This window comes from Watersipora subatra, chromosome 6, assembly GCF_963576615.1.
Source record: "Watersipora subatra chromosome 6, tzWatSuba1.1, whole genome shotgun sequence".
NCBI lineage: Eukaryota > Metazoa > Bryozoa > Gymnolaemata > Cheilostomatida > Watersiporidae > Watersipora > Watersipora subatra.
In genome coordinates this window covers 42717854-42789942 of record NC_088713.1, presented here as the reverse complement: position 1 = coordinate 42789942, position 72089 = coordinate 42717854, and the positions used below count along the sequence as shown (strand labels likewise).

At 33.2% G+C, this 72089-nt stretch overlaps 1 protein-coding gene across 1 annotated transcript; it reads right to left on the bottom strand.

Annotated features, from left to right (window-relative positions):
- Window positions 1–39295: 39295 nt before the first annotated feature.
- Window positions 39296–66746, bottom strand: LOC137398526 (mucin-21-like). Its single transcript, XM_068084645.1, has 6 exons — window positions 66541–66746; window positions 58668–59310; window positions 46254–46439; window positions 41816–41936; window positions 40804–41087; window positions 39296–39964 (listed from the first exon to the last, which is right to left on the bottom strand). Exons 1-5 carry the CDS (start codon window positions 66571–66573, stop codon window positions 40805–40807), a joined length of 1266 nt encoding a protein of 421 aa, XP_067940746.1. The 5' UTR covers window positions 66574–66746; the 3' UTR covers window positions 39296–39964; window position 40804.
- Window positions 66747–72089: the final 5343 nt, after the last annotated feature.

Here is a 72089-nt window from a genome sequence, read left to right as displayed (position 1 = left end):
ATGTGTATATAAAACAACAACAGCCACCATGCTTGATATCAAAAAATTCAATTAGTCAAGTACCATAGAATGGTTGTTGCTTAGTCTCCAAATGGAGTAAATTTATTCAGACGTCAAGTTTAATGCGATATTACAAAAGCCTCAACAACAAGAAGACCCTGCTACCAGTTTAATTTTGCAGCTTCTTGAGTAAGTTGTGGGCTATGGGTATAATCGTAGTATAATAATCGTAGTATAATTGAGTTGTGGGTATAATCATAAGTCATGATTATATTTTTCAAACACCAATTTCTTTTAACAGTATACAGCTCTGACATTGTTGGTAGTTTGCCTAAATATTCCGATCATGGCTTTTTGAACTCTCCATTTTCTTTTAGGCTGCATAACTTTCTGCTCACTAAAATAAACAAATAATGTAACTCAATATTTATAAATATGGTCTAAGTTATAGTTTTTTATTCAGTCACATATCGCTGCTGCAATGCTTACAAAAACTTAAAAAAATTAGTTTGAAACAATGCATGGACGCAACTCAGTTACTGTGATTGCTAAAATGAAACTCACACATTTTTCCTTGCTGTGCATATTATCTACAGTAATAATATGATTTCATTGCACAACATACTTAGTTATTCAATCTAACGTACAATAACAGCAATATCTTTCTATTCATCTTAAGCCACTCTTAGAACGTTAAGTAAAAACATTTTCCCACTCAGAGATGGAACCTGGAGAGTCAGGTTACAAAACCAGCGCAGTACCACAACACCATAAATTGGGTAGATTCCAAACAAGCCCATTGTGTCTATGTAGAACCCAAGGAAAAAATTAATGTCACATAGAGAGCCAATAAAAATACAATAACATTATATCTTGAAGCCATTTTCGCTTTTCAAACTTTTTGGCTGCAATTTATTGTTGGCGATGATCAGTCGGACTGAACCTAGCACGGCACCAAATTTTTTCAAACTTCAGATCTCTCGACTTTGGGTGGTTTTATTGATCAATAGTAATACTGAGTCCTATTATTCACATTTTACCAGTAATAATAATGCCCTGAACTGTCAAGAAATTGATAAAACATTCTACTCAGACACATTCACTTAAATTTGGAAAATGACCCAAAAAAAGTTATTTCTTATTGTGTAGTGAATTTCTGATTTTTTTAGTTAATCCAGCAGAATACCTGGCATAATTACTCAACATTTTGCTTGCATAACTTGTTCAATGGGATTATTGAGGATTAGGTTTTACTTTGATCATTCAAAATAAATATGAACATTCTTTGTCTTGTAATACAGGTCTGTTGTAAAAATTAGCTCAGTTGATTAAATACTCTGGAGCGGCGAGCGAACAAACTAAAAATTGGTTTGGTGACTAGTTTTACCAACATAGGGCAGAGTACTGACAGCAAAAACTGAATAGAACATGGTGTTTAATAAAAATGTAACATAAAAAACATTTTATTTTGTTTTGGTAAGCTTGCAGCAAAAATGTTTGTTTTGCACCTAAAATATTATTTTGCTTCATATACTTTACGAAACAAGTGGTAATAACTTTATTGATGCAAGTTGTACTGAAATTATATTTACTACGAGCACCAATAGAAGTCAAAATAAGTAATAAAATTTTTACAGACTTTTTAAAAAACAATGGCCTTTGCTGCCACAAAACAGTGAGTAGACCCATAGGAAAAGAAGTATATGTTCTTATACTGCTAAAACTACTTATGGCTCAGAAATCAGTTTTGAAAAGAGCAATGAATTATAATATGCATTGGCATAATGTTGTAACGGCTAGGAAACAAAGCTAGGTCTTGCACATGAGGGTAATTTAGCTAATGTAAATAGATTTCCTACACTATCTAATTGAAAGCATCAATGCAAAATCTAAATACATGTAAATACTTACTAGCCATAGTACAGAGTGACCTTTTATGGTTGGTCCACATAGCATCCGTCCGCTTTGAGCTTCTTTAAATTCTATTAAAGTGGACTTCATTATGAGCTCCTTTGACACTTCAAAGTACTAAAATGGGCAAACACAAATTGCAATTTCAAGGAACTATTCAATTGAAGTCATATGCCACAAAAATTTATCTACGTTGTTTGTAAAATATTCTATAAGTGCTAACAATACATCTGTTTTAATTTTTAAAGTTGACACCAATAATTGAGCAAATTATGTAGCTTATTAGTAAAACTTTTGTTAACATCAGCAAACAAACCGCATACATGCTGCCCAATATCGAAGGCCAAAAATAATAATATATATTGCTATTTATATTTTTACCAATAGTTTTGCAGTTTTGTCTTTGTATTGCAATTTATATGCAACCTATTGTATTTCAGGTTTGAGCAACTATGAGTTTTAGTAGTGTTCTGACCTTTCCTTTCAGGTGGTTTCAACATTTTGAGGTAACAATGAAAAGCCATGAGTAGAATTTCTAACAAAATATTAAAAGCAAGTCATTGTGCAACTTCAGCAGCATCTTATACATATATATCATTCGCCAAATTCTTTGTCTTGAATCATCAAAGTTTACCGAATCATTCAAAAAGAAATACAAATATTTGTACTGCTAATTATTCTATAGCTTAAAGAATAGAGAAAGTTTGCAAATAAAGTATTGCAAATTACAAATTAAAAAAAACAAGATGCAAGGGGAAAAAAACGCTCAAAAAAACATTCAGAAGAAAACATCAAATTTAAAAGGTAATATTAAGCAACGTATGCGCAAACCTTTTCTATCTGATTTCAATTCTAGTGTTGGCATCAAAAGGCGGAAATTTTGCAATAGAGGGATATAGAAACCTATGGTAATTATTTAATACAAACAGCCCTGGTAAAAATTATTACAATTTCATATATGTACACATTGAAAATCATTAACATAATAATATGCTAACCTAAGTAACTCCAGTTATTGTATTTAGTGTTTGTGACCCGCATAAATTGTAACAATACAACGTACTATGTGCAGTTCGTACCGGAAGGGAGTTCGTACCTTTGAGACAGACGTATAAACATAAACTTTGAATTTTACTTAAATGGATTTAGTATATTAATACACATATTTAAAACTGTTTCAATATGTACTTCGGTAAACTTCAACTTTGCCATCAATTAAAAATTCATGTCTCGTTTGTTCCCGGTTTCGAGTTAACAATTAGTAATGATGAATAATGCTGAACTGAGAGAGATAAAATCTAGTATGTTTTTAAGCATTTTGGAAGGTGTGTTGGCACATTGCATATTGGCAATTATTATTATTATTATTGTTATTATTACTATTGGCAACGCTGTTTTCCGAAGTATTCAGCCAAATTTGATTTTCGAGATACTTTTGTGTATATCATGCGGCAAAACAATATTGTAGAACGAAAGCAATAAAATCAAGTTTAGCATTATAAGGCAAAGAAAAATGGAACAACAATTGTTGGTTTGTTTGTTTATTTTCATCTATAATCCAACTACAAAAATAATATAAAGAGTGCTTCTTATAGTATACAAGAACAAGAAAAATAGAAAAAAATGTCACTCTAGGGAAAGTGATGATGAGGTCCCTGTGCGCAATAGCAAGGCTAATCAAGGCGCGGAGCCTGAACATTGACATCATAACATGTGGCCCGAGGTGAAATGAAAAATTAACATTTATTTTGAGCAATACCAAAAAGGATATACAGTACGTATATACAGTGAAACTCGGATAACTCGCCGTCAAATAGCTCGAACACATGGTAACTCGAACGGATTTATTTGGTTCGTTCCCACGCAATTATAAATTGCTTTAGATAACTCGATCTTAACTTTGTTAACTCGAACAGTTTTTTATCACTTTAGAATATCGCTTTATCAACTTTTAGTAGTTCTTAGGCATAATTATTACCACTATCGTCATTATTACCACTATCGGCAAAATATCTTTGCTAACGACTTTTCTAAGGGTTTGCAAAATATCAAATTTTACTAAACATCTGCTTGGGGATAGCTTTTCGAAAGCAAGGAGAAGCGAGGTAACCTTCAAATAAACTTAAAGAAAAATTGGCAAAATAGTTTTTTGTTAAAATGCTCACAAGAAAAAAATGTCTTTTTTTAGCATTTCAACAGCGATCAAGTTTTGCCTATTTTAATCTGAAAACGTCCTGGCACTCAAATCACCTAAAACAACAAAAAAATCTCAAGTAATGGAAAAATATTTATAATTTCTGTTAAAAATTGTTAAAACATTACATGAGAGGTCCCTTAACTTGCAACAAGGAATCAATGCTTTTGATTTATATATAGTTTGTATATGTACTGATAAATACATGCACTTGTGACAGTGTTCTCATAACTTGAATGCTCTAATAACTAGAACACTTTCTCTCGGTCCTGTGAAGGTCGAGTTAGCCAAGTTTCTCTGTAGTAAGAACAATAGGATTGGTAAGAACGACAGCCATATGATTATGAGTGCTGGTTAGTAGACTTGTGATTTCAAGATCGGTAACTTAAATTTAGTACAAAGGTGACTTATATTTGTTAAAACTTTATCGCCATAAGTGCACAGACAAATGTAGACCGGCAAACACTGAGGAACAAGCCTAGAAATCATTTACTCACAATTTGCGAGTAATTGTGTAGCTTTGAATCATGTTTTAACCAGTGATGTAGTGCTACCCTAACTCTCCTTAACTAACTTATGGTTAGAAAATTGGTGTTTTTAAAGTATAACTATAGTTAGGGTTAAAAAAATTTTAGACTTTGCCAATTCTCAAGGTATATTACAGCTCTATTTTGATATTATTTTCTCAATTTGTTTATTACTACAGATGTGCTCATTTCTCATATCATATACATGATTTTAATGGCCGGTAGGCTTTGGTGGCCAGGGCTTTGCCCCAAAGCCAACTGGGGGCTTACAGCACCCCCCCCCCCCCTCTAGGCCCCCAGCTGTTCCAACTGCCACTACGTGGCTGTGGAGTCGCGTTGCATTTTTTGGTCGCCTACATCCACTTATCTCAACTTAGAGTTATGGTTAGAAAAAGGTTAGTACTACACCACTAGTTTTAACACAATGTTTATGGCTTTTTTATCAAATCAGTTTCAACTAGCATTTAGTAGTATGTGAAACACATTGTTGCAGTTTTAAATCATAAAAACTGTAGTTATCTAGTCTAGATGCATATGTCAGTTTTGTCAAATGCATTTCAGTTCATCACATATCAAACTCTTTAAATAAAAACATTGCCTTAGATTTCTGTAAAGCGCAATGCGCAAAAAAGAACTTTCTACACACATGAAATCAGCCGATTTCCTTCTAATGATAACTTTGCGTTATTATCAGCATGGTTTTTTGTGATTTTTGCATGTTGAATCTTTTGAAATTTTCAAACTTCCATGTAATTTACTGAAACTTTGTCACAAGAATAGATGAAGTTTGTTTAGTTCACATAGTTGAAACTATGTAGATGAGAACTTAAGAGCCTTAAGTTACTTACTTACTTACTTACTTACTTACTTACTTAATTACTTACATTACTTTAGAGACCTCAATCAGTGTAAAAACAAAACTATTTAATTGTGTCACTTACCTCTATCCAACTTTTATTGGAGAAGGGGGATGACAGAAAGCATTGTCATTATGAAATACAATCAGACTTCCTTGATCATCTCTATCATATTATGCGTATCTACAACGGGTTTCCAAATTTTGCTGAAAACAGGCAATCGCTTGTTTGTTATACACAACTTTCACTTGTTTTCTACCCTGTACTCCATATCTAAAATGAACAGTCCATTTTAGAAAGCAAAGCTCAGTTAATTTTTTAATTAAATACTTTAGTAATACAATACAATTCTTCACTGTAAAACTGTTTAACTCATTAACTACCGCGATTGCCCATATATGGGCAATCGCGGTAATAGAAGTACAGATCGTAGGCCGACGAATCGGCTAATTAATGGGTTTTTCTTTTCATTAAAAGGACTACACATTAGTTAGACCGATTAAATTTTGTATCTGACAAAACAGCTTTGTTGCCAATCACGTGCAACCAATCAAAAATTTGTTTTGCTTACTTATTCCGTTTCTACTTATTTTCCAAAACCGGAAAACCAGATTGCTATCGTCATGGCAATACGAAATTGCCCACATTCAGAAAATTTGTCAGGAAATTTTGCAAGAGTGGGATTCACTAAACAATTTTATACTCATCTTGTAAAACAGATTTTTTAATAAGATGCATTTTACAGTAAAATAATATATGCAGTGATTCTCAAGACATTGCATAAATACTAGTGGATATCGAATTTTTGAAAACCTGTTTGAACTAATTTGGTCATATTAGCGAATTTAGTGCAGTAGTGAAAGAGTTAGAACTAATGATTAATTGGTTTGGTTATATTGTTGAAGCATGAGCAAAATTATTAAAGTTTGCATGAAGTTCAGTTATTGAGTATGGAACATTGTTAGCTTTCAATCTTTCAAAACTATCACAATAGTACTTCAACGAATTTGCTGCATTCATATTAAGCATGCATAATTCAAAAAGAGTCTAAAGCAGCACTATATGTTACTACAATCATCTTGAAAACATAAAAAGTTGAACTACATATAAATAAGAGAATTGAAAAAATACAGATATCTAAAGATTTTCAGATAGCATTAAAATAGTCATTTTATATTGCCCAAATTAATTATACTTTCACTACCACACAACCGATTCAATCCTTCTTGGTTTTTTGTGGCTGTAAGTAACTCGCGCTAGATTTCCTGCAACAAGTTAGATCTCATAACAAGCATCATTTTGTTTTGGAGAGTAAAAAATGATGCGTTGTGCCATTAGCTTTTCAATTCCTCTTCAAGTCTTGCAAAATTTTTGTTTAGAGCCATTTTAACAGATGCAAACATATTTTAATTAAGAAATTCACATTTTCTTAGGTTTTGTGTGATAAGTAAACTTCCTCCAATCACTGTTTGTAATCGAATGAAATTCTCATATTTACCAGAAAGCTAAATAATGAGCCAAATCCATAATGAGACCATGTAGCCACAAGTGATAACAAAAACACAGCCAATTAAACACAACAATTTAGTGCAAAGGTAGCTAATACAACACTATTATATATGAATACAAGAGACCCACAGAAAGCAGAAGGTTTACCTTATATACAATTATTTAGCCACATTTTGTAAGCAACAAGCTCCTTGATTAATAGTTTTTTTCTTATAATAAACAACATAAATAGATGAATTCGATCAGTTTGTATTAAAGTAAATTCCACGGTCCCTTAGTTTTGGAGTAGATTACTTAATATTCAAATGTGCTATTAGAAGACCAAAGACAATCTGAAATCAAACCAAATCAGAGTTTTTAGCCAAGGATTGGGTGCCTATTTTTCTGGCAGTCATGACCTCAGTCGAAAATAAAAGAAAATATACTGTACAGCAAGCCACAAAGTCTTTTTTACAAAGCACCGCACCAAATATTGACCAACCATGAGCTGGTTGTCATGATAGACATATATGCAGATATAAAGATATATGCAGTCACATAGATATATATGAAAAGGACTGAATGTGCTGGGCAATCTTTTACTTGTAGATCTACATATATTATTTTAGTTCCACTTTCTTGTAAGCCAATTCATTGTGCTCTCAGAAGTTTAACCATTGGCATGAGGTGAACCAATCCAAGCAGAAAGACGACTCTAATTCATGGCCGCCAGCTCCACTGCATGTTCGCAATTGTCAGGAATGATGTCCAATCAGAATTCTGTGGAGAAGGTTAGCGGAGCCCAAGCCCCGTGTTGCAGCACCCCATACTCATTGCAGACAAATTCCTGTTAGGCTCATTTTTTTGGCAACCCTGAGGTAGATCTGGGCAGCTATGTCGTGCCCAACAACTGTTTCTGTGAAGTAGCTAACATTGTGAAGGGCTGTCTGAGCCTCTTCCATTGGCACTCTTCTATAGCGCTGGCTCCCCATTAATTTGGACTGCATCCTTGATGCTAACCATTTCTTAGGTTTTGTAATAAGTTCTGGGATAAAAAAGATTTGATCTCTAGAACTCTTGGTCAAGCTGGCCAGTGCAACAATTGCTTGGGCACATCTCCTAGCCACCACAATTGGGTTCTGGCTTTGGCAGGAACCTATCCGTTTTGGCCAGGTTGGCTGGCTCTTTATATTTTTCCTAAATTAGGTCTGTTCTGTGTTAGCATGCTTGGCGTAAAAGGGTTTGTTATTGGGCAGAGATGTCTACCCTGTTTAGGTAGAAACCTGATATATTTTAGACGATCCATCAGATAAACAGCTGGCTAAGATTTTTCCAGTTCAGTGCTTGCCATGATGGTGCAGCACCTAATCTCAAAAGACATGCTGCCAATGGGATGAAGCAACAAGGCAAAATGCTGAGCCACACTTTACCTGATTGTTCTTTAGCTTTGAAAAATTGGCTGATGCTGCATTGTTCTTTACTGTGGTACATTGAGCCGACTACTTTCTGTGATGTTTTGGCTAATGGGTATCTATTACACCTTATAACTCTTGTCTTCTGCTCATCTCTAGTGACAAAAGAGATTGACATCGAGAGCAATTGTAGCCCTAGTAACATTACAAGGGCTCCTCAGCAAAAACTACTTAAGGGCGGTCTCAGGGGTTTCCTCAACTGTTGAGACCACCCTTAGGGCTAAAAAGTACTGAATTGGCAAAGTAAATTCTACTATCTTCTGAACTAGGCTCATTCTTATCACAGACAACTAAAACATTTGGCCAGCTTTGTTGCAGGGTAGTCTACTATTTTTCAGACTGATTTCTTAGTGCTGCCTTTTCTCGGCAGTCAGCTTTGTCATGCGGTTTGATGAGATCTACTGGATGAGCAATTTTTAGCTTGATAGTATTGTCTTTCTAAAACCTTGCTTTTTCTAGCCCACATTCCGAGCCCGCTGAGTCTGAGTTAAAATAGCTGTCATAATTAAGGCAGTTTCAACTGACTCAGAAACCTCTCTAGCTGGAAAAAAGCTGTCTTTTCAGTAATTGTTTTCCACTGGCTGAGAGATTATTACAGGAAAAATATGGATGGGCACTCATTGCGCCGTAGTGCGTCAGCAGTGTCAGATCCGGTGTAATCTCAAGTTCAAAGAGGAATAGTACAGTAGTCGCAAAAAGGAACAGTTTGCTTTTTTAGTTCTCAGTGTTGTCACTCAGTGTAATATTGCACTGCAAGTTTGCATTAGTAACAGAGTGACATGCTCATCCTCTGTATGAATCCGGTTTTTTGGGAGGCCGAGCTGGTTTTAAGTTATGCTAAATAGTTAGGCCGTTTTTTATTTGTTTGTCAATGCCTTTGCCTGGTTGGCCACTGTTAACAATTCTAGTATTACATAAAAGGTAGTGAGAAAATCGTAGGTTTAATCAGTATTTAGAAGTCTGATTAATAAGAACAGTCAATACAACTTTGACTACCACATTATTCGTTGCACCAGATTTTGTCTACCAAATTTCTAGGTAGACAAAATTTCTTTGGTCTACCTAGCCCAAAATAACAATGCATAATTAAAAACCTTTCACCATCAGACCAGGTTATAACCAGTAGTACTTATATTTTGTTGATTGTATAGAAAAGCAGCTGCTGAATACAAAAAAAAACTGTTTTTTTGTCAATAAAAACCCAACACTCTATGCTTTAGTTCATATTTACTAAATGCTAGATACGTCATTCTGCTTCTATAAAGTGTTTAGATAAAGTAAAAGCAGTTTGGACTAACGAAAATCCTTTTATGCAGAATTCTATAGCATATTATGAATATTAAACAACCCAAAAATAGTCCTTTCAAAAAATACATGATTAGCTGACAAATAAATTTTTAGCATTTAAAATATGATTTTCAATAAAAAAGACTTCTTAAAATAAAGACAATGAGTACTCGAACAACCGAAAATTTCGAATTTAAACTGAAATACATTGTAACTAAGTTAGAGGTTAAACACTATACAAAAACATACGTGTAAGCTTTTTTATTAAAAACAAATGATTAAGGATGGTTGACTTTGGCAAAAACATTGGTTTTTTGGTTGATGAGAAAAACAATTACCAGTCAAAATAGCATTTCCTTTTAATATTTCATATAGTTATATTTAAATTGCATTGGAAATTAGTTTTAAAAGGTTTTTACAATGTTTTGAAAGCGTTGATAAGTATTTAAAACTGTTTGCAAAATCATGAATAAATGGGTGTTCTATTGCCACTATCAATATCCTTTACCACTATTAATTAAATACTCACCCTAAAAGTTTAGACATGCTCCATAGACAATCTAAATGTATTTTTAGTGTAAATATATCAGGTATGTAAGTATTTTGTAAACATATTATGCTCTTTTACCAGTTATTAAGTTTCATCAATTCTGAGTAACTGCAAATTTACAGAAATGCAAAATTGGCACTCAAAGGGTTATAAATGATATAATACTTAAAGACAGTCTTGAAGAGACAGGTGATATGGCTGAGTAAACATTATTGGAAAATTTGAAATTCGTTAAGTCTAAAGATAGTGCCTACTTTTCAGATCTGAAATAGATGGTTTTTACCTAAAAAGAATCGTTGAAGATTCAAACTGTAAAAATTTGACTAGACCACCTTCTAAGATTACAGCAGCTAAAAAAGTTTATTGATTCCACATAATATTTTGAAAAGTGCAAATCATAAGCAATGTAGGTAGAGATGCATTTTTATCATGAACATTCTCAAAAAAGTGTTTTCAATCTCAGCATACAGCGATAACATTGAAATCAACATTCAGAAATAGCAATCATATTGCAGAAGACTTTTTTGTTTTCAGTAATATATAAAAAAAAATTTTATTAAAAAAAAGTTATTGCTGGTAAAAAAAAATTCTGTTAATAACAGGGCCTTCTTACTGTTAAAGACAGAGGTGAAAAAACTAAGAGCTAAATTAGGATTCCTGAAGGTTGAAGAAAATAAACTCTTGTTGTGAGGTGAGTAGATTAAACTAGACTTGTTTTCATTATCGCAGATTCAACCACATTTTTTATCGAAGTCAAATCAGAGTTTGATACAAAATTATATGTTTTGTAGAGCAGTATTGTTAAGCCATTGAAGATCAGTAAAATAATAACAACTTTCAACGAGATTTTTATGTAAGCATTGCTAAGATTGCAAAGAAGTTTTTAAAAAAAATTTGAATTTAAATAAAAATACATTGAATAAGTATTTTAAAAAAAGAGTGATAGAAAACTATTTTCGTACACCAGCACTTTCAGAATTGATCTACTGAACAGATAGAAAGGATAATAAACATGATAACTAGAATACTGCTACTTAACGCAAGAGCAAAGATGATTGCAGAAAATCGATAGTTTGCACCATTTGTAAGTTTAACAGTTACTTGTTGACTTTTCATGATTCAGAAGATTTTGGTATCAGTTCATTTGAGATTGCATGTTAAGGATAGATAGCAGATAAAGGTTCTGGACAGAAAAAATTACCAAATCTATACTATGGCATTTGTCTGCCTAACTGTTCAAAGCCACTCTGCAAGTTTTAAAAAAAAGATTCCCTTGTATGGGAATCTAACGTGGGTTGAAATATTCTCAGACAATCATGCCGCCACAGCGCCATGCAGTCACCTCACTTCACCCATAAACTTTTGAGATTTACGAGCCGTGTAGTACGGCTTTGGCAAAGCATTTATGTATGGCCAAAATCAACATAATATGGCTTTACCAGACTTTATACAACTAGTTTCTGATTAGCAAATAAATTATTTCATTGTATCTGCATTTGAAAAGAGAAAAGAAGATGTATGTGTTGAGCCAAAAAACAGTATCTTAACAGTCCATCATGAGCGTAAATTTCCTTTCCGGAGTTTTATATTTTTATGGCAAATTATTGTTAGCGATGACCAGCCATGCTAGAGACGTTATATTTTTTAGTTTGTACTAATTTTAAATCTATGAACTATGGATGTTTTTTTATTGAACAACATTGCTACTAAAAGTTTTTATTAATGTATCGTCAATAATAATAATGCCACCAACTGTAATAATATTGATAAATCATATGACTCTCGCATGCTCACGGTCTTTTCAAAAGTGGATGAAATAGTGTTTGTTTTCTTTCTGCAAACCATTTGTAGTAACTTTCATGGCACCAGCTGGTGTAACGTTTAAAATGATTAATTTGAAACCAAAACGTTTTTATAACCTATTTGGTTTAAAAATTATGACAATTTATATGCACCCTGTCAAATCTTTGGTTTTACTTAATATGAGATTGTGTATTGGTGAAGAAATTAGGTCGGTAGTGAAAGAGTTAACTTTGTACACACTGATTACTCATGGTGGTCTCTCATGTTGAATAAGACTGCAGAGCGTGCTAGTATACAGTAAATCTGCTGAAGTTTCTAAGGATTATTCATGTAATTGAGATGGCTCTATGGAATGGTTCAGTCAATCATTCTACTTTAATAGAAAATGGTGAGTGCAGACATCATTAGCAATAAAATAGAAAAAACAACAGAACAGAAGAAAAAACAACAAGCAAAAAGAAGAAAGCCTGAGCAACGAACCAGGTCTCATTTATTGTTAATAGCTTTTCCAAAAGGTCTATATCAGTGGTTCCCAACTACCTTGGTGCCATGGACCCTGTGAGCTCCTTATCTAAAAGTCACGGACTCCTTAATAAACATCATAATATGTGGTGTTTATAACAATGTATGTAAATTGAAATGTTTTATTTTTCATGGATCTTAGAATATCGCTGAAATTGAAGAGGGAGAGAGAGAATTATGTGTTTGCTGGTTACAGGTTTGGCTGTTTTGTACTGCTAACTGGAAATCAGGTACTATTCAGCAATTGATGTACATAGGTGATAAAAGTCTGGACCCAAAGACCCAAAAAATGCAACGCGACCACCCTGCGGGAATCGCATTAGCCCCAAAACCCAGGCTAGCACAATCCCAACAGAGCTCGATCATTAAACCCCGCCCATATGATAGCCATCGCCTATCCTTTTAGGGTTTTATATCATTGATCCAACCACTATAAGACAGAAATAGCTGTAAATAACTAGCTATAAAAACCAATACTGGCACCAGCCTGTGGGCCCCCTCAAAACCTCTTGTGGACCCCTAGGGGTCCATGGACCACCAGTTGGGAGCCACTGGTCTATACAGTGTTATCTGCAGAATCAATGCAGACAGCTTCGAAATTCTTGTAATTGAACATTATAATCAACATTTTGTGTATGTTGCTTTAATTTCTTCAAAACCTGTGGCTGAACGTAGAAATTTAGAGAGTTTTAAAAAAATTCAAAGTATTTACATTCGCTTCCCTACAGTAAAGCTTATTACAACTATTTACTATCATGAAACATACCTGCAAGACGCTTGGCTGGCTTTATCTACACGCCAGCTGAAAATCAGTGCGGTGAATATCCAAAAACTTTTCATCTCACACGATACAACCACTGAGTGTGGTTAGTAGTTACGAGTCGTCTGTCTTGATGCGCTGCAAAGTAAAAATTTCTTTGTTAAAATAACTGGCATATTTCAGAAAGTATGAAGGTGGTTTGCTGATCGTTGCTGCCTTGCACTTTAATGTTATTTACCCGAAAGAGAAATATTTAAAAAAAAATTTTTGCTTATCATTGCTTGATTGTGTTCCTACATACTTGCTATTAGTAGATTTCATGTTTTGGCCAAGTGTGCTTGCCGTTCTCAAAGTTAGTAAATAGAAAACATTTTAAACACATTAAAAGTTACAACGTTTTCCAATTATATATATTTGATGGTTTTCATGCAGTGTGCAATAATTTTAATAGTGGCAATTAATATCAAATCTTGATGAGCTATTATTTTATATTTGTGGCATAATTTTGATAATATTCCATTTTAACAAATTCCTTCTACATAAACAATGTGACGCTTAATGTGAATAATTTTCGTGGTCATTAGAGTACATAAAAAGTTTCAAATCATTTCGACAGCGAAGTAGTCAATTCCAGTGTTTTTAATCTTACATAATTAATCCTACATGTAAATATCTACATAGCAGTAAAAAGTAAAACATGTTATACTTTATTCTAATGCTGTGACAGAGAAACTCATTTCTTATTTTGTAGGAAATGCTTTTAAAACAACATGGTGGTCACTCTCATTTTTTGTCTGTTTTGCAATCATCAAGTAAAGTTTGAATGGTTTATGAAATCTGCAGGAGTTTTCAAGGTATTATTCATGTAATTAAGGTGGCTCTATAAAATGGTTCAGTCAATCAGCTTATTTCAGTAGAAAATAGTGAGTGCAGGAAGCATTAGCATTTAAATATAAAAGAGCAACAGAAAAGAAGAAAAAAGAAAAAAGCTTGAAAAGCGAGCCAGGTCTCATTTAATGTTAAGAGATTATCCAAAAAGGTTGATACATTGTTATCTGCTGAATCAATGCATACAGCATTAAATATATATTTAACTGAAAATATCCTAATAAGATTAACCAGGCTATGTCGTTAAAAGCGACATCTTTTAAGGTTTTTCTGTTTCTCAGCATTGAAAGTATCTCATCTATTTGGTGCTATGACATGATTCTCAATATTGCAAAGAGCGATGGCCACCACTTGAGGTGGTGGCCATCGCTCTTCACAGTGAGCTCATATGCTTGCATAAGCCCTTGCACATGTGTGGGTGTGTTTTTATGTGCGCACACATTCATGTATAAATTTATGGTGGTGTATCATGTTTTTACTTAAAATCAAAGCATCATTTCAGTAATCTAACGGAAATTTGACAAAAACCAATTATCTTTGCTGTAATTTAAAATGGCTACTACATTACTTGTAAAAAGGAAAATTTATGACAAAATTAATCTCTTGAAATAACTTGTTAACCTTTTTTTAAATATTTGCTAGCTAATTTTCCTAAAGCTGTTTTTATGCACATGTAAACTGAAATGGTTTAAGTAACTGTCAACCGTTCATACATAGGTCATTTGATGTGAAGAAGATATATGTACGCTTTCGTCTACACTCTGACAAGAATGGTGTCAGAGTTTGCTTCACAAAATCTATTTGGCATATTCAACTGAAACCATTTTTAATAATAACCTCAGCTTTAAACAAAACCTGTGGTCAACTATACTATATCAATAATCAAATGCACATCTAACTTAACAAATTATGAAGGGAAATATTAAAAAACATATCTGTAATATTCATTCATCTTCACCTTTGCCTGTAGACAGTATCTAATTAAATATGAGCGTGTGTACCCTATACATTTGCTCCATAGATAGTTATTGCATCATCTTTATAGGTAACTAGTCTATAAGTCAGCTGTTTAAAACTAATAGGTTCATTTCATTTAAATTCAATGACTTCCTGAATTTACATAGATGCTCAATATTATTATTAGATGGACCAAGAATTATTCTGTTAAACTTTCCAATACCATATCTTGCCATTATTTTTATTATTCATAAAATTGTTAACAACATTGGTGGTCATTTTTTACACAGTTTTTTAAGCAAAATTGTGTAACACAATAAATTTACAAATGCACCATGATTATTTGTCAGATTGCAGCATTAGCTTCATTTGCATCAAGTTTTTTCCTAAGCAAAATTTTGGTCTCGCTGTCGGTCAGGATAATTTTATAAAGAGACTGCTAATTTGTATATCCTGGGTATATGGACTGCATAAATGCATATTCTGTCCATATGTACATATTTGCTGTTCATATTTTAAGATATGTTGTTAATGACTAAATACATGTTTACCATGCATACAGTTGCGCTGTTTATATGTACTAATATGTTGTTCATATGTACAGATACTCTGCTCATGTATACATACACAATGTTCATATTTACAGATATGCTGTCTCTGTGTATGCATATGCTGTTCATATGCATACACATATCATAAGATGGTTCTCTACCTTTTTAGTTACTGGAGTTGTTTTATTATGCAAAACTATTCTCACAAACATCTTTGACCTATATTTTTCCTTGATCAACACAATTGTAAGTTTAACTGAGCTCTGTAAAAAAGACAGAATCAAAGTTACCTGCACTAGCAGTGGACTGTCTAATCTACTTGTATCATCTGTCATGATGTAGGCTCTGTTGTCTTTTACCTCATGTAATTGGGGAAGACTGTGAGCTGATCAGGTGTGTAGATGATGGTTGTTGGTTGTCTTTTTTAAATATAAGTCTTTAAAAAGAATCAGAGTTTAAAAAGCAAATAGACGAAACGTTTTATATGTTTCATATTCTCAAAAAAAAGTGACAAACTTAAAGCAGTGAGTTGTCACCAAACAAGACTGGTAAAGAAAGATGCGTCAAAACTTTTCTAACATAACTATTTGCTATGTGGCAGAAGAGGTATTGCTTCGACATATTTTTGCTAAAGTTTAACACTCCCTGCCTGTCATAGGAGTTGTCACTATAGTTTATGATTTTTATACTGTCACAAAATTAGTTACTATATTATTAAATTTGAATTCCTACGGCTTGAAGTATAACAGAATATTTTAAGCTACAGCTGTCCAACTTGAACACTTCATCAACTAGAGAAATGTGTAAACAGTCGATGTGAATGCATATACAACAAAAATCTTTAATTTGCTTACTGTCACATGACTTCTATTAAAGCTTGAATTGTTTTGAGTTTTAGAGAATATGAGTAATATTACAGCATGTAGCATGTGTGACAATCATGTGTAGTTAGCTTTTTCATTTAAAATGCAACATGAATTACTTTTGACATGGCTTGATCAATGCAGTCTCAGACACTGATTTTATCTATCTGTATCACTGTCATCCTTCTGAGTTATTTTCTTTCACAAGCAGGTGTTTCAAATTTTTAGATTATTTTATGACTGAACTCCCAGTAAAACATTATTTTTTTAGCTACCGTAAGCCGATGTATCAGCTTTCGCAGTAATAGAAGTACAGACCAAAATCCGATTGTATTTGCTTATCAATAGGGTTTCATTTTTCTTTTTATTACAAAGCATACACACTAGCTAGACTAATTCAAATTTGTCTCCAATAAAATAACCTTGTTGCCAATCACGTGCAACCAATGAAAATATTTTTTGGTTTAGCATTTCTACTCGTAACTTTTTTTCAAAAAAATGGAAAAACCAAATCATTATTGTCATGGCAATAAAAAACTCACTAGAATCACGAAACTATTTTATAACTGTCTTGTGGAGAAGTTTGTTTTCAATAAGATACATTTTACAGTAAAACAATATATGCATTGATTCGTGAGATATTGCTTAAATACTAGCAGTACATCGATTTTTCGAAGATCTGTTCGAATCAATTTGGACAGAATAAAAATTTTAGCAGTGAAAGAGCTCATGTGTGTTGGATAGTTTATAAACTGCCAGTCTATTTGCAAATGAATGTGCTTTTATGTTTGTCTTAGCCAACGATGCTTCTGTCAGAGTCTGTGGTTTATTTTTTTTAGCACTTAGTAATATTTTGGCATAACATTTTTATTTATCTCGATTTTTTCGAATAGCGTAAGTTGTTCCATTAAGAATTTTCTCATTAGCAGCAACTCTATTTTTGCTTAATCATCAATCCATTGTGACAATTTCATACAAGTACTTATTTTGTTATAAATTTTCACTTAACTTATACTGGAGCTTTTGTAATTTTTAAAAATTTGGAAACAAAAATCTCAGAACATTTACTTTGAATTGCCTAATCCTTTAACTTTCATCCACAAGTTTATGCAAATTTTATGATCGACCGCCAAGGATATATTTTTGAAAAATTTACTATGGTTGCAAAGTAAAAGATTGGTAATAATTTGTGACAACATAACCAATGTTTGTTAGTGTTTATAAGGCATTAAAACTGTTGTCCAAATTATTTTTTTAAGTTAGTTTTATTCGCAAGCAAATATATTGACGAACAATTTTTTTTAGATGTCATAGGGCTTCTGCAAGCACCATGTGTATGTTAAAATCAAAATATTTTTTGTTGATAGCATTATAGCAAATTCAGGAAATTCCGAGTCAAAATGAACACGCTTTTTCTGACGATTATATTTTTTAGTTGTAATATGGCTTTCTTCCATGTTAGAAAAATATTAGCTATTGTTGGTGACATGATAGCCGATTCAGATTCGGAATTAATTAACAAACTCAGATAACAAAAATGACAGCACTGACTCTGATGGTGGTGAAAGTAATAGTTTTGTAAGAGTAAGGAACATTGTAGAGGATCCTTATAGCTTTATAGCTTCACACAGCTTTAGCAACGCACATAGAACAAATACATTGATATTTTTGAAAAGATATTTTTGGTAAAATTTTATCAACAAAAATATATAACATAAATGCTTTAGATAGGTTTTGAAAATTAAAAAAAACTTACACATATTATGCAAACAAACAGCAATTTTCAGTAAAACAGGTAATAGTAAGCCGAAAGCTAAATTTGTACATGTATGACAGTGAATGGGATAAAGAACAATAGTTTTAAATTTCTTAGCTATATATTTGCAAAAATCGTCATTTAGTAAAACCCATGAATCGATTTTTTGGTTTAAAATCATTTTTAAGGCAAAATATTCTTAAGATAACTATTTGCAAAAAATTATATGGTTTATTGGCTAGCAAAACCTTCAAAGTACAAGTGATGAAAGACACTTCTAAAATGATTCAAACAATATTTATGTTGGTCATCTATATTACTCATATACCATAAAATAAATGCGATTCTTTTATTTGTTTTCAACTTGCACTAAAAATAGACTTAAAAATTTGCTCATTTAAGCCAACACTGACAGTCTTTGAAGCTTTTGCAACCGGCTAAAACTATTTCTTGCAAATTAAATTTTTATATGTTTTACTGCAGTAGACGCCAGGCCATGATTTCCTATTTTTATAAATACTCCTATATATATACATATATATCTTGCATGTTGGGTTTGCTCTTTTTATTATATCGTATCGTCACTAGTTTGTTCATTTATACCGTATCATTATTGTGTTTTGCCTTCGTTCATATTGTATCGCTAGTAAATTGTTAGTTTATTATAACCATGCCAACACATTAGCGACTCCATTTATATTTATTGTTAGTCGATTTTCCTTACTCGGTTCCGTTATCTGGAATGTATAAATAAATGTATACAAACGGAGAGTGTGCGATAAGAGAGCATAGCAAGAGCATAAACTCCTCGACTAATGGATTTTCCTTCATAAATAAAATGAACAAAAACCCATACTTATTCTCTCTTCTTCATGCAACATTTCAGATCGTGCCAAAGTAAAGGCCGGCAAATTCCTTTACAATACCACACAGAAACCTTCCAAATTTATGTTACGGTAAATGTAAATTTATGTTTGTAATGAAAATCATCTAGAACATAAATTTCGTTTAACAGAAATAATCTGTGTTAAGTATAAATTTGTGTGGCCCACAAATTTCCTGTAACAAAAATCATCTAATGAATGGTAAGTTTTCAGCTTAGTGTGAATAACTAGGTCACTTTGTTACTTTTAAAATACCATTTTCTATCATGCCACATTTTGGAGAGATATGATCATGTATATAATATATAATATTAACTTCACACTTTACCATTTTATGAGAGATTGTTAGTCTTGCCAATAAAGAAAGAGACTGTAGCACTGTACCCTTATTCAGGAATACCTAAAGGCTGTAGTTTGGTGAGGTTTTACAGTGTTGATCTAATTGGTATACCAAATTAAACATCACAATTTGGAGTCTTGAGTAATCCATATTTTATTCTAACATCTACTTAATAACTTTCTTACCATTGATGTAGTGCTAAGCTTTTTTTAACCATAACTGTAAATTTGAGTGAGATAAATGAATGTAGGTGACCAAAAGTCGCAAAGCGACTCACCTTGGTTGGAACACCAACTCAGATTGGAACACCTGGGGCCAGGGAGCGAAATTTTTTTTCCCAAACAAGTTTACATACGGCAGTAAAATTTTGGCTCTTGACTGGTTTTAGTAATTGAGTTTTAGTAACCAAAACCTACATCATTAGGTTAGAAATCAATAGTTATAATTAGAAAGGAACCCAAAATTCTAAATAACATAGTAAAATTTATGTTACCATTCAAAAAGTGCTGTTAAAACGTAAGAGGCGCTCACTTAAAACTCATTAATTTAAGCCATTTTGGGTAAAATTTTGGAACTTTGTGTTCTTTTCTAATTATAACTATTGATTTTTAATGTAATGATGTAGGTTTTGGTTACTATAAAACTCGATTACTAAAACCAATCAGGAGCCAAAATTTTACTGCCATATGTAAACCTGTTTGGGAAAAAAGGTTTCGCGGCCTGGTGGGCGTTGTAAGCCTCCCAGTGGGATCCAGGGCAAAGCCACGACCGCCAAAGCCTACAGGGCTTAAAAATCATGTATATGATATGAGAAATGAACACATCTGTAGTAATAAATAAGTTGAGAAAGTAATAAAAATCTGGAAATATAGTGTTGCCAAGAGCCCTGAGAAAGACAAGCAACTATTGTGACATAATTGATTATAAGGACATTAGTGTACTTGAACCAATGAAATAGAGCTATAATATACCTTGAGAATCGGCAAAGTTTAAAATTGTTTAACCCTAACTATATTTATACTTAAAAAACACGCAAATTTTCTAACCATAACTTAGTTAGGGAAATTTAGGGTAGCACTACATCACTGTTTCTTACTGACATAAATTTTTATTTTAGAATAGACCCAACAGTCTACAGCAGAACAATTTTCTTACAAATTTTGTTTTAAAATTATAAAAGAAATGTATTTACTAAGACATTGAAAATGACTGCCCTTCTTATCTTGACACGAATTTGCAGTAAAATGTAAACTAAGCTAAAATGACAAGAAAAGAAGAAAATAGGTCAACGCAAGCCATTAATACCAAAGTTACAATTAGCTGTTTTAAAATAAACTGTTAGATGTATTTTTCTTTTGTTTCAGCTGCTAAGTGTAATTTTGAAGCGATCTCAAAATAAATTAAGCAATTTACATGTATTTCACTCTTCATATAACATAGAACCCCAATAGCGCAAGCGTTAGTAGAGTATTGTAAGAGCTTCTACTGCATTTGCTGTCTAACTTGAAAACAGTCTTTGTCTAATAATATGCTTTAGATTCAATAAGATAGAACCAAATGGTTCAAACTGACAACTTTTTTTGGCTGACAGGCAACTGCGGAACTGAAGTTTGGTGAAAAGCTGTGAAGCTAATTTTTCAACTATTAAACTCTAGTTTTTGTACAATGACTATCTGAATATTAAGACTTGATTATAAATTATATAAAACATGAAAATGTACAGCTCACCTTGTGCATTGTCACTCTCAAATGTTACCAAACAGAACATGAGCCTGAACTGATTAGGTACTAAAGGTTGTTATAAGGAATTGTCCCCCAGTTTTATTAAAATTAATGAAAGTTTATCTTTTGATGGAAAAATCAACTGTGTTGAAAAATTAGATTTATTTCTCCAATTATTCACTTTAGCAAATAAATGCATTTTTTTTTAATTATTCAATGTTTTAGTAAAGTACTTTAAATAATTTATATTATTTTTCAACTATGCAAATAGGCTGAGGTAGAATCAGTAAAAGCTGATTGTTCAATGCTTGCTATACAAGTTTCATATTATTATTATATATTATATTATTATATATTATGTATTGTAAAATATGTGTTAATGAGAGACAGTCAAGGTTCTTGCATGCTCACCTACTTAAAAAAATTTAATTTTAGTGCATTGAAGTCAATTACTAAGTCCACTGTTCTCTTAAGTTGCGTTAAACCATCAGAACATTAGATTACAAGGATTCAGATTGAACATACTTCTAGTAATTTTTGAACAAGCTCTCAAGTTGTGTTTAAATATTATATTTTGCAAACATTTTTATGTGATTTAGTAATTTTGACCACAGTTGTATCCGAGGATAAATATAAAATCATTAAATTCGTTTTAACTTACTTTGTCACATTAAACCATATAAAGTACTATATATACATTGTGTATAAAATATTTTATTTTTGTACTACACTTTGTTATAGTGTATCATACTATATTGTATTACATAAATTACTATATTGTACTAAATTGCATTTACCATTTTACAATGCCTAATACTATGTATTGATATATCACAGCATATTTTATTATATTATCTTATATATTGTAATATACGAGGCTTAACTGTTGGTGAGAGTATTTAATCTTATATTTTTAAGAATAAAATTAAACTAGTAATACATTCAGGGAAGATGTATAAAAGTTATGTTACACACAATGTTTTAGAGCAATGTTTTTGTAGTCATTTATAAACAAGTTCCGACTTGTCGAACGAATCAAAAAAGATTTAGATGTATTTAGATCTAAAAGTGTCAAAGAATGTTCAAAAGGCATAAAAAGGACAACTCTTGTCAAAATCTAACTGACAGGTTTGGTGAGAAGCAGGATATAATTAGCAATAATAAATTATAATGTAAATGCAGTGAAAATTAGGAAGCTCCTATGTTTTGCCTCAAGGCAAAGTAATACTCTGTTATGGCAGCACTCCCTAAACTCTTGATGATCGCTATTTTGCATTACATGTAGCTAAGGTACACAGCTCAAATGCAAGATAAATAATAATTTTGACCATCCTACTGTAAATATCTAGTAATAAGCTCTACATGTTGTACATATTTATGTTAATATTATCATATCAATTTTAGCATGTTTCTCTGCTAACTGTACAACAGAAAATTCAACCTTATAGCTGCACATAAACTCAAACAGATTGCCATATATTTTCTGCAGTTTATGGCTCTCATTTATATATTATTATTAGCAACTGAGATAATCATCGACACAGGAATAAGGACGGTTCTTATTTTAGGATTCTGACCTTACTACCCAACAAACCTCGTTCTGATGCCTGTTTAAAACATTCTCTTTTAACCTGCAGGAGTCAGTGTAGAAAATCAGGAGTATATTCCAGCATGGAACACATTACGGCCTCTAACAGTAGAACACCAACTTTGGCTGATTATAAAATCGCAGATTTAAATAGCAAAGATTTTTTGTAAAAAGTTAAGATTTTTGTTGGAGGTTGATTGCATCTTTGACTATCAACATAATGTCAAAGATACTTTAATTTTATAAACCTGAATAATAAAGTTATATTCAAGATGACCGGAATAAGAGAAATTGATGTCTAGTACAGCCAAATTACAGATCTAGATCTGGATCTTTCTAGAATTTTTAGTGGATCTTTCAAGTTGGCTGTCAAAAAAGTTTTTGAAGTATATATTTTAAAATTTGGTTTAAGGTTTGTTTTTGTAAATTTGTCTTGTCATTTATTTGGTCACCACCTGTAAGCTTGGAAAATTACCCAATAACTACTAGTCTAGCTAAAAAACTATTTACTTGCTTTGCCTCCACTTACCCTTGTTATTCATTGTTTTCAAAAATGAATTTTGTGAAAAGCGATCATACATTAGAACACAACTTACAAATACTCATATTCATAAACGTTTAAGAGTTGCTGTAAGTAGTAGAAAACCGCATTTTATTGCGGAGTCAAAGTCCACACATCATTTTTCTCACTGATAGATTTTGTTACAGCGCATTCATTTACTGATGCTTAATCAAATTATGAATATAAATAGTTTTTTTAATGGTATTTGACGCATTAATTCGAGATATACACAAATAATTGCAGGCTTTTGTTTGATGAAAAATGCACATCTTCAGCTTGTTGTGGATCCTTAATTGGTCAGATTTGGCCATAGCGAATTATCGCTAAAATCATTTGGGCATCCCTGGTCTAGTAAAATCTGATAAAATGGATTACTAGCAGGAAATTTAAAACTAATAACCTTTTTAGAATTTCTAAACAATTTAGCACTAAGTTTGTAAGTTTAACCTTAACGTCACATTTGTAATATTATACAATTGCATTGAGTTATAGCTGCTTCCAATTTTGATTTGAAAGTCTCTCATATTGTATATCATAGTATAATGTAGTTTGATCTAAATCAATATGCTACAATGTACCATATAAAACAAAGCAATGCAATGCGATGCAAAGTAGTGTAACATCATTCAATTTCATATGATATAAATTAAAACACCGCAATAAAAATATAGTAATATATATTAATATATACTTTTTGTAATATAATATAGCATCATATAACATTCACTTCTAGTAAATTAAAATATTGTGTAATAAATAGTAGTATAATACAATAGACCCCCCAGGTTACGGTTCACTTGCCTTATGGTTTTTCTGCCTTGCTAAGTGAAATATTAAGTTTGTTCTGGCTCCACCGCGTTTTTCCACAATAAAGCATCAACAAAACTATCTTCAAAGTTTAAATTGGAGCAGTATCGGTCGGTCTTTCTTGCCGAATTAGTTTGAAAAAAGTTTTATTATGGTAGGCTAAAATTTATTGTGACAGCGAAGCAAAAGGTGCCAAGCCGGAAACGATAGGTAATAAAAAAGTAAGACCATTACAAAAGTAAAGTTGTTTAGTAAAGTATTAAAACTTATTTTTAAGTGTGTTTTAGTAAGCTAAATTCATTTAAGTTAAATTCAAAATTTATATTAGTATCACAAAAGTATCTTACGCCGCCGTTAACCACTACGCCTGCCTCAAGGGTGAAAACATCATACAGTACTGTGCATATTAATGGTTAAATTTTATTGCAAATCATAATGATTAAATAAGTAACTATAACTACTAAGGCTAATTAAATATTGTTTTAGTAATTTTTAATATGTACAGTGCATATATAAAATTTTGAAGTTTTGACAGGGATGGGGTAGTTTGCTTTAAATAATTGCTATAGTTCTCCATGCTCCTCCACACAATATTTTTGCCTTACGATCTCAACACCAGAAAACATTAATGTAGTATGGCGGAGGTCTACTGAATACTTTAACATGTTATGACAAAACCTGATATAATTTAGTGTGTCAGAGAGTAATTAATAAATCTGAGTTGTTCGGAAAGTGATACTGCCAAGCTATAATGCTCGTCTATAAAATCTTTCAAGTTTAAGAAATTAGGAGTTGTGTTTTCTCAGCACTTTCACAATTCCATTTTCAAGATGGCAACTTTTGTTGATGTGTGTAAAAAACAGAGCAGTAATTGAGTTCTTGATATTGTAGAGAGAGAAAGTTTTGCTGCCATCCACAAAAGAGTGCAGAATGTGTTTGGGACAACACTCTTGATGTCAGCAATGTGAGAAGATAAGCAAGGAGGATTAAAGGTAGTGATTAAAAAGGGTGAAACCGTCAAAGGTGAAGTTGTGCTAACTGATCAGCTGAGAAGTAAAAATTCTGCTCACGCTGTGTCCGACCTTGACTTGAAAGACACTGATGAATTGGTCAAAGGAAACCAGAGGACCACATTTACTGAGATCGGTATAGTTAGTACAGACACGTTGATCAGTAAACTTAGATACCTTAAAGTGGTTTCTACAACAGCTTATAGACTCAATCAAGCAGCAGGATATTGAGGTATTAGCTAAGCTTCTGCAGTTTGATAAAGCATAAATAAAACATAATAAAATAATTTCATGATAAAAACATTGTTTCGTAACGATCATTAATGGAGATGGAACGTGGAGCCTTCATTACGATGCAAAAAGCAAAAAACGGTCGATAAAATGGCGATGTTTAAATTCAAAATGTACAACTTGGTGAAAGCATGGAAAAAACATGCTTCAGTGTTTAAAATTATTATAAGGTAGTGTAGAAAAGACAACTTTTGCTAAGATTTAGCAGACAATTTTGTGAGTGGCAGAATAGAATTAACAAAATGTATTTTAAATAACATATAACCTTATTCAAGCTAAACACAACGTTAACGATATATCTACTCTAATCAACTTACTCCATTCAACTACAAGAACTATCTTACTAAACCTAGTTTCCTTCTCTTGATGCGTTATAATAAGTACACAAATACACATGATTGTATCAGGCTTTACACCAATCTAAGTTTTCAAGTCGGATGATTTGCAAAAAACAAACGTGTTATTTTTTATCTGATTTGAGCATAGTTTAAAGAAATCTCTTAGTTCAGTTTTTTGTTGATGTTGTAAATTCAAAAGTTACCATTGTAATAATTTTCTGAAAGTTTTTTAAAAATAAACCATATTTTTAGGTAATTTTTAAATCTTTTTAATTGATACATCCTACTTTTAAATTGATAAACAACGAAGAAATTATTTTATAGCTAAGTAAACCACCTTTTGCTGTAAGTCAGCCCAGTTCTCTTTTCTATGTGCAAAAGAGAATTTCCAGGCTGTGTGTGTGGCAATAGAGCTCTGGTCAAAGAAACAACAAATATTACTAACCATGTTGCAATGTGAAGTTGAGCAGGTAGTTTTCCAGCTTTGATAATCTTGCAAAACTATGTAAAGAAACTGCTTAACTTTCTTAACTGGATTCACTACACAGTTTAACTTCACCTCAAATACTAAATTCATAGCATTTGTCTGACCATGAAATTTAGCTTTTACTAGCCAATGAGTGCTTTCCAGCATTAGATATAGACATCTAAACACAACATTCATATATTGAGCAGTTAGATTGAGTTATGGAATTAAGAAACATTTTTTGATGTTGAAACATTAGAAGCGAAAGCAGGATAAGTAATGAATTATTGCAAACAGTTTTGAACTAGTACAAGTTACATAAATGTATATAGATTAGAAATCTACTGAGAGTATCAAGTGTGAGTGTATGATAAACATTTATTAGTGTGTTCTTAACTGTACTGTCATTTGTGCTAAGAAGTGAGGCAGCTATGTAATGCCATCATCAGTTTTCATCAGCACGCTGGATCAGCAGCAGCTGCGGCAGCAATTAGAGTCTCTTCATTCAAACTTTCCAAGTCTCTCTTCTTGTCATCATCAGTCAAACAGCTCAAAACCATATCTAATTCTTCAAAAGCATCAGCCAATACACCTGATTCAGTAATTTCACTATCTGCAGGTTTGGTAGCTGAGCTTGTATCAGCTGATAGTTCAGTTGGTGTAGGGATTGGTAGGACGGGTCTCATGGCTTGAAAAGTTGATCCAAAAACTCTTTCAGCCTCCTCAGCGCTGACTTCCGACTCACTCTCCGAATCACTATCCGACTCACTCAGATCTAAGTCTTGAACAAGCATCTCATTTCCAGATGTTGAAGGATAGTTTACTGGCTCGCTATATTCTGATCTGGTTATTTCTTCTATGTGTGATCCAAACTGATCTACATTGAGCTCATTCAAGCGAGAGATGGTGTTACGTAAGGTAATCACACGATGTAGAGCTGAATCAACATCCTTCACTTTACGTAGTTTACGTTTTCCCTGTTTGTACAAAGTTTGTTTTTGTTTCCTCCATCTTTGTTTCTGGGAAAGAAAACTAGGTCCTTGTAGGAGCAACCTGAGAGTAACCCTTGTCATGGATGTGATGTTTCTGAACCTGAAACAAACATAGCAATAGTAGTTAATATACATTGTAGCTAAAAATTTGAAGGAAATAATATAGTTTTTTGATTTAATCAAGCTAAACTCAATACTATAACCTGTTTATCATTTTTAACTAAATAAAAAGTTGATATTTTTACAAAGACACAAATATATCTAACTAAACAACACACCTAACACTGTTATTGTTTAACTGATTAATCTGTTAGTGCTACAGAAGTGGTTTTCAGTTGCCTATTTCAAGTTTAAAACAGCCATAACTTGATTAGCTTTCAGTAAAAGTAAATTTTCAGGTATTCCTAAAACATACTTTGTCTGTTTAGAAAACTTAACAGACTGACATGTAAACATATTTATCAGTTTGAAAATGTAACTGACTGACATATGAATGTCTTTATGGTTTTGCCTAAGAGTTATTTGAACTGCTGCTAAACTCTGTTAACCTATCTAAACTTGAATGAAACTTTTACTTCATAACTTAAATTAGTAAGGACTTGAGAAAAATTTCTATGAAATAAATAATAATGATTGGTTTTACTGCACACTTTGGTTATTAACATTTTGATTGCTGTATCATTCGTTGTGCCAAGTGCTTTGGTGCCACAATGCGTTCAAAATGGCAGCTTTCGTTTTGGCTTTTTTTGTGATATTACTTAGTCTTTGAACCTTTTCAAAAACAGAATGTAACTAACCAATATTACCTGTTATGTGTTACCTTATAGCAAACAAGATGGCGCCGAATACAAAACGCATGATTTTTAAAATAAAAATACAACTATCTGGGCTCTAGTTCTGATTTTATAAATTACAGCCATTTTATTTTGCTGTTAGAGATGTTAAGATAACAAGAAAGCAGTTTGAAAAAGCTAGAATAAATAACTCTATAGTTATATAAATCTCGCAAAAATAAATATAAAACAAAAGGGAAATAGAGCTCTGAAAAAAAAATGTAAAATCAACTGACGTGTAAATTGGTATCATACAAAAGATTATTATTGGTAGCAAAAATCTCTTAAAATGAATGACAATGAGTTCTCCAACAAAAAAACATTTCAAATCCAAACTAGGAAACACTGTAACCATGTTAGACAGAAAACACTATAGAGGTCTTATTATAGAAATAGAATTTTGGCGAATCATTGAATAGCAAAACATTGTTTTTTCTGTTGGTGAAGAGTATCAATTAACAATATATTTAAAAACTTGAGATAAGGGAGTTGCGAATTTTGACTTGAAGTTAAGTCAAAGTTTAAGGTTTAACTTTTCAAAAAAGTGAAGCTCAAGTTTAGAGCGTTACAAATAATCTAAGATTTTAAATAAATAAAGTTTTGAAAAATATTTAGAAATCTTTTGTAACGCCGCGAAGAAATGCGTATTATTTTGCCATTATCTATTTCCTTTGTCAATATTCATTAATTACTGGTCCTAATTGTAAAAACTGTTTTATATGCAATCTAAATATCTTTCTACTGTAAATAATTATATCAGATTTATAGATATTATGTAAACACATTATGCTCATTTTCCAGTTGTCTAGTTTCATAGATTCAGACTCACTACAGATTCACATTAATTTGAAAATAACACCCGATTGGCTAAGGAAGGATTAGTTTATTTCCATAAAAAAATCCATGAAGAATCTTTGGGAAAATCCCAAAGATTGCACCCTAAAAACTACAGCTTCCCTTACAGCTCTCCTTACAGCTGTGTGTACGCCAATGAAGAAGAGTGCAAGAATAATTGTGACAATGAAGAAAGTATATTTGTCATAACAACTTGCGGATCTAAATCCAGACTTTCTATACATCAAAAGTATATACCATTACGCCATCAATCCTAGAAATGATCTTCCACAAGAAACCACGTCAAACAGATAATAACAGAGAAGAGACAAGAAAAAACTAATATAAAAAGTGAGCAGTGTTTTTATGTTGCGGCTGTGTGAGAACATTAGACTTTTCTTGAAATGGCCTTCCAATAACATAACTTGTTGTTGGAACAATAACAAGTTATTGTTAGCATATTGTTAACAATGCTATTGTCAACAATGACACATTAACAATATGTTATTGTTAATAAGAACATATAGTTTTTATGTACACCCAATATTCTAACAATTTGCTAACAGTAACTTGTTATTGTTAGCATATTGTTAACAATATGTTAGTGTTACTAATAACATTATTAACAATATGTTATTGTTACCAATAACAATATTAACAAGATGTTGTTGTTAATAATAACATTATTAACAATATTTTATTGTTAATAATGTTTTCATGTGCACCCAATAAGTTTACTTATGTTTTGAGTCTTTTTGTCGGACTCAAAGCAAGAGGGTGCGGGTGTGGCCCTCATCAGCTCTAAAAGGTTCAGCAATGAAGATGTACAGAGAAATATTTCTATATCAAAACTACATTCGCTGTGCCTTAAAATGTTAATTTTGATAAATTGATATTTTCTATGTTTTTGTATATCGTTTTTAAATTAACACTAGAAACTAGAATTTAGAACAAATTTATTACTAGCTTCATTTTTTTGCTTTAAAAATTTTTAGATAATGTTGAAGATGAATTTACGAAAGTTTCTCATAGATTTTACCACAGAGTGTCAGTATCTTTTTATCATTCATGATTGCTGTTCATGCTTGAAGTGATCTGATTGCCAGAATTTTTTGAGATTAAAATTGATAACACTTGATGGCAATTTAAAATACTCAGATTATTCAACGTTTTTCTTCAATTTACTTCAATTTGCACTTATATTTCATCTAAAAAGATTAAATTTCATGTTATTACCCAAGCTTAGGTGGCATTTATTAATATATTATATTAATAAATGTGATATTAATATATTATACACATGTATATTAATATATATAATATATATGATATTAATACAATATATATTAATATTATATATATTAATATATATAATATATATAATATATTGTATATGATAATAATATAACTATTATATTAATAGTAGTTATATTAATTAACTATCATATTATATATATCAATATAGGCCCTCTATAATATAATATTAATATATTATATATATTAATATCAAATATTAACATTATATACATGTATACATGTATCATATTTCTACTTGAAAGCTCTGCTCAACATGGTGCTTAAAATTTGAAGGAAGCTAAATAAAAAGGATTCTCGGGTCACATGACTTGTTGTAAACCAATCAAATTTGGTTTTATTGTGTAGCTAAAAGATCACTCTTTCTGGCTCAAGTTAAAGTTTTTATTTAAATCTATGTTAATTGTAAGCAACTCTATAAAAATGTTATTAAATATACGCCACATGGGATACTTTAGGGTTAAAGGTGAACTAACACAAAATTTTAGTAGATTTTGTCATAAAGTATCAGTATTAAAATTGACACAACTTGATCACTGTTAGCACATTCGGAAAAAAAACCTGATATCTTAGATAAACTTACACAAAATTGTAGTAGATTTTACCGGAAAATACCAGTATTTTTCTCCCATTTGCGATTGTTTTTGATGTTTGAGTTGATCTGACTGCCAGGATGCTTCAAGATTAAAATTGGCAAAACCTGATCGCAGTAAAATGTTCAGAAGCAAAATGTGCGCAAAATGACACCGGCTAGTTGATATCGTTGCGATAGTTGATATTAGCGTTTGCATTCAAAATGCAGCGTTACGTGTCCCTATCCTGTCGGTTTCTTTACAACTATAGACATAATCTCATTCTCACTTGATCTGAGCAATTTAACTATGGTCAAGTTTTGTCGATTTTAATCTTGAAACATCCTGGCAGTCAGATACCTCAAACATCGAAAACATTCGCAAATGATAGAAAAATACTAATACTTTTAAATAAAATCTGTTTTAAAGTTTTATGCAAGTTTATCTTAAATTTAGCAAACTAAAAAAAAATAACTTCAGAAAGTGCAAAAAAATATATATAAGGCATAAATTAAAATTTCTCTCATGTCTCGATAAATGTCTTGTTATAAGATTATTTTACCTCCTATGTTCAAAAGCATTGCTGCTAATAAGTATGTACCGTAAAACCCTTAATTGAACGCCATGGCGCTCTATTTTTTAACCCTTCCTCTCAAGTGGCGGTCAATTAGAGGTGGCGGTCAAATAGAGGCTGGCAGTGTACGTTTCAATTGGCTTGTCAGAATTTTGGGATTATAAATTTAACACATTTTTGGGTAAAGCGAATGTCGCCTATATTTTGCTCTCTTTTTTTGGTGGACCAATGATAGAAAACTTTTTGGATGCAATAAATCTGCTAACTTATCTCCAACTTGTCATAGGTCACTTAATAAATATAAATTGAGAAGCCGAGAGATATTTTTACCAATAGGTATCTATTGCTTGTAATTAATCTGCAATATTATTATAGCATGTGTCTTGCTTTGAAATTTGTTAGAGCTTTCAATTTTTTATTAAATTCTAAATTAGAAGGCATTGTTTTATTTTATGTTTATATTCAACAATGTTGAATAAAAGCTAATTGCACTCATTGATATTTTTGCAGCCAGAACTGGCTTTTTATGTGCAATAAAAGAGGAGTTATGAGCATCGATCCATTGCAAGTTGTGTTAAAATAACCCTAAGGATGCCATTAAATAATAAGCTATAAGTATGTAAATTTTTAAGTTGTGTAATGATAATCGATCAAATGCTGTAAATATATATATTCATGAGCAAGTGACATAAATGAACCATACTTATATTACATGCAGAAACAAAAATTGGCGTTTTTAAAACAAAAAATATTTGCATCGTTTGCTCAGATAGCTGCGTTCTGATTGTTGCTCTCGATGCAACAAGATTTTTCTGGTTGTTCAATACCTTCCACGTCTTCTGGCCTCAACTTTTTTTCTGCACTGCTAAACTAGTCAGTATTAATGTTCAAAAATTTTGACACAAATTTCAAATAAATGTAGCACGTACAAGTTGTGCTCGCTAAACGCAACCTTCACACTAAAACTAGTCGTTCATCTACTATCGTAAATAAAAACCGTTTTTAAATACATGTACTTCAAAGTATCAAGACCGTGTCAAACAAAGAACTACTATTAGCCTGAAACAGTTATTAATTATCTCTATGATGCTGCTTTCATAACTTTAAGAAAAAAAACGAAAAGCCCTGGAATTGGATGACGAAGAAATTAATTATCGATGTAAGCGATCCATTATTAATACGATTTTGTGGACACTTTTCTACTGATCAATTATTATGGCTCATAAAGATCAAATAATGACAAAGTGGCGGTCAAATGGAGGTGGTGTTCAATCAGAGAATGGTGCTTTATTTTTCAGCCCTTCTCTCAGGGTAGCGGTCAATTGGAGGTGGCGTTTAATTAGAGGCTTTACGGTAATATATATAATAAATATTAATAAAATATGTATAATACAAAATATATATTTTATAATGTAAATTAATTTAAGATGTGTAATATATATTTTATAATATATATTATAAAATATATTTAAGTATTATGTAATATAAAATAAAATATATATATTTCGCTACGTGTATTAATATAAAACGTATAATATATTATAAAATATGTTTTATAATATATTAATATAATATAAATAATATACAATGCTCAAGATAAAATAAAATATAATGCCTGATATAAAAAATTAGATCAGCTAATAATTTTAAAACTTGCTAAGAATATGAAACAGCAAATAGTGCAACTAATAAAATGCTATAAAGCCGCTGTTAATAATATAAAACAGCTAATAATACATGTGACTTAAAATGGTTTACCCCATTGGTTTAGTTTTATCTTGACCTAAAACCTGCAGTGGCTGAACTTCTTTCAAATAAATTTCAAACTGTGTCAAACTAGTACAAGTTTACACGAAAGTATATAGACTATGAATCTACAGAGAGTATCAAACGTGAGTGTATGATAAATATTTACTAGTGTGTTCTTAACGGTATTGTAATTTGTGCTAGGAAGTGAGGCAGCCATGTAATGTCATCATCAGCAAGCCGGCTGCGCAGCAACAGCTGCAGCAGTTACACTATTTTCAGCCAATGAGCTCAACAGTTCAATTCAGACAAAAACATCCGCCAAGTTAGACTGATTTCAACTATTAACATAACATTTCAACTCAAGCTGTATCAATCACCAGTTTTAGAATGAGAAGACAGGTTAAGGGCTTACAGAGTACATACCAACTTGTAATACTGTGGAAGAACCTCTCCGCCAAGCTCCTTGGCACTAGCTTTGACTGGGCTTCTTTGGTCTAACAGCTAGCTTTCACCCAACTACCTTCCGTCATGGCTAGCCAGCAAATGCCTTGGTTGGCTATATCTCTTGGCACACGTATTGTTCTCTCTCTCGTTCTCTCTATTGTTTTCTGCTTGGCTTTTATTGTTTCTCTCCAACTAATCCTCTCTGAGTTTCATAACATTTGTTTTGAAAATCTCTCAAGCACGCAATGTTAGTTCAGCTATTCCTCTCCACAAAGGGACCCTTACATCAGGACGATTTGCTGAAGCTCTGTTTCAATCATAAGACTTTTAGTTAAAATGGCTTCGTTTTTTTGTGATTTTAAATACTTTTTTGCAATCGTTTTATACCAAGTTTGTTGAGACTCCGGCTATGCAAAGTGTGTCACATTTTTAGCCAATGAAATACAACGTCAATATCCATTCCATTTGCTAGTATTTTTGGCACTATTAACATTATTTATTTTTCGCAATATTAAAATGTGAAAATACAAGCAAATAGAATGGATATCAATGTAGTATCATTTAATAGGCTAAAACGATGCCATATTTCCTACAATCGAAGTTTGAATCGGTTTGTCGTAAAACAAAAGGCGATTGTAAAATCAGCATTGCCCTAGATGCTAACACAAGGTCGTAAAATGCTGCATACTATGTTCATCCGTTTATGACAAACATCATAGATAGAGTGCAACATAGAATTGAGCAATTATATGTCGCAATGTTAATAGCATTGAAACTACAAGCAATGGAAATGGATATCGATGTTGTATTCACTTACTTCACCCATATTTTTCATGGTTTTTTGTGCCCCAATTAAAAATATTATTAATATTAGTTATAGGGAAAATAGTTAGATCAAATTTACTCTCAATTCCATGATTGTCAAACCTGAAAATATTAATTAGTTTATGGCAAGTTATGTTACTACGTGGTAACATAATGCATTGTCTGGTAATATCCACATTAATTATTTATGATTTTATTTTCTGTCACAGACCAAGCCACTCATAATAATTTAATAGATGTAAATTGAACATATTTTCATTCCAAAATAACTAAAGCGATCACTTTTGCTCGACATGAGCAATTTTTCAAAGATCAAGTATGATATATCACTTAAAGATGTGATTGCGTCAAATTTAAGTTGCTCTTAAAAAAAAGCATTTTATTTCTCTATCAGTTGATATGTTGTTTGTTGTGTTAGGCGATCTCATTGCCAAAATATTTGAAAATTAAAATCGAAAAAATCTGATCGCGGTAAAAACGCTCAGGCCAAAAAAACTTGCCCAGACTTGCCCAAAATGATGTCACGCATGATATATCTGTCAATATATCTCGTATTCACATCGGCTATTTGCGATACATGTCTAGTCCTACGCGGCTCTATTGGTATATATTTTATTTTGTATTTGCTCATGTTAGCTAGAATAAAATTTTAAATCCAGCTACAGATACATTATTATGAATGTTTCAAAGGCCTCAAATAACGAAAATTGAAAATTTGTCTTACTCACTTTCTCCAAATGCTGTGTAAACATTTGAGTACCGACTACCAATTCTACCGGTCTACGGTAATTCTGTCAAGCAAACTATGTAGAATAAGGTCTTTGTATCGGCACAGTTCCGCCGCTACCCACACTAACAATATACAGCCTTTGCCCACATTATACCCGTCGCCTATCCTTGGTGCGGGGCTGTATATCATTGCCCACACCAAAAACTAGTTTTCTACCTCCGTAAGTAAAATAAGCAAGCTGCCTCTTTGAAAAGAATATACATAGGGATAGAGTTTTAAGGATGAGAAATCTGCTGCAAACTGGATTTGAACTCACATTCTCCAGTTCTGGGGACATCCATATACCGTATCCAATTCACTACAACATTCCGCAAATCATGTTTTGCATTATTTTTAACAATATAATTTTATTATATAATTTTTACAAGCAAAAAGATTTTCATCTCGGCATAAAGCTTTTATTAAAATATCAAATAGTGGCCACTCTCATAGTTTTAGCTGATACAATAAGACAAATTCATCTACTGCAGCAAACTCAAACAAAACATCATGGTTTATGCAGCACACATTCAAGTCTCTCTTTTCCCTTTATGGCAGTTTCCACACTGACAAAGCTTCTTCGGCTGGTGGGACGACAAACATCCTGTAATCAGTAAAACAAATGCAATAAATATATGTCATTCATAGATATGTCATTCTAACGCGTATCTACTAAAAGCTTTCAAATTGGGAGTTAGATTGCGAGTGTAATTTTAAAAACGAATAAATGTTTAACAAAGGCACAAGTATGCCGAGCCAACGATTCAAAGCTTTGGTTATGGAAGTTAAAGATTTGCATTGATCAATCGATTTTCTTCACTTTTTACAAGTAAAAAGTGAATATCTAAAGTCAAATCATAAATCTAATTTACTAGATAAAACTGCCACAGCAAATTTTAAGCAAATGTAGTTAGGTGAACCAATAAAAAATATAAAACGATGATTAGTTATAGCAAAAAGTTATAATTTTATTAATTAGTATATGTATCAAGCATGATGCAAGTATGATGCTGGTTCACACTATATCGCCGTATCTCGGCGTTGATGCCACAATAATTCGGTGATCGTCGATAATAACCATGTTCACACTATCCGCTTTTGCATCAGCGATGTAGCGTTCTTATTTTTCTTTTTAAGTTTTCATGAAGAAAGCTCTTTGTTTTCGCATGACTGAATTTAAATACTAATCCTGCAGCAACAGTCACAAACGAAAATAAATAAATTACATTATCGGCGACCGTGAATCGCCATCGCTAAAATGGTTCAAATTTAAAAGGCAGTCGTCGATGCTCGGCAAAAAATCGGGCAAGTTTGACAGCTGAAAACTTTCCCAACGTATTCGCATTGCTTGGCGATGCCATCGGTTAATGGTTCACATAATCAACGATGAACGCCGAAAGGAAAACGCTGACATACGGTGATATAGTGTGAACCAGGCTTCACCTTCATAAATTTCGCTAGTACTTGGTTTAGCTTCTGCTTAGCCTACTGCAAGCAGAAGCAGTGTGTGTTTTTAAAAGCATCATTTCACAAACAGCGACTCGATAATCCTTGTTGGACATGACTGAGTCCAGTGGCGAGGGAACCTCAATGACTAGAGACATGACCAGCTGCAGATATTTACAGTTGGATGTCATTTCTGTCACAACCATAACCTTTTATTAGGAATTGAACCCCAACCTGTTGTTTGATGGTCAGGCATTCTAGACCTCTAGGCTATTATACTCCTAAGTTTGACTTGAGGCACATGCATGTCAATATTTTTTAACACGCTGGCTTTTAATCTTATGGCTATTTGTTTTACGATTCATTTACACCATTTCACAGTCACCTTTAATTTGATAGACTGAATAATCCAATCACAACAAAGTAAAAACTTATCATATAGCCTATTATACATGTATACATATATTATACATATATATTGTACATGTATATGTGCTAAATTTTAATAACATATATTAAGTATATGTTTTATATATTTTATTGTATTTTATATTTATATATAAAATATAATACAATAGTATATAAATTATTATATATATAAATATATAATAATATATTTATATATTATTATATTGTATATATTATATAAAATATATAGTATATATAAAATATTGTATATATATAATAATTTATCATATATTATATATGTGGTAAATTTTGATAATATATTAGGTATATATTTTATATATTTTATTGCATTTTATTTTTATCTATAAAATAATATATAAATTATTATAATATATATAAACACATAATAATATGTTTATATATTATTATATTGTATATATTATATAAAATATATAATATATATGATATATTATATATCAAATTAAACTTTAATTGTTTTTCAGCCAAATTATTTCTGTTTAGGTTAAAAGTATTAACTCAGCCTATAAAAACAGTGGTCTATTTCCATATGGCCTAGAATTTACAGAACACTATTTATACTTGTACTCTGGCAGTCTTGTGTACTCTGAGAGACCGTCAAGTGTGCCAATAAAATACAGAGAATAAGTGACTGTAATTGTGCTCATCTGCTGAAAGGTGGTTAATGATGCAATGGTTAGAACTTTGTTCCATCAAATAGAATGTTGGGAGTTCAAATCCTGATTATAGTGATCTTTTTTCTCAATCTCCAACCATAGCTTCGGACATACATGGCTTTTATTAAATTGAAGATTATGTACAATCATGACAGTAAATCTAATACTAACAGAATTTATATCTGAAAAAAGTATGTAAATAAAAATTCTTTTTAATAAAAAAATGCAGTCCTTTAATCAACAATTTAACTTTCTAGTTAAAATTTAAAATAAGATATTGTACATTTAATGTTTTCTATTTTATATTCTGTACAAAGCTCTAACCTTGGCTTTGGTCAGACAGACTATAATACGGGTTGTGTCTAAAATGTCTGAAAGTGGTTAACACAGGTGTTAATCAAGACAAGCGTTAGTCAACTAACCTCAAGGTCATCGATTCAAGCATTCAGATTTTTTAGCATTCACCTGTACTTTTGGGAAAATGAACCAACAGACAGGCAAATCAACACTGTTCTTATTATAGTAAAAGCATCATTAAAAATGAACTTACACATAATTTTTGTAAAAGTTTTGCCAGAAAATATCGGTATTTTTCTATTATTTGCAATTGTTTTTTGATGTTTGAGGTGATCTGACTGCCAGGATATTTCATAATTAAAATTGATAAAACTTGATTGCGGTTCAAATGCTCAAAAGATAAATCCATAAAAAATGACATCACTAGTTGCTATCATTGCAATAGTTGATATCTGCTATCGCGTTCAAATTAAAGCCTTATGCCTCTCTATTCTGTCTGTCTCATTGCATCTATGGCCATCATAATCTCACTTTCGCTTGATCTGAGCTTTTTTTTTATTGAACAACTTTTGTTAATTTTAATATTAGAACATCCTGACTGTCGGATCACCTCCAACATGAAAAGAATCGTAAATTATAGAAAAAAATCGGAGCTTTGTTATAAAATTTACAAAAATATTTGTGCATCTTTAAAGATTAAAACAATATTTATTTATAGTTATACTCTGAGAGGGTCTACATTTGCTCTCTATTAAGCCAATGATTCTTTTGTACAGTAAATGTGATACAAAGTGGTTAAACTGCATTCTGTTTCAGATAGAACAACCTTCAGACGTGATGTGTGGTGCAAATTTGGAAGTTGCCAGGTTTGACTCACAGCGAATGTATATCAGTATTTCTTACCACGCTGTCTTTTAAATTTATGTCTATTTGTTTTATGATTTATTTCCACCTTTTTCACAGACATCCTTGAATAATCCAATCACAAGAAAGTAAAAAATTTAGCATACACTATATATATGATAAATTATAATAAAATTTATATTTTATATATTTAGCATATACTATATATTTTTAAAAATCTTGCCTATAGCAAGACTATAACCACACTGAATATTGTATTAAAGAAGTAACCAGAAACTTTTCAAATGCATAGTTCTGTCTGTTTATTTTTTTAACTGCCTCATTCTCGTTCAAACATTTCAAAAAGAACTTTTGAGCAAATTATTTTCAGTTGCAATTATTATACTGATAAAAACATACAGTTGTAAAACTAAAATAAGCAAAATCTTCTACTACCGTACTTGTATGATATATTAATTTCGTTTAATATATATAAACTGTTAAAAATATAATTTTCATTTATCAACAAACTAGGTGCAATCATGTCTAGCAAGCAGCAAAAATGGTTCGCATCTAATAGTAAAAAAAGTGCGTATAACAAGCAGAAAGCAAACTCTATGAACATTTAGCAAAAAGAGAGTGCATCAGGGCATGATACCAAGAACTTGAAAATTTGTATAGATATCTGTATTGAAGCTGTGTTAGAGATGCGCACAAGAAAAAACAATTCAGAAAATAAAATCATAAATGGAATGTGCATGGGCATGCAGTTAACAATATGTTAATATCATGTTAAAATGAGAAGGGTGTTTGTTACTCAACATATTCCGAAATAATGTGAGGTAAAAATGATTAGCCAACCCGACAGCGGTAATTACTGTGAGGTTGAGATGCAGGCAGCATGTAGCTAAAGTTCGGTTTATGGCTTGTTTCTCTGTTATGAGTGTGTGAGGATAACTCCATACAGTCATGTGCCTGTAATAACCAAAATGTTGCCATATAATTTTAACCATTTCAACCATAGATGGCAAGGTGCCATAGAATCAACATACACTGTTCTGGCTGTATATTATATAATATGTCATAGAGCTAACACATAAAGTTCTAACTTCATATTAGAGAGTATGTCTTAAATTTATCACTTACAGTTGTAACTGTATAGCTGAAGATGTTTCATAGGGTTAACACTTAATGTTCTAAATGCATAGTAGGGACTATGTCACAGAGTTAAAACATAATATTCAAACTGTATAGTGGAGAATATGTCATAGAATTAACACATAAAGTTCTACTGCAATTTTATAGAAAAAATGGTATAGTTCTAACTGCATGATAGATAATTTTACATAGAGTTAACACTTCCAGTTTAGCCTGTATAGTAGAGTGTGTCACAGAGTTAACATCTAAAGTTCTAGCTGCAAAGTAGAGCATCTTTCATAGAGTTAACATATACAGTTCTCACTTTATATTACAACATATTTCAGAGAGATAACACTTAGATGTCCAATAATACTGTGAAATTTATATCATAGAGTTATTACACATCGCTTCAAAAACATATTAATAAACAATTCGTAGGGCTAAGACTTACTACTATAATAGTATAACTGAAATAATATCACAGAGTTAACATAGTTACAACAGCAAAAATTTAATTCATACATTTTCCAACTTAGAGTAAACATAGGAAGCCCCAGTTAAAATCCAAAACCAAAATTGTTAAAAAGTTAGAAATAGTTTAGTTTGTGTTATAAAAAAGGCTTTCCTGAGAAACTTCATAAAATTAGCAAAAAACTTCATAGCTCTCTTCTCACCTTAGCTGTTTCCATTTTTGTCAACGGCAGCTTCGGCAGCTTTCTCGTCAAGGTCCGTAGTGACGATGGTCTGTCGTGAGCCAGAGCTGCTGCCTTGCTGGGTTTCCTCTAGAGATATATCCTCAGAGGCGGCAAACAAAGATTCATCTCTCTTGAAGGTGTCAGTACTGACCTTGATGAGGTCATCACCTAAGTGGTAGACAGAAATGCCTGCCATTTTTCTATCTGTTTTCGGCATGTCTGTAATAGACTTTGTTTTTGGTGGCTTCTGTTTCCCCTTGCAACTACAATAAAGGTAAAAAAATAACTTTAGTTAAAGGGGTTGAAAAAACAGTTTCAAATGGATGCCTTGATGCTGTTGTGACTCTTTTAATAAAAATTCATATCATATAACCACTGTAAAAAAAAACTCCCGGTCCTCTTTACTGCTCCGCAAGAGTAAAGACATGAAAGGTAAGCAACAAGATGAATACATATTTGCACAAAATCTATATAAGTACATATGATCAATGAAAACAATCATATCATTTTATTTGTTTACAATATCATATTATTTTATTTTACGGGCATCAGGCATTAAAATCTAAAAGCACAAGGGTTTGATATCAATGTAACAAATGAAAAGGGCAACATGGCCCTTTAAGATGTAGGGGTTTTACATCAGTGTTAAGGCCTAAAATCTTTGGCAATGTTTAGATTGTAGCAATGAAATACATCCTGTATATCAGATAGCTACATTAAGATATCGGTTTATGATGACATCCCCTTGAATACCTCTCACTTCATGTTTATCACTATTTATGTCTATGTGTGCCTCTATCAAACTCTTTATTCCGGCATACACAAACAAAACATACTTTTTGCCCATATGACAACGACTAACACCTGTCACTTAGTGCTACAACAACTGACCAACACTTGTCACTCAGTGCTACAACTGACTAACACCTGTCACTCAGTGCTACGACAACTGACCAACACCGGTCATTCAGTGCTTTCAAGACATGCTTACCATTTAACTGCTAAGCATCCTATAAATAGAAGAATGAAGCCAAGGCCGACAACTCCGCATACTATAGCCACAATAGGTACGAGGTATGGGTTGTTCAAAATGGCATTTCCAGTGCCTGCCTCTGTAAAGAAAAATAATTTATATGAGTCATCGTTTAGCTATACTGAAAAGCATACCTCTACTGATCTCCACTGACCTTTACTGACCTCTAATTAAAGGTCATGACAGACAGGTTATGACTGCATATGGCAGATGAAACTGAAGATTTGGCGCTTAACGCAGTGGCAAGGGCGATAAGTCGATAATTAATTTATAAAAAAGGAAATTAGAGTGTCTATCGAACTATCTTTCAGAAAAAATAAGTTTTTGTAAAAGGATGTCTGCTGTGAAAAAGGTTTTTTACCACGATTGATAAAAAAAGTATAGCAATGTTTACTATACAAAACCATTTCGATCCATCTATTGGAAGTCTTGGTTTTATGTTGAAAAAAAGATTGCATTACATGGGACTCGAACTTGAGCATTCAGCTTGGCTGCTAAAGACACTTCCACTTGCACTATTGACCACCTTGCTGCATAGTGGAATAATTGGGCACATAGTTATTACACATGATGATCTCTCACAAACACGAGACTGCCAAGGTACTGGTCTTATCAGTGAGCTGGCATGAAGTCTGAATAACCATTCTGCTATCATGCAAAAGGTTGTGGGATCAAACATTGGTGATATCAAACTGAAATAAAAAACTAACTCTCCTAACATTGATTACATAGGACTCCATTGTACTATGGGAATACTTGTTACATACAACTATCCCTTTCTAAATAATTGATCGATGTATATATGGAAAAAGGCAACAATTTTTTTCATATTGAACTTTAGGGTGGATGAGTTATAAGAAGTTACAGAGAATAACTATCTGTGCAATTATTCTGCTGGACAACAAGGTGCTTGATTAGCACAAGTGTCAGAGTGTTGGACTACTGAACTGAATGACATGGGTTCGAATTCTCTTTATAGAAACCATTTATCTTAACTTTCAACCATCCCTTCTGACATAGATGGACATAGCTTATATGTAATCATACACAGCTGGAATTTTTAGCAGCAATTTGAAGTTGTCTTTTCATACTAAAAGGAATGACAACTCCTTTCATTCAATTGAGTCGTATTACTGGATCAAGCATCCCGTTTTTCTGCTGTCACAGTTTCACTATTAGCCAAAAAACAATGAAAATCTTCCTTATTTTTCAATAAATGATAAGTGTAATAATAATGAATATTGATTAATTAATTATTAATAATAATAAATGTTTTTTCAATAAATAATAAAGTTATGCTGACAACTATTTCTAACTGATTCTCAGACTGGAGATGGTTCACGTGCACCACAAAACCATTTTAACTTATGCAATAGAAATAAACTGCATATTTTTAAAATAACATTGCTAGCTTTTTGAACAATCTTCTACATATTATTTGTTATTTTAGCAAATGAAAGTGTTTCAAATGCTATTTGTCAAACCATTTATTTGATTTTAGTGACTAACTATTGCACTTTTTTATGATTCTCATGTGGTTTAATTTTGAAAACATTTCTGTTTGAAGTGAAATTATCACCAATAATGTATTAAAATGTTTGAGTAGTAAGACAAAAATATTAATGTAAGAATTCATATTAGTTTCATGTAGTGTGTTTCTAAAGACATGCAAAAATTAAAAATTTTTGCCAAAACTTTAGAACTAAATAATCTGATCAATGCTGATTTTGAAAAAGTTTGACAATTACAAGTATTGACAACATACAGTAATACTTCAACTTACGAGTGCTCCAACGTCCGAGAAACTTGAGATACAAGCCAGCTTTTAAGCACGTTTTAGCACTAACATACAAAGCCATGTTTAAGATATGAGCACGTGAGTCAGTTTCCAAGTATGCCGGAGGTGTATTATGAGAACAGCATCACTCTGTATTTTTCAACTACTCAGGTTATACTTTTGTAACGTGTTTTTGTGCGCGATTTCAGTGCAGAATTATGTGAATTAAAAGTACTGTGTGTAGACCGAAAGTTTGCCAGTAATATGAAAGATAATGCAAAGAAAAAGCAAATGATAACAATTTATATTAAACGGAAAATTATTGAAAAATATGCGAAATGTGTATGCGTGATTGAGCTAGCTCAGCAATATGACAGAAATACATCCACAATTATCAAACAGAAGGATTATATTCAGGGCATTTAGTTTGCAAAAGGACTAACCATAGTTTCTAAACGGCGCAGCGATCTTCACGACCGCTGATGGAGAGACTGCTGAGGCATTGGATAAAAGATCAACAATTGGCCGGTGACAGCGTAACTGAAACGATTTATGTGTGAGAAGGCCGGTGCTATCTATCGAAACTATAAAAATAGACATTTGGACAAGTTGGCTAGTGGTTGTGCATTGATCCTTTGTGACGACACCTGTGTTCATCCTAATTGCAACATGTTGAAAGGGCGACAAAGGCAAACGCCCTTAGATAGGTTTATCTTAAAACGGCCGGCTAGTCGTGAAAGCGAAACAAAGGAAAAATTAGCTAACCAGCGAGAAACTTCAAACTATGAACCCTGAAGAAATTTTAATTATGTTAAGTTAAAAATGAAAGTTTGGTTTTAGGTTTGCTTCTAAGTTTGTCTTTTAAGACTTAGATAAAATCCAAATTTATCAAAGTCAACTGTTGTAATGAAGGATAACTTATATTTCCCTCTCTGGCAAATGCTAGCGTTAGCTGCTATTGTATGTATTTGATTTTACATTTTAATTAATCACATTTACTTGTATTATTTTTTATTTGTTGCTTTTTGAAAGCATGTGGTAAGTTAGGACAATAACCAACATGTTCTTTTTTTTACAATATCTTGTGTTGAGTGTTTTATTTGCAATTTTTAGAGTATGGAAACCAATCAATATATATTTAATTGTTCTATATATAAATAAATTGCACCAATATGCAAGCAAATTGACATACGAGCTCAGTCTCGGAACGCATTAAGCGCGTAAGTCGAAGTATGTACAAGTCGTAAGTACAAGTGTTCTGCACCAGGAATTGTCTGTTCACACTTGGTTCTTTAATCAAAAGAGGGAACAATTCTTAAACTCATGTTTTGCTGCTAGTAAGGAATAAATATTTCTGATGTATTTTTGAGTTGTTTATTAAATTGCTACAATCTTTGCAAAAAGGTTTTTTCCTGGTGCTTGCTAACAGATTGCAAAATTTTTCATGGTGAAAGGGAATGCAGAAATTTGCACCACTAAAGCTTGTAGACTTACAAAATTTTGTAAAAACTTTCAATAAACTTCAACAAATTAATGTTTTTACAGTAAAATATTTTTGTAAAGCCCGAAATTTCAGAGCATTTGATGATATGATTAAAAGAAAATTGTGTGAAAATCATAAAAAAGACCCACTAAAATCATGTTTTAAAGAAATTCATTCAATATTTTGCTATATTTTATGATTCAGTCATCCCTGATTTTCAAAAATAAACTTGCACAAAATGTTAAAAGACTTTATTAGAAATTATCGATATGTTTTTACTATTTGCAATTGTTTATAATCCAGATTAGACCACTATAATCCAGATTAGACCACAATAATCCAGGTTAGACCACAATAATCTAGGTTAGACCGCAATAATGTAATCCTACAAAAAATACACTTGTTAACTATTTTGCTACTGTGCTAATATTGCTATTCTGAACAAATTATTTCAAATAGATTTTTAAGATTTTGATATACCGCTAGTATTTAAGCAATATCTCGAGAATCAATGCATATATTGTTTTACTGTCAAATGCATCTTATTCAGAACAAAGTTCTCTACAAGATAAGTGTAAAACTGCTTAGTGAATCCCACTCTTGCAAACTCTCTGACGCTTTCTTAGCATTGAAAGAACGTGATGAATTTTTTATTGCCATGACGATAGCAACCCCGTCTTCTCGTTTTAAAAAATAAGTAAAAATGGGAGTGCTTAGAAAAAAGATTTTTGATTGGTTGCACTTGATTGGCAACAAGGTTTTTACGTTGGAGACAAAAATTGATTGGTCTAGTTAATATGTAGGCTTCGTAATGAAAAAAAAGGAAAGGCTATTGATTAGCCAATTCATCGGCTTACGGTCTGTACTTCTACTACCGCGATTGCCGTTACATTGACTCACGGCAGTGAAAGAGTTGAAGATACAATTTGAAACAAGGCTTTGCACGTCATCACTCTAGTGTCCTAAGAAAACATGATCTGCTTGTCGGTTCAGCGTAGCGCTTCGGTCCTGGAACGCTCCAGTATCGAGACACGATTACTACACGAAGACCTACTAATTCTGACATAAGTCAATAAAAATAAACATTTTTGTTACATTCAGTAGATAATCACTATGGACTGCAGATGTTTACTTACTGCCTGAACATCTTGGAAAGCAGGGAGAAACGCTCCAGGTTCCTGAAGACGTGCAAGTTGCAGTGGGAGTATCGCAACTGATCACCCAGCCTTCGTCACAGCTGTAAGTTACTATTGAGCCAACGCTATATGTATCTTGCACTGGATTCCATGAACCATCCGAAATCACAAGTGGGCTTTGACAAACTACAATCCAGACGATACATAGCAAATTTTCATAGTGAAAACTGTCCAGAGTTGAGAGCTGCTAAATACAATAGTTGAAAAGTTGTCATACTTTGTGCCTCCACTGAAAAATTTACAGAAAAGACCAATTATTATGTTTGAGTTTGTATTTTAGGAGTTGTCTTCTAAAAAGAGACAACTCCTGCTAGAGAAAATTAAGTAACTGAATGCATGCCTCAAAACTATTCTGGTCATCAGATCTATTCAAAAGTAGAAGGAAGTACATTCAGCGAATGATATTCAGCTGCATTCGAAGTTGCCTGCTGGCAACGAATCCGTATCCTACTGTTTCAACGATTTGGAGTTGCACTATACAGATCTTTCCAAAATTTGGAAGGTGTTCCTCAAAACAAACTTATTAAAGTAAACCAGCTTTCAGGTCAAGGTCACATTTTAACTTGTGCATCGATAGTCAACTAGTTGCACCAACTAATCCAGGATAGTTGATTGCAAGTTTATTTTTTGTTCCTTATTGCTGCACTCTATATTACAAGATATCAACAGAATTTACTACCTAGTATACAGGTCTTACTTCAGAGTTCATATGAACAAAAACTGGTTCCAGTAAGGAACTTTTTTGAAGCTAGGGCTAAGTCTAGGAAGAAATTTATTTTATCTCCCTTGTAGTATAATCAATTCGGATCCATGAGTGAGTGTTTCCATGATGCTTGATAGTACTCCTACAGTAAATGCCTGCGCACAAATTTGTGTATTTTGAACCAAAATAAAAACTGGTGTGTTTATCAAACGCTTTTGACGGCAGCAAGCTCACTCAACATCATTCTCTTAGTGATACAAATACTTTGAGTGGTGGGAGAAGCTTCCAAAAGCAAAAATCTTGTCACTACAATCCTTACTATAATAATTATCATGTCCGTCCTTCTGTTCAAAACCATGCTAAAAACATTCAGAAAAAAGATTGCCTCCCATGGGAATCAAACCTTGGGAATCAGAATCAAAGACTAGCACATTACCACTACACCACCCAATCACTATACCACATCACTGGACAATCATATTGATTACTCATGATTATCCCTCACAGTGCACAGAACTGGCAAGTATACTAGTAAATATTACTTTGTTATTTATAGAATTACAATTAATTTAGCTTTTTTGCTAGTTTTTCAAAGTAGTTTTGAATGTCAATTTACCAGCAAGCATACAGCCCGCCTGGTGCAAATTGAAAAACAGCCAACTCTCTTCAGACATTTTGAGAAATGCATAGAAATATTTTGTAAGTGCTAAAGTAGGCCATGCCAAACAATTGTGCTCTACTTTCAAATCTCTTGTCGCCATCATCCTTCCTCGGTGACAGTTAATTGACTGTCCACTCATTGCTTAATTGCATCATCCCTAAATGTGATTTAAGAAGCACCTTGCTTTGGAATGTGAGTATTAAGCGTGATTTGGTGCCATGGCTTGGTGCATTCCCGCCTACCCAGCCTTAGAAATTGGCACGATGGGAATAAAATATGAGGGGACGAGGGCTGACATTCCATGTGTTCAACCTTAAAGGTTGCAATCAAGCTTACATTAAAAATCTATGGCTGTGAAGTAATATATAGAGTGTATAAATATTTTTTCATAATTATTTTTCAGCCCTTTTCATTAGCGCTGGGCATTGGTAATGAAACTCGTTGAACTCGTGGGTTTATTTTTTTCGAGTCTCAGGTGATAAAAATTCTTAGTATTTCGATCTTGCAGGTTCAGATTTTGTCTTATGAGCTCGTGCTTTGGTACACGAATCCGTCGAGTAAAGTAGACAAAAACTCGGTTTATTGCGCTCTGCGCTATGAGCACTCTTTAACAACCCGCCTGTTAATGTTGCGAGCATAAGCACCGGTCGGTAGAAAATAGTAAAAAATAATAAATAAATTGAATAGAATTATAATTGCATTGTAAATTTTAAAATATTTTTAAAAACAATTTTTGAGATTTTCAAGAAATTTTAGACATGAAATGCGTATTAACAAACTCGGTAACCGAAAAACTCGTTTGCCAAGAAGTACTCGTACCAAGCACTGTTTCTCGTGATACGTGGAAGAAGGGCAAAAAATCTTTATGTTTCTATGACACGGTTAATTCGCAAACGTGTCATCAACAACGTATGTCTGCTAACATATCGTTGTTAGCAGACAGAAAAGTTAGTTACTCTAGTAGAGGCCGATCCAAAGTTACAAAAGTCAAAAACAAATAATTTCAATATAATTGCTTGTAGCCAACATAAAATGTCATAAAGCCAAAGTTTTAAATAATACTCATTCATTGCGGCATATATTATCATTAATAATAATAATTTCTATTTAAAAAAAAACCGTATCCGTTCGTCGGTCTGAAAGTTGGAAAAAAGATTGCATCAAAAGGGATTTGAACTCACAACTTTCATAGAAATATAATTGGCAAAAACCTACAAGTCAAACGAGTTTTGTGACTCGCAAATTTTTATCGAATGTTTTTCATGCAAATTTCATGTTCGATAAAAATTATTTTATTATTAACTTTGTATTAAAATAATATTATTTATTATTTTAATACAAAGTATTATTAGTAAATTGTATTAAAAAATACAAGTTTCATATTTGCTAAAGATGGAAATGACACTTGCAAATAATGCTGAGTAATCTATTCTATTTTAAACATTTCGACAATTTAAATGTTCATACATGTATTTCGAAAGCAAGTCAGTAGTGTGCCACTATGACTTCTGATGTAAAATTTCATATCGGTTTTAACAAAGCGCCAGTGGTTATCCGCAAGATGCTAATGTACATTGAAACACTTATTGCGCGGTAACTCAATACAAGCACAATTTTGAATCTGCATCATTTACACAATAAAATCACTGTGAAAAGGCCTATTGTGGAATTGAGTGAGCTTTTTTATTACGACTCACACCCAATAAATTGGAGTTGTCCTCTATATGTCATTTTTATACGATACAAGCAAAATTTTGAATCCGCATAATGGAAACATTGTGAAAACGTCTTTTGTGTAGTAGAGTAGCATTTCTGTAGTGCAACTCATATCCATTAAATTAGAGTTGTCCCCTATATGGCCTTTTCATAGATATATCACTGACACTGTAAATATCAATCACCAACTAATGAAGCTAATATAGCATACACTGCTTGTTTTGTCACGTGGTTAGAAACATTAAATTATTTATAAAAATATCAGACTACAACTATTGCTAATGCATCTCTTCATTCATACGAATCCTATCTGTTTAGTTCAAATAATATTTGTAAAACTGGAGTTATCTTCCCTATACCATTTTCAGCATTATGGCGCCAAAAATTAAACACACTATCAAACGGCTGGAGTGAATACACACCGATCTCGTTTTTCACATGGTTATCATAGCTTAAAGAAATTAAAATAGTTATTAAGATCTCAGGCTACAGCTATTGCGGATGCATTGCCACACATGTGCTTAGCAACAACCCCTATCTGACCTGGCTATCTGTATCATCATGAACCTCAATCAAGATAAAAACACATATTTTTTCTAAAATTGTGACGATTACCTAATTGGAATCTGTACGCCTCATGCGCACTAGTCATCATTTAGTTATACTACTATGACCTCTGCTCAGAGGTCATAGTAGCCGAGTTATAACTGTAAATCTTGACTATAATACAAGCCATTCCTTCTGTTTGAAGCCAGGCTAACCAAAGGCAAAAACAGTATATCCAGCGCATATAGGCAGTTGCATTGTATGTATCAAGTCATATCGGGGTGATACTTTTATTGTGTGTCGTCGTACGTGTCTTGGACTATACCGTTTGTCAAAGCTACTAGAATCGTGCTCGCTGAAAAATTGGTTAGCCAATTAAAAGCGTTTCGTTGACGAATTCGGTGTGCATGCACAGCTCCGATGATTCTGTGATATTTGGCCGAATAAATCTGTGAATTCTGTGAAATTCGTGAATTCGGTCAGATTGAACGAATAATTCGTTACATGTGGCCGGACCTTTAGACTACTAGTTTACGAGGCAAGTTACTCAAATTCATTGGGGAATTATTCTATTACCCGTGCAATGTCCCGCATTTGGCTAGTCTATATATATAAACTGCACTGCATGCTTTAGGGCTACATTTAGCCCTAAATTTACAATGAGACCAATACTCAGTACGATGGTGTTATGAAGAAGCCTCATATATAAACTGCACTGCTTGCTTTAGGGTTAGGTTTAGCCCTAAATTTACAATGAGACCAATACTCAGTACGATGGTGTTATGAAGACGCCCCATATATAAACTGCACTGCTTGCCTTAGGGTTACATTTAGCCTTAAATTTACAATGAGACCAATACTCAGTACGATAGTGTTATGAATAAGCCCCATATATAAACTGCATTGCTTGCTTTAGGGCTACATTTAGCCTTAAATTTACAATGAGACCAATACTCAGTACGATGGTGTTATGAATAAGCCCCATATATAAACTGCAATGCTTGCTTTAGGGCTACATTTAGCCCTAAATTTACCATGAGACCAATACTTTTGAGCCCCTTTTCCTTCATGCATCATTCTTGATAACATTTCGCTTATGTAAGACCTTCGCAGACTTATGAAACAAGAAGCCAAACAACTTCTAGCAAGATTCTATCAGCAAAACAAATGAAATGGAACAAAATCTTGAGATTGATCTTGGAAGCGACTGACGACCTTGTCAGAAATAAATGTTTATTTTTCGAGAATTTGAAAGTATTTCACATATACAGCCTTTGCAAATGAGCTTCAATATGGTATCTTCTGTAAGAATTGATAATCGTTTGATTCAATAATTTACGTAATTAAAGAAAATAGCACAACTTCTACCATACTAAGAGATGCATTTACTCGTTTGTCTAAAATCATGTTTTGATATTTGGAAAAAGAGCGCAAGGTACAGGATTCGAACTTATGACATTCAGCATGCAGACTGAAGCTGTAAAACCTGTGCCAATCAGCCACTTTTTATTCTTCAGGAGAATTGTGCAGATATTTATAACACCTGACGATCTCGCACAGCACACTGGGCTGCTAGAGTGCTAATGCTCATAAATTATAGTAAATGTTAATAATAAAATCAAAATATATTCGCCAGTTAATAAACTGCCGACTAACTTTTAACCTATCCCGCTTTTTATCGTGTTAAATTAATTTCAATAACGTATGACTTAATGTATAACTTATGTATGAATACTAAAATTATGTCTTATAGATTTCTATGTTTAAAATACAATTAGTTTAATGTAAATCTTATTACAGAAAATTTAAATCAACAAATGTATAGCAATGATCACTCAGAGTGGTTAAAACTTTTGAAGATAATTTTTTTCATATATTGAATACACTTGTATGTAAAAACATTTTATCAAGAAAAAAAATTTATAGAAAAAACTGTTTCATGTCAAATTGTTCTATTTTTCCAATTTTCTAAGTTTCCATACATGTCAAAAGTGATATAAAATTACAAAGTATGGAAAGGCAGTAGAGACCTGTTTCCTTGTTCCCACATTACAGGAAGTACACGTTACCAATGCTTTGTCTAAAACTACTTCAGCGTCACGTTAGAGAGTGTCACATAAGTTTTTTCTGGTTTCTGTATAGTTTGACACGAGTTTTAAAAACTTAACCTTAACACAGTTTCCTCAGAACTCAAGACGCATGAAGTATTATAACCACATAATAAATTAAGTGAAAAATTTTATAACATTTTATCGCAAAGTATTAGCAACAATTTTTGGTTGTGTTTGATGTTTGAAGCGGTCTGACTACCAGGATATTTCAAGATTAAAATTGACAAAACTTGATCACAGTTAAAACGCTCAGATTCAAGTGAAATTGCAATTAAGACATCTATAGTTGCACTTCGGTAAAAAGACCGACGAAATAAAGATTCATAACGCTGCAGCTTAAACGAGCTAGCCGATATCAATAACGAGAGAGACAGGCAGCAGCGCAACTAGTGACATCATTTTGACCCGAATTTTTCTTTTGAGCATTATAACCGCAACCAACCTTAATCAATTTTTATCTTGAAACGTTCTGGCAGTCAGATCCCTTCAAACATCAAAAATAATGACAAATGATAAAAAGATTCTGTTGATTTCAGATAAAGTTTACTGTAATTTTGTGCAAGTCCATTTTTAAACCACTCGTACCAAATTCATCTGCCGACAATCGATAGTAAACATGACAAAAGAGGCACAACTTACAACTCATGGTAAAATGTTGTTGACGACTTTTCAGCACCTCACAACTCTTGGTTTCAGCCAAAATTGAAGTTTTAGAATATGGTTGACCAAAATTGAAAACTAGGTCATTGCCCAAGATCAATGATACGTGAATTGAGTGAGATTAACTTGTGAATGAACTGAATGAAAAGGAAGGATGACAGGCTTCTTTCAGATGCTAATCAGATGCTTCGCGATTAGGTATCTCTATTAGATGTAACCTGGTAATAGCAGCAGCTTTATGATCTCACTTTTAAATTTATTTGAGTTAATTCAACAAAACTTGATTTGTCTGAGAAAACTGATTGTTTTTTAGATTAGCGGGTTCAGAACAACCTGAAGAAACAAATTATTTTGAAAAGAAATAATAGGCTATTGATTTTTAACATTGAAATACTAAAGGTGAATTACATTTAGAGGTGAATGTTTGTCAACTCATCAAACAAACCTTATGAGGTAACTTCACACAAATGAGGTGTGAAATAAGCTACCTTGGCATAGAGGTAAAAGTTAAATGCCCCTAAAAAATTCGTTCCAAAAGCTTTGATTTACAAAGCTTTTGGAGTCCCTTGAGAAATGCAAAAGACAAAATTTCAAAAATCTATCTTGGAATATGAAGCAGTCATTTACTCCTACATATATCCATCAGCAAAAAATTATCTTCTGCTTGTCGTTGTTAGCAGACAGAGAAGTTAGGTACTCTAGTAGAGGCCGATCCAAAGTTACAAAAGTCAAAAGCAAATAATTTCGATAAAATTGCTTGTAGCCAACATAAAATGCATGTCATAAAGCCAAAGTTTTAAATAATACTCATTCATTGCGGCATATATTATCATTATTAATAATAATTTCTATTTTACAAAAAACCGTATCCGTTCGTCGGTCTGAAAGTTGGAAAAAAGATTGCATCAAAAGGGATTTGAACTCACAACTTTTATCATTGCATACCAACACTCGAACAACTGGACAATCAACCACCTAGGTGTTACGCTATAATTTTATGTATAGTTATCATATTAGATCTCTCACCATACACTAGGCTGCCAGAGTATTAGTGATTATACTGTCAGAAGGGGTGGTTGAAGCTGGTTTTTTCTTGTTTGTGACACTCTGGTACGTTTTAAATTTAAACCAATACAAAGCTTATAACTTAAACTGATGCTTTAGATGTTAATTGGACTTCTGATTTGCGCACTTTCCATTTTTAGACTAAAGCAGAACTTTAAGATGAACAGAGTAGAGACGCACAACGCTCATATTTGAGCGTAATAGCGGATATCAACTATAGCAACGATAACAATTAGTGATACCATAATTTTTCATTTGAGCGCTTTAACCGCCATTTGGCGCTTTAACCGCCAAGCAGATAGCTGCTTGTTGCTGCATCGCAACATCAACAAGCAGCTATCTTACACATTGTTGAGAAATATAGCATAGACATCTATGAACGGTTAGTTGATTTTAGAGCTGCTGTATGGATGTTTTGTGTGATTTCAGTTATTAATCCCCAGAGGTGGCACAAGAGTTCCCAGAGTTGAACGGAGTACTTTTGTCAAACTACAGACTAAAGAATAGCTCACTCTATAAAGTATTATCCTAATTTGCAGCTGAACCAGGAACCTGCCACTTGGTGTCTACCGAAGCGTTCGATGTAAATGACTCCTATAAATCAATTTAACAACCTGTTATTAACACCATGTGCTAGATATGTGAAAAATCTCACGAAAACTGCTCACCAGCATGGCGGTGCGTTAGTTTAACCATCTGCCCTCCCAAAGCTTAGCTCCGTGTTAGTCTAACCATTTTGAGGGTCAAGGTCGTATAAAAGGCATGATGAAGAGTGTTACAAGCAATTTGCACTTTTACGTTTTACAAAATGTAACAAGAAAACAGCGAACTGCGATGACTACTATATTGCAGTGATGCTTGTTAAGAGACCTGACTGAGCCAGAGTGTAAGGGTGATTAATATATATTATGTAGTTTAGTTTTTATTATATTTTTTTTACTTCTTATTGAATATGTTTTACCTTACAAAGTGCTAAAGCTGCAAAAGCTGCCTTCTTAAATCAATTTATTTTTTAAGTAGGTAAATTTACCTAAGTTTAGAAATTTTTTGAATATGTTTGACCTATATAGCAATACTAAATAGGTCAATTTTTCAAAAGGCCAATATTTAGTGAAGGGCTTTCTGTGGGTGTGTTGGTAACTGAACACGCTTGCTTAGGCTTTGTTTTTACGCTAATGTAATGTCCCCTTAATTGGCAGAATTTGCATAAGCAATGGCCAAGTTTTATTAATAGGTATTAATTTATTAAATTAGACAGTTATGGCTAGCTAAATGCCTGAATAATAAAAAGATTTTTGAACAAAAAAATTTATTTTTGTTTAACATATACAACATTTACCATTGTTTTTGTCTGGCCAAGTGGAGAGAGAATGTACATATAGATGTCGTTCCTACTCGAAATCCCGCAACATACAACTGTCCATGTGAATGATTTTATTTTTTACAGTTTTTAGTAATTGACCTTAGAATTCGTTGCATTTGAAATTCAAAAGAATGTTGAACAGGAATTTGAAGGCACGTAAATTGAAACTTTCGAAAGAACAACAAATGTTTAGTTAGTAATTAAAATAATTTTTGTGGCACACGATCTATGCTTGTGGCACACAAGCTGCCCAGAGCTCAGAGCGCTGAGAAATAAAGGTTTCACCTTGCAGGAGTCGAACTCATACATTCGTTTGCACAGAAGTAAAGCCAAGCTCACTTTGATTATTGGGCATAATCATACCATAGTGTTGCCAGTTCAAATCCAGTGCACAGCAGATTGTTTGTTGCTAGGTTTTAATCACTTTTACTAGACAAACTCACTGACACTGAGGTTTATATATATAGACTAGATTTTTGTCTAGTCATTGATAAGCACAATGCCAGCTGTTCACTTGCCATATCGCTTTAATCGTGTAGCTTGGCTTTCTGAATTGTTTTCCTGTTTGATAACGAATAGATTGAGTGCAATTATCTAAAATTATCAAGTGAATAGATTTCAAGTTTCAGTAAGCAAGCTTTACAGAAATAATTAGTTTTAAAACTAAGAATTAATTTATAATAAATAAAACTCTTCTGAAATATGTGAAAATCACAAAATATTATTAGGTCATTATTTTAAACACACTACATGTTTTTACATAATCTGGTCTAATTTTCAACATAATTTTGGTATTCCATGAATGTTCAATATAACTTAGTTAATATAAACAAGTCAAGCAGACAATAGAAAAAAGTGAGTTTGCCTTTTACTTGGCCCAGTCAGTTTTACGGTTTTCAGAAACATTAATGTTTTAATATTTTGTTATAATATGTAAAATAATATGTTATAATATGTATAAAATGTTTTAATATATATATTAATATTTATATGTACTATTTATTTAAACTTCCATTTTTATTTATGTATATATTAATATTTAATATTATTATTTTGCATTTTAATGTTTCATTATTCACACCAAATTAAACAGAAATAGTTTTTTTAAAGAGCCACACATACTGCTTTAAAACAAATACACTTTTAGACAACTCCAACCGATACAAAAATTGCCACTTATGAACATTAAAAATTGGTATATGTAGACACAGTATTAGGTATAGTTGAAATCTTATTCAAAGCAAAAGATTCTTAAAATTTCTTTACATACAAATTACTATGTCTAAATCTCTGGAGCACCTGCAAACACTGTCAGTGTGTCTATTCTCCTACTGCCAATTTACCTTCTGAGCTGCTTTTGTGAACCTGCCTGTCACTTTTTGCTAGACATTTTCTGGTAGCCAAGCTAACAGCTGGAAGCTTAGTCTAAAAGGAGTGCAGTATTTAGAGTTGCTGAGAAGCTCTTGTGCCAGTATGGATTTGTTGATGGGTTTTTTGGTCAACACCCAAGTTAAGGCTGTTGCATGTTCGAAAAATGTTGATACAAAAATGCAATCAGATCCTTACACTGTGGCCAAAACTATCATCAAATGCCAAAGTGTTTCCACGAGCTAATAATCGTGAAACCCCCTTTTAGAATGATTGATTAGCCAATTTTTTGAAATTTCGTTTGAAAATGTACAGAAAATTTTTTTATTGACTTACAATAGAGACTTAATCACTTTAAAGTAACATAAAGCAATTCAGAATGAAAAATATTTTGAAATTATAATCATTGAAAGTAAAACTTAGGTATAAATGCAGATTACATTATAAAATTTAAAATAGAAATCGATTTGTGTGAATTTCAAAGATGGGGGATTTTGCTAAAGTTTGTTGTGGTGCAATCATTGCAAGCTTGATGTTCGTACTGGCGTCCCAAAATGCCTCTAGTTTCACTTCCTTTTTGCTTTAACTTTTAAACTTCTTTGAAACTAGCAGACTCAGTAAGCGCAGTACGTGAAACTTAAAACTTTTGGGTAAACAAGCAAGCTTAGAATGTGATACATCCTTTATTGTTCAATTAAAAATCATTCTAAGGTTACTTGACGCTGGCAATAAAAACTAGAGTTGTCTACAACTGCTATGAGCTTCCTTGTGTACTGATATGGACAGTCATAAAAAATGCCTTTGATGTTGAAGAGCTAAATTGTTATTAAATATTTGCTGTTTAAAATACTCAAACCATATTTCTAATTTGCCTAACCATATAGGCCTATTACATTCCTATTTTACAAAAAACCACCACACCTTATACCAGACACAAGCACCTTGCCAATTTACAATATAGACCATCGTTATACAAAAAGCTTTTTCTTTCAATACACATAATTTACTTTCCTATTTTTGGTTTTTTCTCATGGTCTAATTTGCTTTAAATGGCCTTGAACGGTGTAAATAACGTTAATAATCATCTACTGCATTGAAGTAGCATTCCCAGGAAGTGTGACCTTCTGTGTGACAATTTTACTTATGCCCTTTGAAGAACAGTCATTCCTGGCATCATTCGATACAGTGAATGCAAAAAGGTCCCAGATTGAATAATTTTAATAAGTTTTTCTTATGTTGTTTTAATTTGAAAAAGTTTAAAAAATGAAAGAATTTTCTATAAACAAAAATTGTGGCAGCTAAAGATTTCTACGACCCAGAGTAATAAACCATTTGTAGTAATGACCAGCTGTTATTTCTTCCATCTATGCTGTTAGCTATGTATATCTGTTTGGTCTAACTAAGCTTTCATTTATCCAACTTATTTTTTTTAGTTATTTTCATTTTTTTCCGATTTATTTTTATATATTCCATTTTCATTTAATTCAAGTCAAAACTAAAACTTTGAAAATTGGTCACTACTAAAATTTAAGTTTCAAATTTTTTTTAGAAAAGTCAGGAAACAGTGAGAAGCTAGTTTTCAAGCAAAATGTATGCAGATCTGTATAAAAATACAGGTAGGTCGGTAAGTAAGATATAGGCAGGTTTGTAATAAAGATACAGGGAGATCTTCATACAAAATATCAGCAGACTTGTAACAAAATACATGCAGGTTTGTAAGAAAAATATATGCGAGTCTGTAAGTAAGATATAGGCAGGTCTGTAAGCAACATGCAGGCAGGCCTGCAAGCAAAATATAGGCAGGTCTGTAGGTAAAATACTGGCATGTCTGTACACAAAATACTAGCAGGTCTGTACACAAAATACAGAATACAGGCAGGTCTGTAAGCAAAAGACAGGCAGGCCTGTAAGTAAAGTATATACAAGTTTGTAGGTGAAATATAGGCAGATCTGTGAGCTCTCAGCAGACATGCCTATGAATATCATAATTTTATCAAATGAAGATCCAAACCTGAGTTAGTAGTTTTAAACCAGAAGCCCGAATGTGAATGCTTCTACGTTACGTCATTATAAAATGTTGCTGTCTGTTTAAATGCAACAGCATTACATGGCGTACCATTTTATGTAATTATTGAAGCTTTTAAGTACGAAAATATCTCACCTGCTGCAGTTGAACTTCCGGGTGAGGCTACAGTAGTCGTTGAGCGGCTGGTTTCTGCAACGTTGGAATCCATAGGCGTTGTTGTTGTTGTATTCAAAGACCCGATAGTTGTAGTTTCTGCAGCTTCTGTGGCTGTAATGTTACTAATTATTGGCGAAGATGTTGAGACTTCATCTGTCATATTCATTTGGAAGGTGGAATTCAGAGACAGAGCCGAAGAGGTGCTGATATCCTCATTGGTAGCGTTACCAGCTATGATACCTACTGTACCATTTGGTTCATTTGTACTGGCGGTTGTGAGAAGACTTGTGAGAAGGTTGGAGGAGCTTGAGTTACTCATTGTACTTGTGCCATTCGTACTATCTTGTGTAACACTATTGGTAACGGCTGTAGAAGAACTTTGAGTGGGAATTTCTGTTGAACTGGCATTGGTAAGAAGACTTGTGAGAAGGCTTGAGGGACCTGAGCTGATAGTTGTACTTGTACCATTTGTACTATCTTGTGTAACACTATCGGTAACAGTTGTAGAAGAACTTTGAGTCAGAAGTTTTGTTGAACTGATAGTCGATGGAGAACTTGGAGGCAAAGTTTGCTCTGTTGAAATTGTTGAATTACTACTTCCTAAATCAAGACTCAGGAATATCTGCAAGTAAGTATGAATTATGAGAGTTCTTAACACTTAACAAAAACTATATGTTCTGGCTTCTTACCAATCAAATCAAAGCATCTTGGATGGATCAAAACAACATAATTTTGGAGTAATCACAAAAGTTCAAACCAAACTGAAAAACTCAATACCTTTTAGCTAGTTACTCTTCTACGGTTGTTTATGTCCAACTTTGTCATTCCGAATTGCAATTGAGTTGATAGCTTTTAAAGTGATTAAGTATATGTTGCAATTGCTTTTAACATGCTGTTCAATCAAATGACATATCAAACCAAATTGAGCCTGGTGGAACCATTTGGTTAGTTTCACCAACCAAAAATTCTGACATTCGAAGCATGGCTGTAGCTGCTGTTTGACATTGACTCTCGACATATATATATCTATATATATATATATAATATATATATACATTATATATATATATAAATATATATATGTGTCGAAAGTCCATGTCAAACAGCAGCCACAGCAATGGTTCCAATCTCAGAACCTTTGGTATACGCATATATATATACATATATATATATCTATACATATATATATATGGCACATATCGTTAAAGACATATCTACATGTATATACATACACGTACACACACACGCACATGCACGCACACATACACATATACATGTATATATATATATATATATATATATATATATATATATATATATATATATATATATATATATATATATATGTGTGTGTGTGTGTGCGTGCGTGCGTGCGTGCGTGCGCGCACGCGTACGCGTATGTATATACATGTATATATGTCTTTAACGATATATGCCTTTTGCCGTATTATGAAATAGTTGTGCAGATAATTATTACACTTGACTCACAGAGCTCTAGACTGCCAGGGTACCTAGTACTCACTCTAACAAGAGTCATGTCTGTTCGTCCAAAGCCATATTTGTAGGTTAAGAAAAAAGATTTCCCCTTACAGGATTTGTACTAGCAACCTTCATGTAGACCACCACGCACACTATCCCTTGCACCTATCATGTACTCTCTGCCTTAATAGCATATATTCGAGACTGCCAAAGAACTAGTGATCCTAATAGAAAATGAAGACATCCTGTTGCCCAGAACACCTGAAAGATTTGAGGTCAGTCAACTGAATCATAACTTACATACCTAAAGGGCTTAGGTTAATCACCCAAACACTCTGAGTGGGCTTCACTTCACTTAAGCTGTTACAACCTGTCTCGCCTCTTCACTAGCAAAACACTAATTTCTTTAAGATGAGCTTGCACAAAATTTTTAGTAAATTTTATTTGAAAGTACTGATATTTTTTATCATTTCCGATTGTTTTTGATGTTTGAGGTGATCTGATTGCCAGGATGTTTCAAGATTAAAATTTATTGTGATTAAAATGCGATGCATATGATCAAGCAAATGTACTACTATTATAGCGTATATAATTGCAAAGAGATCTACAAAATAGAGACGTGTAATGCTGCAACTTGAATGTTATAGCCGATATCAACTATCGCAATGATAACAACTAGTGATGTTATTTTGCATCTATTTTTCTTCTGAGCATTTTAATTGCGACGAAGTTTTATTAATGTTAATCTTAAAAGTTTATAAATTTTAATCTTAAAACATCCTGGCAGTCAGATCACCTCAAACACTAAAAAAGTAGCAACTAGTAAAAAAATGCCGGTAGTTTCTGATGAACTCTACAAAAAATTTGTGTTTTTTTCAATTTTTTTCGCGGAGTATTCTGCATAGCACTTAGTATTTTTATTACACTATTGAATCTGCTACAAATCTAACTGGGGGAACTTTTGATTTCCCCACACATATCCTAGAAGGGTGATGAGATATTTACGGCTGGTTCAAAATGTATCGCAGTATGTTGGAGTTGTCCTCTCAGCAATTAATCATCTACTATGTGCACTGTAAACTGATGACATCGTCGAGACAACACAGTTATGTCAAGGAAAGGAAACATTACAGCGGTCAAACTTTCTTAATATTTTACTGCGCATGCACAACAGTCAATGTAATGTGTGCCACTTTGGTGATTGGATTGCTTTATCTATATTTCCCTTTAAGATAGTTGCTGCGAATCTAGCACTTTATCATTTTGGCAACCACATTGTATCAGCTAATGATAATGCTACGCTATAGATTTGCTTGTTAACATCAGCAACTGTTGTTTGCTGATGTAAACAAGGAAGGGTTTGTGATAGCGTGAACATTGTTATTACCGACGATCACCAAAACGTAATGAGATTAAAGCCTGGTTTCCATATGGCAGCGCAAGGCGCACGACGTCGTGCGTAGGCCAGTTGTGATGCAGAAACCTCAATGCACGACGATCGCGCGACGTGCTTACGCTGATTGCAAGGATCCAACAGAATAGATCTTTGCGACGTGTGCGCGCGATGATGTATCCCACAATACACCACTCGTTCAAATGGAGAGCGGAGTTTTCCAAAGAAATCGGTCTCCCGTACGAATGAGTAAGTCTGGTGTTCCTATGACATCGCAAGGTCACAACGGGGGGCTGTTTTCCGAAGAAATCGGTCTACCGTAAGAAAAAGTAAGGAAATTATTCACCCTGTCCAATGCAAGCATGGCGCCTACGAGCGCTATGGAAACACTGCATCGCAGCCCGAGAAATGCATTGCGCACGATCACTGAGCCACACACGATCATTGCACTATCATATGGAAACCAGGCTTAATGGTAACATGTTGCAATAGAGTGTGTATCAGGCTTCACAAACTTTCATCAACGAATGGCAGATTAGTAAGTTTTAAACTGTTCAATGCAATGTATAATATACGGAGAGCCGTGTGTAAACAGACACAGCTGTTTGAATTGTCTGTCTAAAACCAGGCTAAGAGCGTCAAGAAAAATAATTGTTTCACACAGGAATTGAACTCTGATACTCCATTTCGCATACAGCCGCACTAACCACTGCACAACTCCTCCGTCTTGGCACAATACAGAATAATTGTGCAAATACTTATCACACATGACGACCTCTCATGGCGCACAGATATTAGTCTTTACTGTAATAAAAACTGTGTCCATTTGTCTGTCTGAAACCATGTTTGCAGGCTGAGAAAAAAGATTACATCCTACAGAATTCAAACCCACAGCTTGCAATGCGGTAGACTGGCGCTTTAACAACTGCACTACTAGCCCACATACCAGAGCTTTGGAATAATTGTGGATAAAAGCAGGATGTGCTTTATCAGCACACCTGATGAATTCCCACGGCACGCAGGACTGCTTGGGTCCTAGTTAGGTATATTACAAACACTAGTGTTGCATGCTACGAATTTTTGAGCTTTGAAGTTGTGATTTTGATCATAGAAATGAGGAGGACGTATTTACATGATACGCAGGAGTAGTTGCACAGCTCCCAATTGTTCATAGTTGACGAGTTTGCATGTCACGAAGAAATTGTTGCACAATACCGCGTTTTTGATATTAGCCTGTTGTGCTTTTAGCTACAACGAGGCGCATATTTTATATCGCAGCTGACACTACTAAAATGTGTCTAAGATCAAATGCCAATGTCAAGGCGTGTGGGAAATTTTTTCAAATTCGGAGTTAATATTTTTTATCTCGGAAATAATATTTTTAAAACACGTGCGTTAAAAACAGAGCTGCGTAAAGATGATATAAGGACCCAATGAAGACGATGAAGATCCAACCTTCGATCGCAAAGATCTATAGTAATACGAATATTGATGCGTAAATCGTACCCAGTACTTCGTTGTTGATACGATGTTTTCAAAAAATACCCTCTGTAATCAAAGATTTGAAGCACTTCAAATAATTAAATATGCAACGTTTGAAATCATTTACATGCTACGAAGATGAAAAATATGACAAAAGTTCATAACATGTAACACTAGTAAATGAGCCAGTTTAAAATCCTGGCCCTAGACAAAGCTTTATGTACAAAAAAGATGACAGCGTTGGGATGTTTAAAATCTAAGCAGTATAAAATTAGCTCTACTAAACAATAGATCCAAGTTCAGAAAGCTAATTTAAAGTTCAAACTGTGATAAAAACAGGAAATTATCTCAGCCAGATGTTTACACTTTAGGATAACAATATTAATATCCCTAGCTCCTTGACAGTCTGGTGTGCTTTAAGAGATCATCAAGTGTAATAAGCATTTGTACAATTATTCCACACTGCAGCATGTTGGTAGAGTGGCGCAGTAGGTAGTTTGCCTGGTCCTTAAGCTAAACGTCGAAGCTTGGATCTTATCTGATGCAATCTCTTTTCCAAACATCCAGCCAAGGCTTTAGACAGACGAACACGCCCCATATTATAGTAAAAACAAGTACGCTGGCTGCGCCGTGCGCCATGAGAGATCGTCAGGTGTAATCAATATGTTCACAAATAATTCATTATTTTCCAATGTGCTTGTATGGTGTAGTGGTTACTATGTTGGTTCACCTAGTTGAACATCTGGGTTCAATTCCTATGAACTGCATTTCCTTTTTCTAATGCTTCAAACTTAGCTTCAAATGGAGACAGCTCTTATTATAGTAAATGTTGACAGATTAAAGATCTTATTGCTTAAGAATTGATTACTCGGCTTAATACGTTTCCTTATGGAAAGGTCAGCTCGCATCACAACCTGGATGACATTTTCTAAATGAACTGCAAGAGAATTTATGAAGTTACCTTATCAAACCTAATTCAAAGTGGTCCTTAATAGTTGATTAGAAATGAAAATTTGGATAGAGTACTGAAGGACTCTCATTGCTGTCAAGATAGGGTAAAGTCTAGTTTCCATATCGGCAGCGAGACCTCGGAGGATATCTAGCGCATCACAACACTTGCGACGCTAGGCTCGGGGACTTCTGTTCACATAAAGCTGCATCGCTAGTAATCGCATAAAAAATGTTCGCTCGCCACGCCGTTTAGCAAATGCTGACCTTAACTTGTGCAATGCATTTTGGGAAGGTTTTGCTTGCGGCTCTTTGCAGAAGTCAAACAGCGCTAAATTTTCGCATTGACTGCCGGCAATTGGCAGCGGCACCCAGAGCGTAGGTTCACATTTTACCGCTGATAGCCTTGCGATGCTGTCGCCGGTGCTTGCAGCGTATATGGAAACCAGGCTTAATGAAACAGCACGGATGCTAGCGTACCTATGAATTTTCTGTAAGAGATACATGGTTGAGTACACGTAGAACTTCGCAATATGCCGATTTAATTGTTTTAAGGTAGATTATTTGAAAATCAACACCTCTTAAAAGGATTTCGCCAATCGTATAAACGATATTGTCTTGTAATGGCAATTTATCTCACACCTGACGATTTTCAGAGTGATCGATACTGGAATTATAACACACAGGCCTTCGAGTCTTACGTATAATAAGCTCATTCCATGGCCTTCCGCACACACAGGGGCATTCAAGAAATAAATGTTTTTAATCATCTCGAAAACAGAACAGTTTTTTTTAAGTTAAAATAAATGTTTTAGAAAATTTACGGTTATTTACATAATAATATCGCGGTACATTGTGATTTATGTGTAGCACACTATACATAGACGATGCGATTTAATATTGCAAATTTGCAATATTGAATGGAATCATCTAGTGAATTTTCAAAATGATGAAGCTCTAGGTACATGGGAACAGTTTGAACTCAGGAGCAGATTTGTGAGTATGTTAATTTTTGCCTTATTTGGGGTACATGATGGTAGACGATAATCGTTGACAGAGCCAAAATGATGCATAGCGATAACAATCTGCATAACGATCCATCAGCAGAACACGCACTCTGGCAAACTAGTGTGCCATAGGAGATCGTCAAATATGGTGACAAAGCAAAGAAAACTACAATCTATACAAATATTCTGAACAGCTAAAAGACAGATGAATAGTGGATGTGTTTATTTAAAAGCATGTTGAACTTAGCATTTGCACAGAGAACAGTCATAGTCTGGTGGTCTACAGCGTTTGACTGACTAATTAAAGGTTGAAGTTCAACTCCCAGAAAGGACAATATTTTATTTGCATCACCAAAAAATATAGGAATAGTCAATAGCCAATCACTATCTGATGATAGGAATTGATTACAATCACAAATTAATCTCTGTAGCTGGGCATGTCCCCAGTCCTTGAGATTCCCTGCCTCTAGGCTCAACCAAGATTACAGAACCATTGGCACTCATAACCACTGGTAATCATATTTGATCCTTTGAGGAATTGCCCGCACACATCCGTGTAATCAGAAGCGCACACTAAACAAGTCAGGGAAAGTCCTTAGTAGTATACCCTAGGACACTTATGTATTCGCCTCATCTAACATTCGCGTTTTTGCGAAGCCATCCTCTCGCAAAAATTTCATGAGCGAAACTAAACTATCATAACGAACGAGCAAAAACGCCGAATTAAATAGCTTTGTTCATTGATAGTCCAAGAAACCAATGGCAGCAAGCGATCAAATTGCATTATCGATCTCGGCCACACAATTCTACCTGCAGATCACAATTACAAACTAGTCCCAAATTGAAATTTTTTTCTTACCGGTGAACCGAACCCGAGGAATCTAATTATGTTTGTTCCACTGCATTTATTTTCACATTACTATATTTTCGAACTCATCAGAGCTGCGAAATTAAGTTGCATCGAACTTTTACTCTGTATGCTACTCACGAAACTAAATACTAGCGAAATATAAGTGTCCTAGGGTAAGGGAAAACTTGTTTTTTCTCTTATTGAACTACTAAATGTTTCTTCGGAAACTTTTAAACTATTTCAGCATAAAACCAAACTTGTTTGTCAGTACAACAATTACGTACTCCAATTATACTGTAACATTTACTTGCTGATAAACATCGGCAACAACTGGGTAACATGTACCAAGCCATAGTAGAGAGGCAGCATGAGGTTTCCGTTCACTCATGTCAGATCATACAATCCAACTTCACGAAAAACACTGCCTGTTATTTCTGACAGCTATAGTTCCAACTATTTTTTGTTGCATTTTGTGTCATTCTGATGTCAGTTAATGAACGCGTGACACAGCTGACAGCAACAATGATTTACTCAACTAAACTCGACAGCAAGTTGTACAAATAGAGCATCACTTCCGCTATGACCGAAACTTTCGCCGCTGTAGCTCATCTGTGAACACCAAATACTTGTATAGGCAGCCTTAAAACAGCAGATGTTAAAATCGCTTGTCTACCAAATAGTGGATTTACCTACCACAAGGCATCCGAGCGCTTTTATTCCAACCATGATGTCTTCTGACAGCAAGTGTTCAACCTCAGTAGTAGCCTAGGCTGTTGTAACCACTGAAAAGCTGTCTTTGCATCAGTAGTGGCGCAAATAACTAACTGCCAACTTCCGTGTCATTGAGATCTCGCTGGTTGGCGGCGTAAAGCAGGCACTCTCAAGTAAACCTTAGTCAGAGGCCCGTTGAGCAATACTTACAATGGAAGCGAGATGTGAGCTTGCTTGCATATATTTGTATTGTCTGGTAATCTACCGTATATGCCCAACTATGAGCCTACCGAAGTCATCACTTACTTTACAACTGCCGATGGAGAGCTGAAAAAAACTTTTATAGAGTTACTCGCATCAACTTTTAAAAAGATTTATTAGAAAGTATAAATATTTTTTCTATCATTTGAGATTTTGTTTGTTGCTTTATGTGATTGACTGTCAAGATGTTTTAAGATTAAAATCGACAGAATCTTATCGTAATTACTGTAAATGCTTAGATTAAGCAAAAATGTGATTATGACATCTATAGTTGCATAAAGACTAACAGAATAGAGACACGTAACGTAACAACTTGAACGCAATAGCCGATGTCAACTATAGCAGTGATACCAAACTAGTGACTTCATTTTGTAATTAGTAATCAAAGGGTTACTAGCTTCAAAAATAGTAAATTTGATTTTAAAAATAATATTATGCTTTCTAAGATAAATCAAAAACATTGATTTCAACTTTTACATTGATGCAGTAAAATGCAAGATTAATGTTTGCGTGCCAATCATTTAGCAGGCCATTTGTGTGGTAACTTTATTAACATGTTAGTTATGCTGTTAGTTTGACTGTATAAGCATTATCCAGATAACAGTGTTTTAGTATTAACCTGACTATTTAGACATTATCAAGATAAGACAGTTTCTGTATTAGTTTGACTGTATAAGCATTATCCACATAACAGTGTTTTGGTATTAACCTGACTATTTAGACATCATCAAGATAAGACAGTTTTTGTATTAGTTTGACTGCATAAGCATTATCCAGATAAGAGTATTTTGGTATTATTTGACTGTAAAAGCCTCATTCAAATTTGTTTTTAATATTTTATTTGCTATAATTTAGATTTTCAAACAGAAATACCTTTCAAATTATGCCAGACAAAAATCACAAAAGGACAACATATATCAGAGTTTTGGTGTTATCAGGATGATGTCACCCGTTATCTGAATAATGTTAAATTTCGTCAACGCTATGACCTTGTTATTTGTTGGGCATCGTTTGCAAACTTTATAAGATAATATACTCAGATTCTAAATGTGAAGCGATTGGATTTCATCTCCAATGAGGATATGTTAGCTCAAGCTACCTAACATGTATAAAGTTTTCATTTGAAGAAAGCTAAGATATTCTAGTCATGTACACAAAATGTGTAGGGATGTCAGGGCAGCTTAGTGGTATCATTGTTCGTTGTTCATTGTTCATTGTTCGTTCATCAACCATGGGGTTGGTGGTTCAAGCCCTGCTAAAGGCCAATCTGACAAAAAGCTCTCAGCAAGCTTTCAACCCTAAATTGCTGGGTCTTTTGGATCTAGACCTTAACTTGGAGGCCCCGTGTACCACACTGACAATGTGGGCACGTTAAAGATCCACCTCTGTCCTTCGCACATTGGACAAGTGAAATGGCTACCTGGCTCTGTCAGACTGGACGTGTTGCAAAAATGTATCCCTTCAGGTTAATCTGACAGTTCCAGAAAAAGTCCTTGATAAGTGTTAGGACCACCCAAGGTAGCTTATAAAAAACTAGTCCTGGCAGTGCGTTTCTCTACTAGAGAACACTACCAAGCATTGTCACTACATGACAGAAGCATGCCATTATTTTTTTTGTACACAGAATGGAAGACACCAGACTACTCTTATAAATCCTTAATTTACAACTCAGAGAAGAAGGTCCAGGTATTGGCAGAAAGCGGATTGATGTTTGAAGATAATGTAAAACACAATCTAAAGGACAAAAAGATACCTATTGGAAACTAGCCATCTGTCAGCAGAAATCGAGGTCAATGAAGATGTGTGGCTTATCGGAAGTCATTTTCAAATACGGAAGACAGCTAATAATAATAATAATATTGTAAATAATAATATATTACTAACACTAGCTCATAACCTTGTAACCCAGTTGACTGAGCAATAAAATTGGATGATAGCATGCGAAGGACACCAACATAAATCAGTCAATAGGTTTACTGTGGTTAGCCAACATTCGTACTAGAATAGCGCCTGCTAATCAACAATAAATTAAGATATATGCCAATCAGTAACCAGTAACCAATTCAATGTTTCCTCTATAGGGCAAATTGAAGCACGCGGCAGGCTGGCACGTGGTCATCGCAGTGGCAAGAGCAGATGACTTCGCTTTTTGATAAAGGAAATGTTCAGTAGGATACTCAGTTTACCAACGTTTATTAAAAAGTATCGGTCTTTTTCTATCATTAGCAGTTTTTTTATGTTTGAGATGATCTGACTGCTAGGATTTTTATATATGAAAATCAACAAAACTTAATCGTGGCTAAAACACTCTATTATAAAGACTCTATTAAAAACACACTTTATTAAAACACACATTATAAATGACATTTATAATCGTTAAGAGATCGACAAAATAGAAATGCGTGACGACAAAACTTGAATGCAATAGCCAATATCAACTATCGCAACGATATACTGGTAACATCATTTCATACGTATTTTTGTTTCAAAGATTTTAACTGCAACAAAATTTTGTCAAATCTTGAAACATCCTGGCAGTCAGATCATCTCAAACGATAAAAGGATTGCAAATGATAAAAAAATACTTATACTTTTTGATAAAAATTAGTAACATTTTGTGCACGTTCATCTACGATTATCCTACGTAACCTTTCTTTTATTAAAAAGTGAAGCCATCTGCTCCTGCCACTGAGATGAAGACCCAGCCCTCGTGCCAGCCTGCCACGTGCTTTAATTTGCCATATAGAAGAAGCATTAAATTGGTTACTGGTTACCAGTCGGCGTTTATCCTAATTTATTGTTGAAAATTTAGTAAAATTTTAACGCGAGTTCATCTTTAATAGGATGATCTTATGTAAACTTTACTAAAACTAACTGAAAAGGTAAGTCTGAACATTTGGTAAAAAAGAGGCAGAACTTTGCTATACATAGATATTAATAAATACAAATTTGAATTGTCTTAAAGCAGCTAGCTTGAGCTTAAAAGCTGCTTTCTATAGCCCTCGATTTGCATATGAAATCAAATTGTTATATCCTAGGACAGTTACACAGGTACCCATATTGGCACTGATTACTTGGAGACTTTGGCTTTTGAAGTTGGAAGAAGTTTTTCTCATTGACTAATCTGACATTCACACTTTAATTTTTTTTAAGGTAAACAAACTGACAAGCCTCGTAATGTAACGCTTAGCTCAATGACTGATAAATACATGAAAAATTGTCCAAAGGGTTTTAAACTTTGCAACCTGATTTAACCCTTTGAACCCTGGCTGTCCTTGTCAATATGTGTCAGTGACCTTCAGCAATTTGTCTAGCGATCAGAAGTTTTTAAACTTTTATGAAATATATCAAAATATGCTCATAATACAATGATATTAGGGAAAACACGAGTAAAAAAGTCTGGCAACGCACAGCAAATGTCACCAAATAGAAAAAAAGTGTTTCACAGTTCTTTGGGATGAAACCATCAAAATTCAAATGATTTAAATTTAATTTAATGATTCTACTGACATGACTTTGTGTCATGACCGCAAGCATAGCGTATTTGCTCCTATATACCGACATATATCGCCTAGCAAATCTATCAAGCTTGTGTGGCATATATATAGTTAGTAAGGCAGTCGGACTGGCTAATGGGAGGGTCTGAGTCAAATCTTCTGCTTTACGGTTTCTTTATTCCAAGATTATAATAGCTATCGCTAGAACTACACACATATATACTTACATACACACAAACTTTGAAAAATACATATCTAGATGCTGACTAATGACACCATTTTTGTGAACTTTGGGCATATATTTTTTAAGCGTTTTAACTGTGATCAAGTTTGGTCGATTTTGAAAAGTTGTGAAAGATCCTCACCTAAAACAAAACAAAATCAAACAAAATCTGAAGTTTTAGAAAAATATCTATACTTTCCGATAAAATTTTAAAAAATCTGATAAGAGTGACCCGTTAATCAACAGTTAGTAATATTTACTAGTGTGTACAAAAAACTTCAGCAAGCACACTGGGCGTAGACAGCTACTGCTCATGATGTTCCTTCCTAAATATTGGAAATTTAAAAATCAGCCTGAGTAGCCCAGTTTAGCAAAGCTGAAACTGAAAGGGAGCCAGGCAACAAAATGTAACTGCAAATTTTGTTTTTTAAAAAGTTTTCGAACAGTTGATAGGCATGTTATGAACACCTTTTCCCCGATGCTTCACCAAGCTTGTCGGACAATTTTAGTTATCTTGGAGTGTTCCCACACTCCTAAATTTTTACCTGTATTGTTAATTAAATACTTTTGCCACGGATGAATGCTTTTAAGACTGCTCTGGCCACATTGATGAACTAGGGAACAATTTATTTGGATCAACAGAACCTCAAAGATTTTGCTCAAAGATATGTATTCCAATCGCTTAGCAAGTATACCATATATTTTTTAAGATTACTCCAGTTGTTTATCGTTTTGCAAGCTAGTCACAAAGAAAAATGGCTGATTTGTCAAATAGAAATCAATAATAAAAAAAATATGCCAAGTTGAGCATGTGAGTAGGCCTATGGTTGGCTGAAACTTTGTCCATTCAGCATCATTCTAAATACTTCATTTCTTCCATCCTCCAATGATATATTTCATTTGTTATCATTTTAAAAGAGAGAGTGCATACATATTCGAATTTATACTTGTACGCTACACAATGTTTAGTATATTAATAAAGCCCACTTCACTACTGTGTGTGTGCGTGTGCGTATGTGTGCTCATGCGTGTGTGCGTATGTGTGCTCATGCGCTTGTGTGTGTGCGTGCGTGCATGCGTGTGTGTGTGTGCGTATGTGTGCTTATGCGTGTGTGCATATGTGTGCTTATGCGCGTGTGCGTATGTGTGCTCATGCGCGTGTGCGTATGTGTGCGTGTGCACGTGTGTGTGCAGGTTAGCCCACGTAAACGAATGCAGCGAACTATTTTGTGCAGATTTCACATAAACTTCATGTGTATTTGCTCCATCCCTTCCATCGGATCGCTAAATTATTTTGTCTCAAAACCTCATCTGGTTCCTGAAAACCAGCCTCCTACAGATGAACTTGCACAGAATTTGTAATAAATTTTATCAAAAATTATCGGAACTTTTCTATCTACATTTTTTTGTTTTTGATGTTTGTTGATGTTATTTGTAGATTTTATCAGAAAGTATCAGTATTTTTTATCATTTGTGATTGTTTTTGATGTTTGAGTTGATCTGACTGTCAGGATGTTTCAAGATTAAAATCGACAAAACTTGATCGCCAT

What these genes read in the sequence shown, in the direction of transcription:
- LOC137398526 (XM_068084645.1), bottom strand. Translation starts at nt 66,573, where the DNA reads ATGGTTGGAATAAAAGCGCTCGGATGCCTTGTG. An exon ending in AAGCGCTCGGATGCCTTGTG is followed by an intron (nt 59,311 to 66,540) that starts GTAGGTAAATCC and finishes ACTTACTTGCAG; the next exon opens with ATATTCCTGAGTCTTGATTT. An exon ending in GGATGCTTAGCAGTTAAATG is followed by an intron (nt 41,088 to 41,815) that starts GTAAGCATGTCT and finishes CCTTTATTGTAG; the next exon opens with TTGCAAGGGGAAACAGAAGC.